This window comes from Calypte anna, chromosome 15, assembly GCF_003957555.1.
Source record: "Calypte anna isolate BGI_N300 chromosome 15, bCalAnn1_v1.p, whole genome shotgun sequence".
Taxonomy (NCBI): Eukaryota; Metazoa; Chordata; class Aves; order Apodiformes; family Trochilidae; genus Calypte; species Calypte anna.
In genome coordinates, this window is record NC_044261.1 from 8,199,431 (window position 1) to 8,271,519 (window position 72,089).

The 72,089-nt window shown below is 38.4% G+C and overlaps 1 protein-coding gene across 3 annotated transcripts; it reads right to left on the reverse strand.

Moving 5' to 3' along the window:
* Positions 1–1,299: 1,299 nt before the first annotated feature.
* SFSWAP (splicing factor SWAP) lies at positions 1,300–41,737 on the reverse strand. Of its 3 annotated transcripts, XM_008502760.2 has the most exons (19): positions 41,351–41,737; positions 38,679–38,848; positions 37,999–38,136; positions 35,005–35,090; positions 30,959–31,184; positions 30,403–30,518; positions 29,536–29,671; positions 27,645–27,882; positions 27,234–27,365; positions 26,805–26,898; positions 24,358–24,535; positions 21,651–21,884; positions 19,935–20,125; positions 12,644–12,909; positions 7,405–7,560; positions 5,944–6,069; positions 3,789–3,959; positions 3,104–3,176; positions 1,300–1,723 (listed from the first exon to the last, which is right to left on the reverse strand). In XM_008502760.2, the coding sequence occupies exons 1-19, from the start codon at positions 41,608–41,610 to the stop codon at positions 1,658–1,660; spliced, it is 3,057 nt and encodes a 1,018-aa protein (XP_008500982.1). In that variant the 5' UTR covers positions 41,611–41,737; the 3' UTR covers positions 1,300–1,657. The 3 variants fall into 3 exon arrangements, with proteins under 3 accessions (XP_008500982.1, XP_008500983.1, XP_030316309.1); XM_008502761.2 differs by lacking the exon at positions 7,405–7,560; XM_030460449.1 differs by lacking the exon at positions 41,351–41,737 and having other exon boundaries at positions 38,726–38,768.
* Positions 41,738–72,089: the final 30,352 nt, after the last annotated feature.

Below are 72,089 nucleotides of genomic sequence, written 5' to 3' on the forward strand. Positions count from 1 at the left end.
GCCTGCCTACAAAATTTACTTTATGTCCTTTTTATCACTGTCTCTACTAAGTAAATACTGTTTCATCAACACATAAAGAGAAAATGTTCTCTCCACACTGGTTGAAAGTGATTCTTGTTCCAATCAAAACATTATATATAACTTTGAAATAATTAGGGAAATGGTGGATAACGTGATGCTACATTAATATTTAAGATGGCTCTGTTTCATCTCAATTTATGTGCAAACTGGCATTTCTCTGTATGAGACACAGCACTTTATATGTAAACTCTACTAATTATTACTGGCCAAAAACTGAAAAGAAACCCAGCTGATCAATGTTTCCAGTGGTTTAAGTATTGTTCTCCCAGTTCAAGTGAGCAACAGCAAGTGCCACACCAACTACCATTTTAATCATCATGTTACTTAAATCTTGACCTGTACCAACATGTTTCTCCTCCTCATGCTTTGAACAAAAAGATTTTGCTTTGGAGTTATTAATCTGTGTAGTTCTACGCAGTTAAGTTACCAACTAGTCTATGATTAAGCACAGACTTTACCACATTAATTTCTCTAATCCATTTGGAACCTTCTCCTCTGACTAAAATTAGAGAAAATTAGATAATGAGTCACGATAGCCACAATCTACCTGATTATAGGTCAGAGTTTTTCAGGGGTCATTAAAAGCCTTGATTCCACTCTTTATGAAATCAGATAACTGCCAACTAGGGCACTGCTGAATACACTATACTTATTTTAAGGATTTTTCAATTAAAAATTTAAATAGTCTCAGTGTACCAAAAAAAATAAAAGTGCATAATAGACAAATGTGCAATGACACTGAGGCCACAAACTTTCTAAAAGGTGTTAGCTGGTTAATGGTCAGTAAAACATAAGTTAATAGGACTCTTTCTCAACTGCATGTAAGCTGGTAAACCTGAGGAATGATGGCAAAGTCTGCCTGTTGGATGATCACAAAAATATATTTTGCTTTTTGTAGCTAACTAGAAAGAACAGGGCACATTAAGACAAAGGGGCTACTGACAATTAATTATTGACTTCAAAAGGTCACCTACTGTAATGGAGGCTTAGACATATTTCCAGATAATGGAAAGAAAAACATGTCCCTTGCCCAAAAACTGGCCACTAACATCCTACTAACAAGCATTTTTTTTTTAATCATTCTGCATGTAAAAGTACAGCTCAGCTTAAGGTGGTCAGACAGGCCAGACAGTTTTTTTTTTGAAAAGTAGAAAGCAGTAAAGAAAATGAATTTGTAACAAGTCACCCCCAGACAAGTAAGGACTCCACAAGAACTCCAGCTAATGAAAGATGTTTCCTTCTTTATTATTGTTTCATACTTCTTTCACAGAAACATGGTATTTACAAATATACACATATAGACTGCTGATCATAAAATGTTACTGAAGAATTAGTCAAAAAATCAATTTACAAAACCCAAAATCTTTCCAAAGATAATTCTGGCTGAAAAAGTTTAATGAAATTTCCAGGAGAGACTTCTGTACAGAAAGAAAGGTTTTAGCTCCTTGACTTCAGGTAATATTAGACGAGTTGTGAACCAAGTGAGCTAAGCTCAGCTGTACATTTGAGATGAGGCAGTTTTTTTTTTAATATTGTTCTTTTTCACACGATTTCTTGAGGGCCAGTTCCACAGGTCTCAGGAGGCACTAGTTTGTATGTTTTTGGAAGCTGCAAGCATTGCTCTCACTTTGGCCATAAGATCCTGCAGAAAATAAGAGGAAAATGATCAGACATGTCCAGGTTTTGAACAGAGCTGAAATACATGATTGTAAAAAACCTGCTTGAAAAGGTTGGCTTGTGCTCCAGTTCTATAGCATGCACAGACTTGTGATCATCAGACACTGACAGTTGTTAGGATAAATGTGAAATAATTTGGAGAAAAGGCCTGTAACAGCAAACAATGTCTGTTTTTACTACAGTGTTATAAACTGCAGTGCATAAATATGTAGAGCAATTTTTAAATGACAAAAAACAGAAATTGAGTTAGCTGAAACAGAAAGAAACTATGATGGGATCTTCAAAAAATTGCAATGAAAGAACAACTACTAACCACTGAAAGTTAAAAAAACAACAACAAACCAAACCAAACACAAGAAGAAAGAAAAAACAAAGTTAGCTGCTAGGAGGAGAGTACTAATAATTACTCTGTAACAGAAAGCTTTTTTTTTCCTTTACTTTGTAAACCTGAACCAAAAATTCACACAGCAGTGGTATTTTCACATCTCAGAGTGACTGAAAGATTAAGACTTTTGTGAAACCAAATAGCAAATCTCAGTCTTGTTTGAGTGTTCCAGGGGGAACAGCATTATAAAAGGAAATGAAATATCATGTAAATAGCATTGAGTAATTGTGTTGCAAAAAAGGATGACAAAACGAAAAGTATCAGTAATAAATTAAAATTACTTAAAACATTTATGCAACAAATGCAATATAAATGAATCCTTAGTTCTTTTAGGGCCTTTTTCATCTGAATCTCTCAAAACACTTCATAGGAAGTCAGCATTATAATTCCACTTTAGAGAAGGAAGGATCTGAATGAGAAATGACATTCAATTGGCCAGGGTCAGTCAGCACACTGGCAGCAAAATAACCTTACTAATAATTAGTTAAATTACATTTCTCTGAGCCATTAAAGATAAACTAATCAATGTTGGGAAATATCTTGCAAATTCACAAAAGTTTCATTCCTCTTATTTACTTTTTGAAAGTAGTAACTAAAAATTGTATTTAAATCATTCCTCATCTTGCAACTGTGCTAAAATCAAACAGATTAATGTAAAACTATCAAATACTATGCCACAAGCAATATTTAACTCAAGAAATACATTAACCAATCACCTTTGTGTGAGTGGCATAAGGTTTTAAAGTTTTCATATTCTGCATCTTATGAATTTAGCTTTAGTCTTGAAAGGCTTGAGTAAACTTGAAAGGATAGTAGCTAGAGAAGCAACAAAAATGCTTTTCTATTAAGCAAACAGATTAAAAATGACAACAAACTTGACTCTACAACATAGCAAGAGAAGAAAACAATATGATGAACGCACCAAATTACACCACATACTCTAAATTTGTTTACTCATACCTGAGTGATTTTACTCTGCACTGAAGACACAATTGCTGAAGAGATTTGGCCATCTTTTTCCTGAGAAACTCCCCTAAAAAAAATAAAAGGAGAATTTATAGTAAAGGTTTTATAAATGCATTCTACTCACCATCACAATTTTAGGTTTTATTGTTCAAGTCTCATACTCAATTGCTGACTGTTATTATTGTTGCTATTAATATGTTGAGTATTAGTCAACATCTCTCTCAGTCAACAAGAAGCCATAATAAGTCATAATTAGAGGAGTGCCTTGTACAAATGATACAGAGAAATATGAACAACAGCCCTGGAATTTTTAACTGGACTCTTCCACATAGTGTAAAAACAGTTTAATGATGAATCTTGCACAGACATTGCAGTTCAATCTCTATTCAAATTCAAATTTAAAGCCTTTATCCATTTTTTGAGTTACCAATTTCTAGTTTAGAATTAGGCTGCAGAATTTTCTGCACCAGTTCTACTTTAAGAGTTTGTGGAGGAGGCAACAAAGATCCCAGGTCTTCATCAGACTGCTGCACATAGTGCTGTCCCTCCCAGTGTCTCCTGGTTTCAATCTGCACACATTACACACACACAGAAATCCCCATCACACAGGTTAGGTTAAGAGACACCCTGGCAGTCAACAGCCACCAGGATACTGATAAAGAGTAGAAGAGCAAATAACCTGGAGCGTTCCTGGCTGGATTCCCTGCTCTCCACAGGAGAGACACTAGTTGAATGTATGGAATTTTTGTGTGTGGATGGTCTGCCTGGTGACATGGATGGTGAAGGAGACCTGGCTTTGGACTTGGTACGTGATCTAGACCTCCTCTTCTTCTTCTTTTCATGGGGACTTCTGTGAGAAGAAAATATTTTATTAAAGGATATCTCAAGCAGTATTACACTAGCTCAGGTGAAGATATTTTCCACTGTTCTTAAAGCTTATGCAACCCTCTTCCATAGGATACTTCACACGCATTCAGCAAGCATTAGAGTCCTGCCCCAATAAGGCACTTTTATGGTGTGCAAAATAACTTTTTCTTTTCTTTTTATCACATTATATTATGCAACTACCAGCACCTGAGGTTCTCACTTGGAATGCTGCTTCATGGGTACACAGGAATTACTGGCTAGTAGCTGGCAGTTTAAAAGATGAAAACAAAAAGTCTCTCATTGGAGACTTGCAGCATAACTTTGCTAGAGGGAAGTTCCTTCCCAAAGGACAACAGACTTAGAATATAATGAGAAATTTAAAACTTTATATCCCTTAAAATTTTTCATAAAGGAACATAAAGGTCATAAAGGAACAAATCATAGAATCATAGCTGTGCAAATGATCTGTAAGGCAGGATAGTTGGTTTGCTTTTTAAAAAGAAATTACCCCCTTCTCAACATGTAATGAAACAAATCAGTCTCAAACTTGTAAACAAGCTGTGTATGCCACCCAAACAAACCTAGTCCTAGCAACACGTTTTAAATACAAACTGCTTATGACTTGGAAATAAGTTACACAAATTTTTGTCCCTTTGAGCACAGGAACAAAGGATTTATGTGTACTTGAAGGGGACAACAGGGAGCCTCCTCATATGCAGAATTAAGTTCAAAGAGAATTCATTTAGTAATATACTAGAGATGGACCTATAAAGATTTTTATATATGGTTATGAATTTATGTTTGTATTATTTGCATACCAGTACTGACATTACTGTAATTAGAATTACTAGAATAATGCCTTAATTAGAGTTAGGCAATATCTCATCTCTCTCTCTACCATGCACTGCTAGAAGTCTATTCAGAAAAATATTAAAGCTTCCAGAACATGTTAAGCACTGTAAAACTTCAAGTCATTTTTTAAGTATCACATTATTGATTTCTTTATTTTGTTTTTCTTAGGCATCTGCTAAGCAGCTTTAACATTAAATTCCCTATAAACACAGATGCTCAGAATTTATCATTCAAATACCTGATTTTCATAAAGAAGTCAATATTCAAGACTTAAAGCTGCCAAACCTCCTTGCATTTTTCTTGTGTAATCAGTACCAAAAGAAAAACCCCACACTCTACTAGCCTCTAACATTCTCATATATATGCAAAAACCATCAGCTACAAAGTTGGTTGTTATTCCTTGAGTAGCTAATCATGTACTGTAACTGCTCAGTTTCTTAAAACATCATAATGTAATCAAGCTATGAACACATTTCATACTTAACTTCTAAAAATTTCAGCAAACATTCGGTATACAAGAAGAATATTTTACAGTAAGGTTTTCTGGAGGTTTTTTTCCTCTCATCTCAGATGATGATGAACAAACATCATAAAAGCTGAGTGAATGTGTCTTATAAATTTTACATTTTTAGAAAACTGTTTAGAACTGTGCAAAAGCTTAGATAATAGTAATTGCACTGGCTGATGTACAAACACAGTCTTCCCTTTTCACACATTTGAGGGTTTAACTGCAACAGGAGGGTGAAGCTCTACCCCCCCTCAAGCAGAGCATGAGAAAATGACCCACCAAGAAGGAAATAAGAAATTCCAAACAAAATCTGAACTCTTACAGCTTGGAGACAGTAGTGGAGATAGCAGTGTTCACTGATTTGTTTGTACATAATGTTCAAACATATGCAAGAATGAAGGAAGAAGTGCTTCTAATATTATCATTTTCTCCACACAAGTATTTATTTATTAAAATAAAGCTCCAGAACATAAAAAACAGAAGTTCTACCTTGGGAGTATACAACACATCAGAAAACGTTTAAAATCTCACATTATTTGAACAGAGCAGAACAGAACAGAACAGAACAGAACAGAACAGAACTTTCTCCAGGACCAGGCAGACTTACTTGGAACGTGGGCGTTTCCTGCTATTTCCAGGACTGTTACTTATCCTATAAGCTGTAGGAACACTTCTCTCATCTCTCCTCCTTTCTGGTGTGTGAGTCCTTCTCCTGGGTGACCTCGATCGTGACCTGAGCAGGAAAAAACATCCAAAAGTTTGCTTTTTGTAACTTATTTCATCATTTTTATTTCAGCGGAACTGTGTTGTCACCAAATGCCAACCTAACACCCTTCAAATGCCTGTTTATATCAGCATGGGGTATTTAGTCTCCAAGACTTGTCAGCTGCCTAAATACTTCTTACCCAAGACATTTAGGGTGTAGTTATCCATTGCTTTTCATTCCCAATAGTGGGGAAAAAAAGACAATTATTTTTTGGTATTGTGTTCTAATGCAAGCTTCTGCATTAGTAGACAGGAAAGTTATTTGAGCCCAGTCACCTTTTGTGGAAGAGTTCACCAATGCTGGATGCAGAAGCCCAATTTGGCTCAAAACGTGGGACTGTCAGGCCTGACCTTGTCTTCTCAAATTAGTGGTATGTTTTTAGAACTGTTGCATCACAGAGATAAATACAAGTTTTTGTTTTCAGCACATCTCCAACACTGACAAGTCCAGGAAATTTTGTCCCTGATACTGCAGAATAAATCTAGAACAGCCAATATTTTCACCTGTGCAAGTGACCAACAACCCATGATCAGCATTGTTTGGCACTAACACTTTGACTTGAGATATTTTTCTCCTAGAAAAGTGAGAAAGAGATAGATATCAAGAGGGAAAAAGGAAATCATGCCCAGTTAAGATCGGAGATAAACATAAGAGCTCCATTTTTTAAGTCTGTGATTTGGAATTAAGAGCATGTGCTAGTAAAACCTGAGCATTTCTTAATAACCAAAAAAATGGAATAAGAAAAGTCCTGAGATATGGAAGGGAGGAAGGAAGATGGAGAAAGGGACAATTCAGGGCTCCAGCTTGGAAAAAAGAAAGAAAAAAACCCAAACCCAAAATCACCCCAAATTACTGACAGTAACAGTTAGTTCTGTTCTCACTAGAGTATATAGTTCTAATAAATTTACTTCTATTTACTCGTCATTTTAAAGCCTTTCTATAGGTATGCCATTCCACGTATAGCAAACGTTCATATTCTTGAAAATACCTAATTTGCAGTGACTAAAAGACAAGCCATTTATGAAATCATTGAACTCCTGCAAACTCTCACCATATACATAATATATATACACACACACTCCTGAGCCATTTCTCTTACAATCTACAACAAAAGAGATCAACTGAAAAGGAAAAAAAGGCAATCACATGGTGCAGTTAAGTGCTGCAAATTAACTGCTTTGTCACTTAGAAAATCTGATCTTTACCAGGCTATTGAAAAGGATTGAAAAAAAAGCAAAAAAAGAAAAAAAAAAAAAAGCAACAAAACAGAACAGATTCAAAAGTGTGGGGTCAGTCAGACACCTTGACATTTTACCAGGATTTCCCTCAAAAGAGCTCCAGCAGTCAAATCTTTTCGTTGTCGGAGTTGCCTGATAATTTTCCCGCTCTGTTGCTGCTGCCACTGATGAGCTGCTCAGACTCGGCTCCATGCTCAGTGTCCCTGTGGATGCTGTGAGTCTGTGATATGGAGGCACACACTTCACATTCAGAATAAAATGTGCTAGTTTTGGTTTTAACTAGAATCCTGAAAAGGCTCAGTCCCTCAACCCAAAGCTGAACCTTAGTGAAACATGTCTATGTGGACCAGCCTAAAAAAAGTCCAATCAGAAAGAAAAAGGCATTAGCTTCATTTTTATGAACTCTCATTTGTGGTTCTACAACATTCTTCCAAACACCAAATGTTAAAAACTTTGGCCATTGGCTTCAAACAATTAAAAATAGCTTAACAGTTTTACTGCAATACATTGATTATCAGTTTCATTAGACTTATTTCAGAAGGTGCTCTATCCCTTTAAAGTCAACATCACTTCTGCTTAGTAGGATCTCAAAGGTTCAAAGGGTTACAAAGCTTGGCATGTCTCTTTACAAAAGAAGAATTAAAACTATGTGGACACTACCTCAGCAATAAGAAAATCTGTTTGGAAGGAGACAAAAAACCCAAACAACCCTCAACCAATCTTTTTTAAAGAACAACTACTTTAAAGTCTCTTGAATTCCTAATATTGAGGCCAAAAGTCTCACACAAACATACACACAGTTGTACCCTACCCAAACTTACTGAAAAGCAAACTGCTAATGAAGTATGCCACCACTAATTGTTATTTAGAACTCATTGACTGGATAAATTAGGTGGCCTATTTCTACACTATTACTAGACAATATAAAGGAAAAAAGTATCAAAGAGGAGTAGACTCTCCATTCCTAGCTGAAAATGAACGCCTAAAATTTCACTTCAGCACATCACTAAATCACCCAGTGCACAGTGAGTGCCTCCCTTCCCTTCCTCTCACACACACACAAACCACACTCACACAAATACATCACATACTACAGAGTATTATTGATAGAAAAGAGAGACACAGATAAAGATGGTCACTGTTTACAGTTCCTGCCAACCCTCTCTCAAACTTGACTGCTCAGCTAGAACAGCCACTGGGAGATGCAGTGACCCAACAACCTGCACCCCTTTCCAAATCACCACTTCCAGGTACATTTCCCATCCAACTTTTCAGTGATGCTCTGAAGTCCATTAGAAAGAAAAGACACTGATGAAGCATTTACTACAGACGACCAAATGGTACCAAAGCCTTTGTTTTCCAAGACAGATTTATCAAATGTGCCCCATCTTGCACATTAACTACTTCTTTGTAATAACTCATTGTACCTTAGTGACTGACACCTCCAAAGCAATCCACAGTACAACACAAAGCTTTTGGACTTGTGTTTTAACTTTAATCTGTCATATTGGTCTAGAATTAAAACTGTGTAATACCAGGAGCTTTATGAGACTAATTTTGTTCCAGAAAATAAATGTATTTATACAAAGAACTGTTGTTAGCCACAATTAAGCAAATATATATACATGGGTTCCTTACGTATAGCTACATTTTTTTTAAACTTGTTTCTGTTAGAGAGGTTTGGTTTTGCTACCAAGAAAAATGAATACCCAAAGCATGCTTTGAATCAACTTCATGTTATTTGAAGAGATTTTTTCAACTTTAATACTGCATAAGTTGCACTAGAAAATATAGAAACCTCACAACATTAAAAAAAATTTGTATCTTAACCACCAAAGGCTACTTTTAAATGAAGCAGAGTCTCTAGACCTCTAATAATCAAAAGACAAACAAGTGCTATAAAATTATATACTGCATCTTATATTGCAAAGTTAATCTGCAGGATTTCTAAGGACAATGCTCACTTCAGAAAAGAAAATTAAGATATTCAAACAAAAAAGGAGGAGCTTGGAAAGTATATGGAACATAGCTTGAATGAAGAACAAAGAAGTTACTGCAAATTGTTGTGTTTATCTTCACTTCCCACACATCATTCCCTATTAACTTGACACAGTAAGTTCTATGGTAAAGGTGGGATATGCTTTTTCAAAAAGGAAGATTAATAAGCACCAACAGGAACTATTCAGAGTGGTTTCAAACAGGAGCTCAACTAATGTCCACATGCAAACCTCACAAAATCTCAGGTTTTAAGACTGTTCTGCAAATACAGGGAATGTGCTGAGTGGTCATCATTACAGTTTAGAGATTAAAATCCATTATCACCTGAATGCAGCACAGTCTAGTGAAAAATTATGAAATAAGCATAGCTCCTCTTTTAGCTGTCACAGTTAATTTAAATGTAATAGTTTCAATAACTCCAAATTCAAAATATTTGCTTGCACTGTGCAGATATTTCAAACCTAATAAGTTCCTCTCTAAGAAAGTTATGAAAGTTTGTAATTAAGAAAAGTATCTTTGCTGTTATTCTAAATTACTTGATAGACAGGAACTGGAGCAGTAATTACTAGAGGAAGGTAAAACTCCAGCTCTCCCAGCCCACTACTGAGGGTCAACAATCACTTTGTATTAAGATTTGTAGGTTAGAATATACACTCTGACTAGAATAAAATAAGGCAACAAGATCCCAAAAATAAAACTTTACACTGAGATACTCAAATAAAGCACATTCAAAACAGGGATGTTCCAGTGAAATTTAGCACTTAATTAAGCACTTAATTACCCTTAGCATGTTAATTTTAGGAATACAGTAAGTATGGTAAGGCTTGACCAACACCTTGAATAAAGCAAACCTTTGATCATTACAATTTGTTGTGTAACGTGGGACCAAATGGAGCCTAATTGGACAGGCAAAGCTAGCAAAGACTTTAAAAAAAAGACCATTCATTATTCTCTGAACTATAATTCTTGATACAGAAATTTCCCACAGTGGTGTATTCACAAGATGTATTAACTACCTTTACCACTGAGGCAGTTAAGAAAAGCATTCTAGTCTCTCTGGTATGAATTTAAATCCCTAAACCCAAGGACTGAAGAAAAATGTTCTATTCCTTCTTTATTTTGGCGTACATGAAGATTCATTTTATTTTCCTCCAGTCTTTCCAAACAGTTATTCCAACTCAGTATCTTTTTCTTTTCTTTTTTAATTCTGAATCATTTTTATTATTCCCTCTAAACTCCTAATAAAGTCCTTTCTCATTTAGCTCCAACTTCTATCAAGTTTTACAATGTGCAAAACCTTTTAAGTGCAAGACATGAAGCAGTTGTTCTGAAACAATTTTAAAATTCAGGCTAGCCAGCATCAAGCCTCCTGGACATCTCAGGCTGCAGAATTCAACAGCTCATCTAGGAAATATTCAACCAGATTTAATCAGGTGTTGTGTTGATTCATGATGTTAAGGCTTTTATATGTCTGTTACTTGATTTGTGCCAGAAAACACTCTCAAGATGGCACACTAAGATTAGCTGCAGTAGAATAACTATTCTGGGTGATTTCTCTGTAATTTCTCCACCAGTTGAATTATGGACACCAAAAAACACACCAAACAAACCAAAATAATGAGACTATCCACTACATATGTGGTGAACACATCTCTTATCACCCTGAAGCCACTGAAGATGTATCTCAGTATACATCAAACCAAACCTGCACGCTCCCACTAATCTGTTTACTGCCTCACACAAACCCATGCAACATACAGGATTATCTTTATCCTATTGTGTAGCATTATCAAGTACTGGCAAGGATCCTCTCAGATGATTCTTTGTCCTTTTCAAGGTATCACAGATGATTATTTATTTTTTTTTAATCATTAGTACGATGCTGCTTCTTGGTTTTACCATATATGAGAAAAATCATGGATAAACATATGCAACATAGGTGGGATGAAAAGACACAAGGGGTTCAAGTGACCATTTGGCTTGACAGGCAGTTGAAAAGATGAAAAAGATCCCTTTCCCCAAGGAAGACTTGCATTCACTTCTTGAACAAGGGAAGCTTCATTCAGCATCATTCCCTTTACATACTGGTAAGCACAGCAAAGGAAGGACACACAGGATTTTGGAATGTGCCTTGCAATACAGAGCATCATGACCACCTACTGAAGGCAGTCAGCAGCAAGTCACACTGACTCTTTCAGTTCCTTTACTTCCTGGCACTTCTGAAATGCTGAGATGTCTTCAGCAGAGTATTGCTGAAGACATTATATTTCACTTCAAAAATCTAGTATAAAATAAAAAACTGTTAACACTTACTCATATTAGTGTAGTTAGCCACTTTGTTAAACAAACAAAAAAGTGCACAAGCAAAATATGAGAAGTTTTGTCACACTGCCAGGAAGGGCTAGAAGCTGTTTTTCAGGAAGAAGCATGTCATAAGCACAACCACAAAGATAAAGGAATGGACAATTTTGCATGCATCACATACAGATATAGTTACTACTATGGTAGTATTTATATACACAATTTGTTGGAACTGCAAGTTACTTGAACACTGTTTTGTAGCATGATCCAGAGAATGCAAGCTCAGTAATAACTCCTTCCAGCTGACTTACTGACTGCTAAGTGGCAGGGCATTCAGAGAAGTCAAATCTTACAGACAGTAAACTTTAGAGCCTAGACCCAGTGTTTTAGATCCAAGACAATATAAACAGTCTTATAGCTAGATAATTAATATAGTGCATTCAAGTTCATTAATAATTAAGTACAGAGTTAACTGCACTGGGTTACATACTTTTATGGTCTCCCTTCCTCATGAACTCTGTTTTCATCCTGTTTGGATTCCTGTCATATCTGTCCTTCCATTCATCCCTCTTATTTTATTCACTTGCTACTCAACTGCTTTCTTCCTTTCTGAGCTTTGCTGTTCCACCACCTGATTCTCTACCTCTATTTCTCATCTTAATTTGGTCTGGCTACTTTAATCCAGCACCAGCCACAGACATTTTATGAAGTTTTCCTCTTGCTTCAATCACATTTCAATGTATTATCTTTAGATATTCCAAAGACTAGAATTAAAAGGACTTATGGGTACAAATTTTCCACTATGTAATTAGAAATGAACGATTCATTATTTCATTAAAACTATTTTCAAAGACCCTGCACATCTGATGGTATTTATTTACTGTCTTCAAGGTGACCACACTCCAATGGCTACGAAGGCACTTATATAATGGAAGAAGTGCAAAAAATGTTTGAAGTGTTAGACCACACAGACTCTAAAGAATAAATTTGCTTTCCAAACCCACCTTGAATGTCTGACAGTTCTATAGGCAGTGGGAAGTGAGTGCTTTGCTTTTGAATGTGATCTAGATCTGGACTTGGATGATGAATGATACTTGAAAGGTGATCGAGATCTTGACCGAGATCTTTTCTTGTGTTTTTTTCTTTTCTTTTCTTTTTCTTCATCCCTAGGAGGATCTCTGCTTTTGCTTGAAGGCCTTTCTGCTTGTGTAACTTCCAAGGTGGGTAACGTTCTGACTGCAGTCACAGGACATGGTATACTATTGACACTCTGAAATCAAAGGCAAATGAAAATGAAAAACAGCATTCAGTTTCCAAGCCAATTTTTAATTTGAGAGAGAACTGTAAGTGTGGAAAACACATTACCATCTGAAGTCCTTTACACTAAATAGGGCTACACCTGCTCCTGTGCATGCTACATGCACCCACATGCTGGCAAAGAAACTTAAGATTACCCTGCCCAGCAATCTTGACAATATACAACACACTTTTTTTGGCAAAAACGCTGGATAATGAGTAAAAAAGCAAGGAATATAAAATGTAACAATCACTTTATACTTTTTGACTCACAAAAGCATACAAAATGCATCTTAAGAAAGTAGTTGTTAAAGCACTAGCAATATAAACTCCCATGAATGCTTTAAAACCTCACAGTGCTACATCTGTATTAACCAAAGTGTGCATAAGTAAGGCTGACATCTTCAAAAACATGCATCTAGTAGTATTTAATGGAGGCCAAAATAGCTCCCCAAAGACACATACCCAAGTTAGGATATGCATGTAAGACTGTAAGCTTAACTAGGACATAGTTCTAAAGTTTTCATCTTTAGTTTTTAGAAGAAACATTCTAAAATATGGGTACCATCAGACACCTTTTTATCTACTTATCCCTTTTATTTAAAAAAGGATAATACAATCAGGAACTACTGACATTCAAAGTTAAGTTTTAGTGTCACTTTCATCCCTGAACTGTGCTGATTAGATCACAACCTCAAGAAAAACAGCAAAGTGAAACAGTGCTGATACAAGTTATTTCTGTACTTTGCCAAAGAAATGTTTTGCATGTGAAGGGTTGGGAATATCACAAAAATTATTAATCTTAAAGATAGAACAGGTCCATCCAAAAGGTTCCTGCTCAGTGAGTAATTCTGACTGCAGTCAGTTAATCAAAACATACATACTCCAAGAAATTTTCAAATTATCAGTTTGTACCTGGGAGAATTCTGCTCAGAACCTTGTTTAGGACAATTCCTGTCAGACACAATAGATATGTTCCTCACTTCAAAGCCTGTCATTCCCCCAGCTGCCATTCCAAGGCAGCTGGAGAAATCAGATTCCCTCTGTCATAATTTCTGCTCCAACTGATCTGACACTTCCACCATTTGATACAAGGATGCTCACCATGATTGGAATAAAAAGCAGCACATAAAGATCAGAAATAACCAACTAGAAAAAGTTGATCCTTTTCTTTCTTTTACCCTTCTCCCACTATGAATCTGTCAAGACAATAACTGACCACAAACTGAGTAATTTTAAGTCTAACTTTGCTTCAAGTTACAGAGGCACGAGAATTTTCTGAGCTTTAATTATCACAGTAATTAAAAAACAAACAAACAAACAAACAAAAAAAAAAAAACCAAAACAAAAAACCCCAAAGTAGTTTGCTTCAAGGATTTTAACATTTTACAGCACCATCATTTGAATGACTGGTTTACCAGGGCCCATTTCCAATATCAGTAACTTCCCAATCCATACATAATTGCAGACACCTCAACTCCAAACTTGTTTACTAAGAGATCATGGCAGCCAACTTTTGTTCCGTGACAATGTTATTCATCTCTTTATACAGTTTCTTAGTCTGCTTTGAACACTACTGCATATGTAACAGAACAGTTTGCCTTGAAGTAGACACCTTTAATAGCTGGAAATGAAATAGCTGTAGGCAAAGTAGAGAAGAAAACAAGGGAGGGAATGGTAAAAAAAAATCCCAAATCAACCAGTTTTTAGCACCCAAGTTCATTTGGCTGCCAAAAGCACAAGGAATTATAGCACTGCCAAAAAGGAAGATAATAAATGAATGACTCATTTACTTTTTTGCTTTTAGCTCACAGCAATCTGGAAGAAGAACATCAAATGCTAAGCACCCCTACATATCCACCTTAAGCATCAGACGCTGAAACCTTCTGAAAGGCTCCTTCTGACTTCCAGGATGCTTCCAGGAGGGACAACACTGTCCAGGTATCTCTGGGAAAAGCAAAGCTGCAGACTGGCTGGCTGTAAATTCAGACACCACTGCTTCAAGCTACTGATGAATCATGTTTGGAAAGCCAGACAGAAGTAACTTTTGTGACACTCAGGTGAATATGTATGTTCTGGGGTACAGGACAACAGCTAAAACACAGATAGAAGTCCCCCATCCATCCAAACCTGCACAATGCTCCACTGTAACCAGGAGCTCAGGTGCTGTCAGGTCACAGTGACATGATCAAGTGTGAACCAAAGTGCCCATTCCCTCAATGGTGAAGTGGTTGCCTTCAAGAAAAAAAATCCCCAGCAAAATGTTCTGATTCACCATCAGAACACAGCACAGAGCTCAGGGAAAGAACCTAAAGACAGCAAGTTGTGAGACCAAAAGAAAAATGTCTAGTTGTATAAATAATACTGAATTAAAATACTTGGAAAAAACCAAGAAATTGACAAACATATAGGAAAATTAAGGTAATGGGAACTAAACCCAGAGGCATGAATGCAGAAAACAATAAAATATTGATGCAAGCACAGATACTGGGATATGATGAAGGATTTCCAAAAGGCAGGAACACTGCTTCCTGACTGGGCTCTGCAAATCTGCAGGCCAGTAGAACAGTTTTGGAAAGCATGGCAACAAACTGGTTACACCTGATGAATTTTATTATGCATCTCAAGAGATGAGAGATTTAAAATTTTTTCAGAGCTCTTCCAGTAAGTTACACTGTATTCAGATAGCATACAGCAAATCTCACTTCTTTGTCCATGTTGAGTAGCAGCACATCTTTTTGGCCCTTATTAAATGTATCAGACAGTGTCAGAAAATTCCACTGGCAGAGCTATTCTTCAGCATTTCATTTGCATGACTGAAGCACAAATCTGATTAAAATGACTCTTCCTACGGTAAACACTTGGTATAAAAAATGCTTCAGAGATACCTTTTTGGAAAACAAATACAATTCAACAAATCTTGTTCAGGAGGAATGGTTAGAGCTCTGTATCAGGAATAATTTACAGCTAAATGAGAATCAAAATGAGGACTTCAGTTCATACCAAGACATTTGCATATTTGCAGGATTCTTAAACCCAGAACACACATGAGTTACTCTAGGGTGATTTTACTTTATCCAATATACAAAGCCAACCTTAGAAGTGAACCAAAAGGTGCTACTGCAACAGAAAAAAAACCAAAAGAATTGTTTCTGCTACAAACAAAATCAACCAGGAAAGAACATTATCAATAATGTTACTAACACTTTTGCAACAGGCTAATATTCTGTTCTGAAGGGCTGAATTTTGGAGTAATTTGAATCCTACCTTAGAGCAAAATTGAACAGAGTGTAGAATGTCAGAACTGTGAAGAGTTAAATCAACAATTCTTTTACTTCATTAAAATCTGAAAGCACTCCAGATTCTTTTCTGCCCCTGTAACTTCTCTGACTGAGAACTGATAAGCAGCAGCCTGCCAGCAATGGAAATGTATGATTGCTCTGTGTATTAAAGCAAGCAGGTACTGCTTTTAGAAGGGTTTCTTAGTCCTAGCCCCAAAACTATTAAACAGATGTGATAAAAACATTTCCTACAGAGCAAGTTCCAAGAAAACAGATTAAATATTTAAGACTCAAACACTCAACAGTTTCATCAGACTTCAGCTGCCTCATTGAAACACAGCTATTAACTGGACACTGATCATGACAGGTGCTTCAAAAACAGACAGAATTTTGCTTTCTTAATTTTAAAGGGCCAACTGTAAAGAAATCAGTGGCTGTCAATCTGTTTGCTGTATATTGAGTACAATGAAGACTAGAAATCAAGGCACAGAACATGCTTAGCTCCCTTACCCATCTTAATTAAGGTGTCAGATCTTGACATTTATGTTTTCTCACCCCTATTAAATATTTACTAAAGTACTTCCAGGGTGAGGAATTACAGCTGTCATGTAGTTTTTGATGGTAGGTTCCTGCAACAAAAAAAGTTCCAACTGCCAGCAAGCTATCCACCCTCTAGATGCCACATTAGTATGGCCTCCTTTCATGCTAAACAGAAGATACACATTCTGAATAAATAAATGGCCCCAAAGTACTTCAAAGCATTTTTTCATTGAACACTTACTGGATGGTTTTCATTAGACAATTACATTTTGCTCACAAACATTAATAAAGCATACAAACATAAAATTATGTTATACATTAACTGGTCCAGAGGGGTATGCAGCAGTATCTACAATTCATTGCTAAAAAGTAGGATCAGGAAAAGCTTCAGCAGGAACTGTGAAAGACTTATACTGTCTACTGCTGTTGATAACCCTGTTATGCTTGGCAAAACTTGAATAGCATCTTATTTTTAAACATAGCACACTTCTATTTCACTCATAAACAGGCTACTTTCCACTGGAAAAAAAAATACTATTCTATGCAGGACAAAAGTAAGGACACGGCATCTAAAGAAAGGAATGATAAAGCAGGGCTTCAAAGCAGGGAAGATGAAAGATCCTAAAACAAGATAAATTCTGCTTTGTGCTATAGAATCTTTATATACAGAGGTACAATGGCAGATGACAAACTCAAACTCATTTTTCAGCCTTTTGTTCCTCTTGCTTGATTTCACTTTAAGGAAAACCAGGAAACCATACAAAAGAAATAACTCAGAAGCAGAAAAAGTAGAACTGATTATTTTTAAGATTCAGCTGAAGCAAAAAAAAAAAACAAAACAATTTTAAATGCACTATATTCCATGGTGTTAACTGTCCTTTACATGCAGTTAGTAGAATCAATTTTGTTCAAAGGTATAACATATACTCAGTGCCAGCAGTTCTTTCAAGAAATACTTGGTATCAGAAAAACCTGACAGAGGTCAAAACAGCTTTGCTCCTTTAATGCATTTCTGCACAGTGTGCTAAGCACGCTTCCAGCACAGATGTACACTGTGTACACACTTAAATAGCATTAGTAGTTTTTATAGTTACTACACAAGGGCAATCTCATAGAAATTATACATCTTCCACGGACATTCTCAACTCCCTTTCATGCTTTATTGTACATCTCAGTCATGACTCCACTTTTTGAGACATATTTTAAGCTAAAAAAATCACCCCACTACATCAATTTTATGATCACTGCATATCCATCTTTGTTTCCTAGACTCCTTGCTGGATGTTTCTTCCTCCAAAATGTGAGATCAAATTCATTACATAAGACTTTTGGTGGACAAATATTTATTTTTTTCCCATCTGTTTTCAGAAATTTCTCCAAATTAGTTTCATTGGCCAAGCTACAAAGCTAATTTCATATGCAATTTTTCTTATTACATCCACTCCAGTTACTTCTTGTTACTTTTGCAATCAATGTTTTTAAATGTATTTTCTGTTTCTGAAACATAACTGAAAAAGCCTCAAAAACTCCTGTGCTACATATTTCATTTACAAACCAAGTTAGACATTATGATGCAGCTTACTGAATTCTCAGTGCTACACAACAACAGAGGTTATCAAATCCACAATATGATTTCACTTATTCCAATAAAATGTCTTCAATCAAATGGGGTGTTACAAACTGGAAAACCAAGCAAGTAGACCAAAAGGCAGATCACACACTCGAACAAATACAGATAACAGCTTTGTCAAATATGGCAAATGGAAAGACAACAGCTTGAGTAACATGCACATTTCAAAAGAAACTTTTATATGAAAAAATCTATGCATGGATCTTATATAAACACACACAAGTGTGTCAATTAGCAAATTATACAAAGCAGGAATATTACTTCCAAAGACATTATGGAATTCTTTCTATGGGAATGTAAAACCATGTCAATAATTTTTTAACCAGTTTGTCACAACTGATATCTGAAACTTTCAATCAGTGTCCACAGATGAAATTTTGCTTGATTAGTGCAATCAAGAGCCATTTGCTGCTTTTCTGGAAGTAATACAATCCCCAACCCAGAAAACTGAGGCTCTGCTTCCCAAAAATATTTGTATTTGCTACGTGCAAAGGTCTGACTGCAGCATATACAGACAAACACAGGAATTTCCATCTGGCTTCTGATGGATCCTGCAACAATTCCCCAATCTGCATAAATTTCTCACCCTATTTAGGTTAAGTTTCAGGAAACTACATCCTCTATGCCAAATTCTATTCCTACTTCTTCCCCACAGCTGCTGCAGTGAAGACATAAGTCTAAGGTGACCTTGTTGAAAATGGATTTTGACAGTTTTTCTTCCATCAAGAGGTTGTTTAGACTTGGAGGTGTTGGTATAGGTGCTGAAAACACAGAATCACCCATCTTTTAGCAAGTGTGCACTGGATCACACTGGATTAGGATGTGCTTATGATAAAATGCTGCTTAGGCTGAATAAAAATGAGTGACACTCCTGGAGGTAAAATTATCACTTCATAAGCTAGGACAAGCTTGTACTGGCAGAGACTGGCTCAGTGAAAAAGCTAAACAAGGTGAAAAGAGTAAAGAAAGAGCATAAACCAAGTAGGAGAAGAGCCTATTGTCCTCCATGGGTGAAGTTAAGCAACTAGGAACTTATATGGAAAATATACAATGTAAATGGGAAAGTGACTCTGTACTAGAGAATAGAGCTCTGCTGCCAAAAACTGGCAGATGAAGAGAAAAGCTTCAGGACAGTGCTATGATGCATAAAGCAATCAATACTTGAAGTATTTTCCTATATAATAAATTCAAATCCCTCATTAGTTTTTTTAAATTGTAGTTATTTTATTGAAATCAGAAAAGGCTTATGTGAAAAATATTACTACCTAGTTATTTTATACAGCATTAATAGAGTTTTTTAGTTTTGGTTTTATATTTGGCTTTATATTTGGTTTTCTATTTCTGAAATTTCATTTTTGGCCAAAGATTCCTTTTTAACCTTGTTCCAGAGGCTCTATCCAAAAAAATATTTTTGTTGTACTTATAAACAGACTAGCAAGTAATAGTTCTGTTCACTGCAGGGGATACTGCCAACTAACTGCTTAGCAGTTCATTCTGCATGGTCAGTTTTCTGCTAGCTTTATTGTAATAAGTTAATTTCCTGCTTACCTCATTATTGAAGGAATTCTCTTCCACTTTCTCAGTTTCTGCCTCTGCCAAAGGGTTTTTCAGGGTCTGCAGGAACAGTGCAGCTTTCCTTTTGCGCTCTGCTTGTAGCTGCTTTTCCTTGGATTCTTTGGAGGCCTGTGCAAGCTTCTCTCTTGCTGCAGCTGCTAATCTGTCCTCTAGCTTCTGCTTTGCTAAGGAAGAAATTAAGCACAAAGTGAGCCACACTGGGGAAACTTAAGTTTCCTCAAAACAAATGCACACACTCCAAGACAAAAAAACCATGCAGCCCCTCCAAACATTCTCAGATCTTTCTAATACATCCATCCACAGATGTAATAAGGACATATCAGCTTGAAATTCTATGGAATTCCAAGCATGCTAAATCAGAGATATGTAATTTGCTTGATGAAAAGCAGAGCAGCAGGGGTAACAAGTTTTGAAGCTTAAAGAAAATGATGTAAAAAAATCAGTGCTGAAAATTCAGGATACTTGTAGCTTTCTATTTACAAAAGCTATCTAAAAAGAACTGTAAATACAGAAGCTTTTTCTTGCACTTGTTAAAGCAATACAAACTCTCCCATTTTTCCCTTTCCACAGATCTGATCCTTACTGTGTCTTTTCCAGATCTAATTACATACATCTTAAAATGTGTACACAAAAGGCTGCTACAGAAATTTTGAGAAACTGTTTCCCAGCCAAAAATTACTTTTATGTGACTACAGGAATAGAATGAGAATAAGCTGATTTATTTAGCTATGCAAAATGGATATTTTGTCTAGTCTAATATTTTTCATATAGCACTTCCCCTTTTGTCTTTTGTGCATGCACAACATGACTGGTTTTCTTGTTCCACTGCAGTTTTTCCAACAAACAACTTCTTCCAAATATGTTTTACACTTGATTTTTACTATCATACAAAATATTTCACATTTTCTTTAGATAGGCATCACAGCAGCATACTTTGTGCTACTGAAGTTTACACAGGAACTACTGCTTAGGAGCAAAAAACCCCTAATATTTTGAAAATGAAAAATTAAACTCCTCCAGCATACTCATATTTGTGAGAGAAATATTAAGGTTTCAGCTGGTCAACACTAATAGCATCTCCACTTTATTAAACACTCTGATGTGAAACAGCCTTGGGGAGGAATATGGGAAATTTGATCCTTTTAGGAGATTGTTTTATACAAATTCACACAGCATCCCCTTCTGCCCTCACATGCATAACCACAGTAACAGGAAAAAACCACAAAGACTTAATGGCATTGCATTATAAGAGTAACAAAACATCAACAAGGTAATTTTAGTCTATAGGGCAGTGCTCCATAACTGAAAAATAGCTTGAAGCACTTAGTTGTTCTCTGAAGAAAATGAGAAACAGACGTGCCTTTTTCTAGGCTAATGCAATCTGGAAACCAGAAGTTTAGTGCTTTACTTGGATGTTGTAATGGAATAGCAAAGTAAAATTCAGAAACACCATGAATTAGGGCAAGGTACTCAACATCAATGTGTTACAAGTTTGGTTTTCGCTGAGTGAAGATTTCATACTCAACAATAAACAGGAATGTGTGGGAAAAGAAAAAAAACTCTAATTCCTTTTAACATGACATAGTGAAGATTCAAATGCCCCAAACACCATACTTATTCACGTGAGGGTTTTGTAATTTGCCTGAAGGACTCAAGCTTTCATTTTGTTTTCAGTGTAACACGGGATACCTTGTTTAGCTTCCAACTCTTCTTGTGTAAGTTGAGGTTTTTTCTCTTCAGGAGCAGTACAAGGAGTGGTAGAAGCTGGAGTATGGTTTGAAGCACTATTAGAATTCTCTTGGCCTTCCTTGCCCTCTTCTTCCTCCTCATCACTGTCATCATCTAATTTAACACGGTTTTTCTCCAAAGGAAGAAGGTCATTTTCTTTGGCCTTGATTGCAAAGCTTATTGGAGCAAATGATGCTGTGAATGAGTGGGAGAGATTTTACACATCATTAGATGACAGTAGAAATCACTTTGAATTTCTTGGCTTTAACCATTACTCATACAGGCTACACCACAAAAAAAAAAAAGCTATACCAAAAAAACCTCACAGCTTGGATCATCCTTACATTATGGACATTATTTTGGGGAAAAGGAGAACAAAATCATTCTTATTTTTTGTTTGATTTTTTGTTTGTTTCTTTCTTTTTGTCACATTTAAGTAGCAGAGTAGCATCAGGGAAAAACAAAGGTGCTGAGCCATTTCAGGAATTTCCTGAGATGAGATATGTAATTTCATATTCTATCCCATACAAATTGTGGTTTCAGTACTTTTTTTCCCAAATGAAGAAACCAGGATTCAGATGAAATTGCTCTGTGCTCAGGCTCCTATCTGACACACTACAATGGTCCCTAATGCCTCCTTCACACTAAATCAAAGGTTTGCACAACAGCATTTGGCAGGCTCACAGAATAGTATTTAAAGGTTTATTTCCATCTATATGAAAATTAATTACTTCAGGGAGTTAGCAACATTTCATTACAGGATATATAAACAGTAGCTAAGTACTTTTCCCCTAATGTCTTTGCTGGTCTTACTGTAGCAAGGCTGGTGAAGCCCCTACTACTCCAGTGCAAAAGGACAGAACAGCACACACCTGCCAGTACACTCAAAGAAAAAGGAATGCCTGTAAAAACATGGAATACCACAATTAAAGGGAAATTGTGGATCATTTCAAGCTAGGCTGTATTAATGGATCTTCAAAAAAAAAATTAAGCATAGCTAGCATACAATATAACAGCTAATATATAATTATAATGGTCTGAACACATCCTTTTTCCTCACAGAATTTCATTGGAACTTTTTTTGAGAACCATTTCCTGAAAAAAATACAGAATTAAAATGTCAAAACATTTATCAGAAATGCAACACCTAACAATGAAAATTGGGATTTCTCTCACATCTCAAGCAAAGCAGCTCACCACCATATGTGGTCTGATGTAATATTTATCTTTCTCAGATGTATTTTGCATAGATATCATATAAGATATTCAGGAAATTTAAATACAATAATTAAATTACACACCAAGGTTTATAAAATATAAGTTTTGCTTCTCAAAATTCTGGTGTAAAGAAGTAAGCTCAGAAATAAAGAACTTGGATCTTCCAAGAGACAAGGTGGCATAATAGAGATTTTCCAACTTTTTCATATAACCAACCAAACTCTAAAATGGGATTTTACTCCCTCCAAGGCAGAAGAAAAATCTAGTGTGGATGTTATATCTTCTTGCAGCAAAGTACTGTATTAAGGTTATGAGGAAGTGGGATTTGTATCATATTAGAGGAAATGAAAGTAAGTTTAAAGGCACAGGATTGTAATGAAATGACTCACTGGTTACATTCATCATCAAATTTGGGCAGATTTTTATTATTAAAGCACAGGTCCAGTCTGGCATTTATTAATAACACCAGAAACAGTATCATCTTCTATTGTACACTATATTCTCTTAAAGGGCATTGTTGAAGACAGGGAAGATTGCTTGCTCCTTTCCTGGGGAAGCTACTGAACCTGCCCAGACAAGAAACTGCAGAGTACAGTGAGACAACTACAGCTAAAAGCTCGGAGCTTCCAGCCCTTTGAGGGAATGAAAACTGCAGTGAGAAGCAGGAGAGAAGAATTCCAAGGGACCACAAGAAGCAGATAAACTTATTAACATACAAGAATATCACTGAAGTGCCAGAAAGGCAGTACCTATCCATGGGAACACAGGTTAAGAGTGTTTTCCCTGTTGAATTTTTTTTTCCATGTCTAGTTAAAAGATTTCAGTTTCTAGTTTTTACTGAACAGAAGATGTTCTAAGATGTCTTTTTCCAACAGACCAGGAAATCAGTTCCCAGGTATCACCTCTCCAACTCAGGACACTAACAGTGTGTTGACTGACTTTGTCTGGCTTTCAAGAGATCCTCCTATTTTGCCCCTCTGCTGCTATGACTCCAAGTGGAAAAACATTCCACTCAGACACAAAAGTCTTTTCATCCAACATTAACACCCAACACAGGAAGACTGAGTACCCAAGCAATAAGCCTGGTGTGCTTCCTCCATATGTATGGTTTTAAATAATGCTACTGCTTTTATTCAGAAGGAATAGCTTCTTTCTCACCCAGAGCTTGTAACTGACAAGTTTAAAATAACAAAAATAAGATTCTACTGGGCTCCCTGATGAAAGTCTTCAACTTTGCAAAAAACCTGAAATAAATGGTTCTGTCAGACCATACATACCTGACAGCCTGAAAAGAAATATGAAAACTATCAAATTACTTATTTCAGTCTTTTTTTTGATGTTTCCAGTGAAAATTCTCTTTCCTAATTTCCCCTCTGCCTCTCCCACTGAATATTTTTTTTCTTAGGTTTAGGATAAGAAATACTTTTATGCCCCACAACTACTAACATACCTTTCACCAATTTACCATCGCTGACAGCTTTAGAAGCAGGGACTTCCTTTTTAGTTCCTGGGACTCCCTTAGCACTTGGCTCAGATGCATCTTCAGGTGCATGTTCATCTGCAAACTGAGTCTCACTTGGTGCATCACCAGCAGTATCTGCTGGAACATCCTCAGATGTAGGAACTCCCTTTTCAAAAGAAACGTGCAAGCTTAGTAACTGGTTAGTTGATGAAACAATTCATGCAGTGTCTGTGGAGCTGCAACTCTGCTAGCCAAAATTCAGCTAATTTTGTAACAATAGGCACTCATGACCAAAGTCTGCTTCTTATAAATAATGCACTGACTTGTGTAAACTCACAGCCTGCAAGAACTACAAACCTACAGCAAGAATGTTCTTATCTGACAGCAAAGAAAATGTTCATCAGCTGCTACACTTTTGTTAAAAAGATCTTCTTAAAATTAGACCCTAAAAGACATTTTTTTCCCAAGTATATTCTCTTAGGTCTTGATCTCCAAGATCCAGGACATAATCCTATAAAGTTAATCCACAGCAAAAAAAATTAAACCTTATAACATGTTTTCCTACCATACAATTGTGTAATATCTTCTTTATGAAATCAAGTTTTAGGGGGATCAGATTAGGTTAATGGGTTTGGTTTGTTCCAGAATTTTGCTGAAGAATACTGGGCCCATTAATGTTTTCTTTGTGATGTGTTGAGATTTTCAAGAAGTAAAGAATCACTGTCTCTACTGTTACATGACTGAATCACTCAGGATGACCTCGTAAACTCACAGTACAAAAATTTTGAGATGGATATTGTAGAACATTAAAAATATCTGTCTGGTGAGGCAGGCAAGGACACCAAGTAATTTAGCATTTAAATGAGTGTTTCAGTAAATAATTTAGTTGCTTTCCACTTGCTGCTGTTAAGTATATTAATGCTGAAATACCAGGTATTGAACAGATCCTTTCATTACTCCATGCAGCCATTCCCTGACCAACTGAACTCATTTCTGAAAATCCTCAAAGGGAAAAAACACAAGGAAATCAAGGACTTCATCCTATATTTACTGCAGTCAGTAGAACTGTTTCTTATTAACTTTAATGGCCAAAAGGAGAATGACCAATTGCATGAGTAGCTTATATGTACTTTCCTAATGCATAAAGATAATATTGAAATCATTATTCTAAAAAATTAAAGAGAATGGCATTATCTACAAAACCAGGAAGCAGGAAAATATGCACTGCTACACAGGACCTCAAGGGACTTAAATCAGTCTCTGCTTGCTTCTTAGCTATACTCATCTGACCACTTAAAATCAATCCTTTATTATTATGCTTCAGGTAGTGTACTATTTCCCCCCAAAATAAATGTTAACAATTCCTTATAAATTATATAAATACTATGAGTCCAACCCACTAGTTTGCTAATAGATCCTAGAAAAACAGCATTGTGGTGCAGGACAATTTTGCCTGTAATTTATTAACTGAATAGGATTGTATTTACCACATCTTACCTTTCACAAGAGTGTTTTCAGAACATTTCACTATTAAAACAAAATATTAGACACAACTGTTTCAAACAGCAAGTGATACTGAATTTCTTCATTTTCCACAAAGCAATTTTGAGGAGTTTACCCACAGGCCTACCTTCTTCAGTTTAAGGCTCCCCAATCTAAGCCTTGAGATGACAAATGACATAGGGCCTAAAAAAAAAATAGCTCTTTCCCATGAAAAGTTAACATCAGATAATGTATTTCTGATATTATTTGCAATTTTCTTTTTCAGTAAGAGAACAATCTAATGAGATTACCTAACATGAGAACAGCTAAAAACAAGGATACCAAGTCTGGGTATCATCTTCAGATAGCAAGGACTAGGAGAAGCAAAGTCAGGAGGAAACTGATGAAAGATTCTGAAGCTCCAGTATTGTTTCAATCACTCATGACAGGAGTTTTCCTTAACAAAACCTCTCTTAGAAAAAAAGCATGTCAGAAAAATAGTCTAGCTACTGTGCTGCTGTTCTAAGGAACCAGGAGGCATCAGAGAAGGCATGGCTGTTAAAAAGCTATACCTAACCTTTCTGACTACAGAATGCTAATCCAAATCCTTCAAGGGTCTAAATCTCCATACACTCCCTTGTGTACAAAGCCAAAAGACTTTCAGGATGCCATTTTATATTACAACCACACTGAGTGGCTGCCTATACTAAAAAGAAAGAAATTAAGTATCAAGCCATCTCACATATCTTTATTTAAATGCTACAAAAAAATAAAAAGCAATAAAAAAGAGCAATCACATCCTTTGCTGAACAATACCTCCATAATACATACCACATTTTTAAAACATCTCATGATAAGACAACAGATAAGCAAGTCCATTTCTCACTTACAATGCATTTTACTTATCTATACACACACAATATATATATATATATACATACACCCAAACATACCTGACTGTTGTCACTGTTCTCTTTTTGAAGGAAGAACTGTTTTTTAAATTCATAATAAGCATTATACTGGTGCCATGGTTGTAGGAACTCAAATCTGTTACAAGAAAACTGAAGATGTGAAATTGCACATGAACAGGGTAAATAACAGTCCTCTGCCAGTCCTCTAGCAAATAGAATGCTATTTATGTTTAGAAGCACTGTTACTTATGCCAAAGCTTCCTGAGGACACGTTCAGAGCATGGTTTCTACAGCCTGATTACCTCTTTTGAGGATTTGAGAAATTATGCTTTGGCATTACCTGTAAGTGAGTCCCTGAATTGCAATTTTAAAGAAAGAACTACAGTTTTGAGACCCACATGTCCTGGTAACAGCCTTAAAAATTAAAATCTCAACTTTTAAAATAGAAGTTAAAATCATGTTTTCTCCTACCTGAGATCATTCTTGGCACGAACACTGGTTTCAAATTTTATCCCATTCCTAGCAACATACTCAGCCAGCTTATCAATAACAGGTTGGATGTCTGGGGGTGGAGGTATAATGGCAACCACTGGGGCAATTGTGCTGAAAGTATCAAAAGCACATCATTTTTAGAAATAGAATATAAATATCTTCCAGACTTTAAAACAAACAAACAAAGAAACAAACAAAACCCCCCCAAAATACATGAGGTTTGCTCTCTGGGATTAGGTACAATAGGCATTAGGTACAATATCCAAGACCATAGTAGAGGTAATAAAAGTAATATAAACTCAGAGGAATCACTAATAACAGAACCCTCACTTCATGCTGAGGGACAGGATAGAGACACCTATAACCAACAAGCAAATCCGCATCTGGTACCTTGTAGATGTTGTGGTAGAAGTCAACCCACTGCTGCTCTCAGTTGTGTCTGGGGGAGGTGGAGGTGTAGTACCAGGGGGTGGAGGAACTGTTGCTACACCTGTAGTGCTGGATACAGTCACCCCTGCAGGCAATGCGTTGTAGTAGGTGGCAACATCTATTCCTGGAGGTGGAGGCGCAAGGCAATAGGTTCCATCAGGGAGCATATAGTAACTGTAATACATGGCTGCCACAGTTGCTATAAAAAGAAACATTTAAGGAAAAACGTTATAGTTAGAATAAAAACACCCAGTAACAAAGAAACAACACCACATGGGTAAGCACATTGAGAATCCAGATTCACACACTGATAAATGGCATCTTGTGTTAACACAAAACAAAACAAAGAAACAGAGGAAAAAAAAAGAATGCTGATATTAGCACACTTCTGATGAGTAAGAAATATGTAGATTAAGGGACAGAATCAGACATTAAAGGTCAGGGGGAAGACAAATAGGTATGAATAAAGAAGTGAACTCAAGAAGGCCTACTAAAAAATCATAAAATCACAGATTTGTTCTGGCTGGAAAAGACCTTTAAGATCATCAAGTCCAACCATTAATGACCTAATAGGAAGTTGTACTTCCTAATTCATCTCTGGCAATTAAACTCAGTTAAAACTATGTATACATTAGGAAAGAAATGTGAATTTATTAAAAAGTAACATCAAAAAAAAACCCCATTAGTATCACTACATTTAAGTACTTATTAAACCACGATGTATAGATACACACCTACTTATTGCTATCTCAAGAAGTAGACAGGTTTTGCAATTTATCAAGAATACAATGACCAACCAATCTGAGCAAACTTTCCACACTAGAAACTTCTCTGATTCTAGATAATAATTTATAAATATTTATAGCCATAAGTACAAAGAATTATGGCTTCCTTGTTTTCTGTAAGAACAATATTTTAGAATGCTTTTATTAGCTTAACACTTTTAAATGACAGTTACTTCTTGTAATTCTAAAGATTTTTCTGCAGAAAGAAGTATAAACAGAAAGTATTCAGGTAAATTACTTCAAAGGATTTACAGTAAGAGTTTACATTCCTGGAGGCAAAGTTTAATCAACGTATTAAATTATAATGAATTCTCCTCTTAAAAGTTTCATAGCTATTCTTGTGTGTCAGTATTTACTTTGTTCAAAGAATAAGTTATCCATCAGGAGAGGAGAATAGCAGTCTGTTTAAAAGAAAGGGAGAGGAATTGCAAACTGAACTTCTACTGATATTAAATTTTAATCTTCCAGTTTGCATCATAAACATTCAAGCTTGACAAAAAAGTAACCAGAAAACTGATGATCATTATTTATCTGTATATTACAGCCACATATTCTGATTTTAGTATTTGTTGAAATAACCACTAATTTTCAATTTCTCCACAGAAATATTATTTGAGTTTTATTAAGGTTCCTTAAGGCACAGTTTAAAATAAAAATTAGTTCCATGCATATTCCTCTCCACCTATAATCCTTTATGTGGTTCTCACCCTATAGTGAATCAAAATCAACTCTGGTTATGGCCATGCCTATTTGAAACAACTTTACTGGAAAAAAAAAAAAGAGCCCCAACAACACAACCTTGAAATAACACTATTCATTACCTACAAATTTACAGTATCATGAAACCCTAGTGTAGTGAAGGCTGCAATATAATTCCTGTATCTCAGTAGTGTCAATTCAACAGATAAATCAGAGGAATAATGAACCTTCAAAGATTCAGCAGGTCGAACAGGAATAAATATCAGTTATGACTGATAAAATAAGAAGCTAACGTATTTTCTACCCACCAGCATCCACATACAATTCATCAAGACACACCACCAGCTGCCTAATCACAATGCACTTACAATCAGAAGAATATTCTGCTTGTGATGTCTGTACAGCTGCCCCATCTGTTGACTGTGGTGCAGACGAGCTATTATCTGACTGCGCTTTGCGCACCAGTGCTGCCAGAGGATGATCTGGGTCTACCACCTTCAAAGGCTGAAAACAGAACAGAAAGAAGATTAAAACCTGAAGCACGTACTTAAAATAAGATAGCATCAGCCTAATCTGGAAAGAAAACTTATTGAAATTAGTAGGATCAATAATGTTGTCCAAACTCTGAAGGTACTGTGTTTGTAGCTCTCGGATCAGAATTAACTTTCTGAAAATTAGGGGGAAACAAACAAACAAAATTAATGTGAACAGAAATCCATGACATAAAAAAATGAAGGTATTGCTCTAACTTGTTTACTGACAAGGCTGGGATATGACACAGAACCCAACTAATCTAAATATCTCACAGCACCACTGCCATTCCTCTGAATTTTGAGAAAATTCTGAAATGCTATTCACTGAAACTGGTACTTCACATCAACTTTCTATCTCCTAAAATCTGAAAGAAAAACATTCTCTCTCAGCTTATACACAGAAGGCATTAAATATCTTAATCTTTTCAGCTCCAATACAGGTTCTGAGATAAATCCTTGAGTGATGCTCTCAATACCAGAGGGTAAAAATAGAAATATAATTCCTTACAAATGGAAAAATAACAACTTTTGTGCTGGAGAAAAGGTAATTTCATCAAAATCAGACTTCAGTTACTAAGATATAACCTAGAAAAAAAAAAACTTGGTTAACAAAAGATCTCAAGACCTGCATATTAGATTTTTTTTATGCCCATGAATCAGATGTTTTACGAGGTATGCAGTAATTTTAATAGGATCAAGTACCTTCATGAGCTCTTCAAGCCTACTGCATTTTTTAGATGCAAAGAGACTTGGATGCAGATAATTTCCATCATCATCGTCATCATCATCATCTTCTTCCTCAGATTTGACTTTCAAGTCTAAATAGAAACAATGAATTTTATTTGGCTTTGCTATGGATTTGTATTGGGAGAAAGATATTACAAGACAAGTCTTTGTTCTTTAAGTCTGCTTATTCACAAAAATATAAATACAAGAAGATACTGTTAGTCAATCTGAAACCTAAGTGCACAGATCAGCTTTCCACTGGACTAGAGCTATACAAGTGTTTCTAAAAGCCTGAAGATTGTAGCAGCTTTTGAATCTGAAAGCTTCACAAAATAATATTTTCTCTTACAAATTTCCCCCAATTTAAGCAAAATTTTGAGTCATCACATTCATCTCAGGAGCAGGATAACTCCACTGCCATTGCAAAACACCAAATAGATGTGGCTATTTTACTAAAAAAAAAACCAAACAACCAGTGGCTATTTCAGTGCTACACATCCTTCAGACATCCATTTGCCAGGGAACAACTCACGTTTTTTCTCGTCCGCTTTACTTTCGGAAGGAGCAGCGTATCGTCCCTCCTTCATTGCCTTCTGAATGAATTTGTAGTAGGGGTTGAGGTAGTGATCAAACCTCAAGAAGTCAAACTGGGAGTTGCGTGCTTGCTTGGCTTTTAGCATGATCTCAAACTGTGCTCCCTGCTTGCAGACAAAGTTTGCAGTTCGCTCAATGATCGCGTGCATTTTTGCAGTCGGTGGCTGTGGGAGTAAAGTAATACATTTGATATTTTCATAAGCAGCTTGTGAAGTACAATAAAGCTCCAGAGGGAACTAGAAAGAGCAGCAGTTCCCTGTCCCTCTCCTCAGGTTTCTCTAGCAAGTCAGTTCCATAATCACTTTCAAGCAGTGAAAGCACATCAGCTCAAAAACCACCAACAGTCCCAGTTTTCCCTGGTTGCTCATTCATTCTTTTTTTGCAAGATCCTCTCCTATACAAACAAATATTTTTGCCATTGCACACCAAACTGAAGAGGGGCACAAACCCTGGTTGAGTTTGATATAGCAAAAAGATTTTTCTTAAGCCAGATACATTCCATAGCCAGGGAGACTCTCGTGGTGGCACAAGACAGAAGACAGAGCTGTTTCTTGACCCCGCAATGCCAACTTAAAGTAGCCCTACTTTACACCTCAAGGTGCTCTGAAGACCCAACATGCATGACCTTCCCCCAAAAGCTGTTCTCTATTTTTAATGAATGTGGAAATACTGGTCCCAAGTAGAAAAGCTGGTTACTTTTAATTTGTTTGGAAGGAAGACATAGTTTCTTAATAACAAAATTAAAATTGCTATTCCAGTGTGCTGTCACATTCCCATAAAGCCACTGAACACTTTAGCAACAAAGCAAAAAGGAAATAATTAAGTTGAGCAGCATCCATGCACTTCCATTCCCAAAATCCAGTGTAAGGAGAACTACAATATCAAACTCAAGCATTGAAAAGAACAAGAATGTAGTGAAATAATGAATGAACTTCACCATTCACTCTCTTTATTTTCATACCCAGATAGCTCTGTTTTGTCTTGAGCTTAGTAAACCGTGGAAACACATACTCTGTGCCTATAAAGACTGAAGTGTCACATTAATGATTCGTTTTAGCTTTGCATTTTGATTATTCAAATGAAAATATGCTGCAAACCTCAGGTAATCTTTTTCAGAAGTCTGGAAGCACATGAAACATTGGTGCTCTTTTCAGGGAAAAAAGTCTGAATGTGGTCACACAGCACATTCTTAGAAATTATTTTCAGCTGACTGGATCCTTTAGTAGAACAACATGTTCAGTATGGAAAATAATTAGTTTTTTCAAGTTTTACTTGCCCCTCTCAAACATTACCAAAGGCAAATTTAATTAGAGGCCAGGAAGCTCTCAACAAACTGGTAACATTTTGTGCACAGCCAGTTTCACTATTTAATCATACATCAAGTCTCTCTATTTCTGCAGTTCTTGTACAGAAATACAAAATACACTCAGGGCCAAGAGATTCAGAAAGAAAACTGAAAATCAGCAAGGCAGCAGAAATTACTGTCTGGTCTTGAATTTGAAACTGGTACCACTGTAATCTCTGGAAAACAGGCACTACAAATATTAATCTGCTTTTAATTGAATTCTAGATTACTCATCTAGATTATTAACACCACTGATCAACAAAACACAATCTGAAAAATACTAAATAACACACAGAGACATGGGTATCATCAACATATTTTAGTTTGCTATTACATTCAATAAAAACACTAAACTTCTGAACTGAGAACCGTTAAAGCTCCTGAATTTAAGAGTACTTGCCAGAGCAAAAACCATTCTAAAAAATACTCTATGTCATCACTACATCTAGTCATATGTACCCTGCTCCAGCCATTAAAGACTGTAATTAAAAGTTTTTCATGAGTCAGTCCCTCTTACTGCAAGCTAAGTAACCACCCTCCAATCAGCACAGGCAATAATTTAAAATCTTATGCTGCTCCAGACCTCCTGCATCCTCCACACAACTCTTCTACATCCCAGTGTGAGATGACTGCTGCAGCTCAAGTTGCTGTAGGCTCTGCATTCAGTAGCTCCCTACAGCCCTTGAGTGTCTCCTGCTGCCTGCCTACTCCTCATTTGACATTTACACCTTGGATTGCTCTGCATTAAAGGAACTATTTTATATCTGTTTTATTGAACTGTACCTTGCAGGTCATGAACACAGTCTCCAAGTTAGCAAGATGACTCTTAAATTGTATCTTACTCCCAAGCACTACAGTTTTCTCTCACAAATGACTCAAAATTTATGTGCTCTTCCCCTGCTGTGACCATCAACAAGATTCAGGGGCCTTGGATATTAGTGAGCAGAAAACTCAGGAGAGACCTAAAACACCACTGTCATTTCCACAAATCAGTCTGTGTCTGTGCACCTTTCCCAGTCACTTGTAGACTGATATTAGGGCAATGGAATTAAATATAAATTTGATGGATTTCCTTGTATTTGTTTGGGTTTTTTTGGGGTTTTTTTTGTGAGAAATATTTTATAAACATGCCTGTAAAACCCCCACCTGTAATTTTCCAGGTTTCTATCCTTCACAGGAATTAAATTTAAAAATACACATATTCAATAGTAAGACCAAATGACTTGATAAGAACAGCAACAACAACTTCTCAAGACTTAAACCATTTATCAATTCACAATCAAAGGCCAAGTAAATATTGTTTTCAGAGCTGCTGTCTAGACATTATGGGTTGTTTTTCTGAAAATCAAAAGAAAATATGCCAACATTTGCTTTCTATTTATTTGAATATACTAGAATTCAATAGCTGACTGAGAAATCACTTCAGTAAGCCCCACACTGCATTCTGAAACTTCCATGTAAAATATTTCTCAAGTTTCAGAACAAAATGCAAGCAATGCAGCTATCTAGAACAGCAAATATTCTTTCACCAGCAGTTACTTTCTGTAAGCAGCATCCATATGCTAATAAGCAGCTTCTCACTAAGAACTCAATGTCCTTATTTTGAGATTGAAGTATAACTCATAATTCAAAGGCAATAATATATTAAAACCTTTCCTGAACTCAGAAGCAAGTTTGCAAGCACTTCACTAATGAAATGTATTATAATATTGTAAAGAAAAGCACAAGTAAAATTAGAAGCAAAGTTGCACATTAGATTTGTTAAATAGCTCTTATAAAAAAAAAAAGAAAACAACAACAAAACAGGATAAAAATTTTCAGTTAAAAACTAATGAAGTAGAAAAACACCTTGAACACAAATATCTGTGTTCACTATTAGTAAGAGAGTACTTTGAGTCATTCCTGTCCTAGGCTATTAAGTTGAAAAGGCAGTCCAAATATACATTAACATTTTCATGGCCATGGTATAAGAGAAATAGTATTATCTCACTACCAATATCTTAAATGAAACTCAATTTCTCATAGTTTAAAATTTACTCCATCAGGTGAAGGTTCAGCTCCCTTCAGGAAAAACACACAAGCTGCAATGTAGTTTACAGTGTACTACATAGCAAATTTTGTGGAAAAAAAGAATTTCTATATGTTAATACTTTTAAGTTAATTCAGAATTTCCTAGAAATCAGCTCCTGCATTTGTCCTTGAGTGGGCTAGTCTTAAACACTGCCTTTATATTTGATCACTTCCTAGCCTACACCAGTTGAAACTCAATTAAAAAGAATCCAGGAAAAAAACTTCATCAGAAGTAATTTTCTGCTTTAAAGGTCCTTTACATTTGGAATTTCTACCTTTACATCCAGTAAGCACCCACTGCAAGAGCAACTGACTTTTTCCTGCTTTATCTAAAATATCACAAGTGATGCTAAGTGCACTTATGATAAGTGCTGCAATAATTTCAGTGTGAAGAAAATTCAAGAGAGTTGACAGAATTCAAGAAAGAACATTTAAAATCAAGCTATTATATTCGAATGATTTAAAATGTACCACACCAAAATTAAGGGAAAAAAAATTAAATCTGCAAACCACTACAAACTCCTTGCAAATGGACAGAAATGTAGGTTGCATTAAATGTACACACATACCAGCTCCACATCAGAAGGTACGTTCAGTCCTGGAGGGGCAACAAAAGGTTCTTCATTTTCCTCTACATTTTCTGTCTGAGCTGTCTCTACAAGAAATGACAGAATAAAATGCTATAGGACAGAATATGTCAAAGTACTAAAATGTTAACAAAAAATTTAAATTCTTAAATCCAAGTGTATCTAAAAGCATGTGCAAAGAATTTCTCAATGAAATTCTAACCATCATTTGCACTGAGGACTTTTAAATATGGTTCCTCTCCCAGGTGTTATGCATAGTTTATTTAAGATTACATAAATTATGCCTTACTGGAGAAATTAAAAAGAATAAAGCCCTAACACTTCGGCCCTGACTACAGGGCTGAAAACAAGCAAGTGCCATAAGAAAAATACTCATTTTCATGAATATTACTTTTTGTTTTCACCATAAAACTCATGCAAAATTAAGGGGAACCAGTTTCAATGCACTAGGTGAGTCATTTGCTACCAGTGATTAAAATACTATAGGTATCCAGTATCTGATAAAACCCATACATTTGGTCTATCTGAATTCAGTTCCCTGCTAATCAACCACTTCCACCTGTGCAAACAAACCTAAGCACCTTCATCAGTTTCCCAACCCTAATGAAATATATACAGGATAAAATCCACTTTCATCACCTACAGAGGGAAAACAGCAGTTGCCTTAATAATCAAGTAAAAAAAAAAAATGTTGCAAATAATCTGTGAGTTCAGCCTCCAGTTTGTATAGTTCCTTTTATATCAAGTCTAACACATCCAAAACTTGAACCAAATTATCCTGTGAACTACTCATCTAGAAGTTATTCTCTTACAAAAGCAAATCTGTATTAGATTCTGTTATTTGGTATACCAGACATGTTGCTCTGAAGATATTTTGCTTTACAAATTTTTTAAGTAATTGAAGGGGGAAGTTTACTTTTTAAAGTTACTTTTACTACTGTTCTATTAGCTTTAAGAGAAAATGGATTCTATTTTTACCCTAAAAAAATTAGACAGCACAAATTGCATGAAAATCTAACTATGGAAACTATGGACACGGCAGAGCAGCCTAATCATGCATGAGATGTCATAGCAACTACTGCACACAAGCTTTTATCCATGCAAGAAACTGGAGTCCATGTTTTTGTTACTGTCTGGTAGTTTTGTTTTGTTTATTTTATGTTTCTTTAAATAAATTCAAACAGTTTAAACTCCACAAAGGCACACAGAAATTATAGCATCAAGGAAAGGAGGAAAAAGCAGCAGACAAAGCAGAATAGGACTGGTTCTGGCAGCAGCTCCAGGCAACACTAAGTGTTCACAAAACTACAGCCTGCAATTCACATTACTGTTATCTTCATCTTCAAATATTGGATTTCACTCTACTATGATTTATAAAGAATGAATGTTGAGTTTATAGTCCTGTATTATTAGAAATTGTAACCATATAGCAATCTATTAAATGTATGTAGAGTACAGCAAAAGGTAATACCAATATTTCTATCTCACGACTACCACAAGTCCTTTTTCCCCAAGAACTACCAAGTATTAGGAGAAAATACACCTTTTGTTATCCAACACTACTACAAGTTTTCTAGACCACAGCTCAGTAAAAAAGCTCACAACTGAAATAATGTTCCAGTGATCCTCTAAGGATCTCTACTTCTCAGCAGCAGCTAAGAGAATTCTCACAATTACACTGCAAGATTTTGTAATAGCTCAGGGTGAAACTTCCATGCTGCATCAAATAATAATTAACTTAACATTAACTTGTCAGAACACTGATTAGTTGAGTATTTCTTTGCCAAAAACTAAGTCATTGTATTTCAGCATTATTCCTAAAAATTACTTAATAAAGCTGAACTACATTATTTTAGACAGCTCATCGTTCTAGGAAGGAGAACAATGCAGAGTAACCCAGACAAAGCTTGAACTCTCAACAGCTCTTACCAAATGAAACTGCAATTTTTACTTACTCATAAACCTGATAAAAGGTAGATTGTGTAACATTATGGCACATGTTTATTCAGTTTTGCAAAGGGCTGTAAGGTTCAGCAGATTGCCTTTGTAGTGACCACTGAAGAGGGGGCATTCAATTTTTAATCTCTATGCAGCAAAGAAAGATGGGGGAGCCAACCTACAAGTATGTTCTCTATCATCCCCAATTTTTAAGTTGGCTTCTCCCTATACATGAAAAACACCCCTATGACAAGAAACACTCAAAAACTGTATGCAAAGAGAACTAGAAATGATTTGATTATGGAATCTACCAGACAAATGGGAATAAAACAAAGAAATTAAACCCCAGAAAAGACAATGCAATTCAGCATCAGTGCTGAAGAATACAGAAGAAATCCCTGGTACAATGCAAGCTGCATGAACACTGACATCACCTCTCACACAGCAGCAAAATCAACAAATGTGTTAGCACCTAAAATAATCCTGCCCTGTAGAACACACTCTGGTAAAGCAAAATCACATCTCATACCATGATAACACAGCAATATCCAGTTAGACAACCCAGTTGTCATTAAACAATATTAACTTTACTAAGGCACAGTTCAGTAACACCTGAAAACTTCCTTAAGCCTTCAAGTTAAAATTGCAATGTTATCATAATTATAGATGGGAACATGAGAACTTGAATTCTGCATTTTTTAAGATCACAGAGAGCAACACACTCTGTTGAAAACAGGCTCATCCATAATTACTAAGATGACAAGATCTAAACTTCAAAAATATATATTCTTGCTAATTACAATTCCGTGTTTGTAGTACTTCAGTATTGCCTGCACTATAGCAGAAAAATACAGTTCATCAAGAGCAAACTTGGCAAATATTCAGCAACAGGTCCCTAAAAACTTCACTAAAATGCTCTGAGATTTTTTTACTTGCATTTTAATGAAACATACATTTGCAACCTACAGCTGCAAGCGAGAGACAGAAGAGGTACTATGTTCTTCCCCTCAATTAACCCTTGCTATTTTTATCCCTTACCTCTTTGTTTTGCAGGCTGATGCTCCTCCTCCTCAGTGGGTTCTGAAGGGTCATAATAATCACTGCCATAACGGAATCCCACTGCATTATAGGTACCATCCTCTGCCAGAGCTTCACTCAGTCTTTTATATTCCTCCTCTTGAAGAAAAATGCAATTACCAACCATTAGAACATATTTAAAAGCTAATTTGTTAAAAAAAAAAAAGAAAAAAGGAAATAATATTTCTTACTTTAGCTTTTAAATGAGAAGTTTTCACCTAATCATTTTAACTGTCATTAAAAAATTGAACAGAAAAGCACAGAATGCACATATGCTGGCCATTTATTTCCTCCTGAAGAGATAAAGGCTGTGGGTTAAGACATTCTACTATAATTATGCATACCAGAGCACAGAATTTCATTTACACAACACTAAAAAAGCAGAATGTGTTTATTCTGGGTTTTTTTTTTTTGGGTCTCAAATCCCAGCCTGCCCTCAGAATCTGGGCAATTTCTGTGTGGCTCTATATTTAAACTATCCTGAGGTCCTCTCACATACGCAAAGACTCCCGTTTTTCGAATCCACTGGGTACTGTCAAGATAACATCAGAAAAAGAGAGTATAAAATTAGGAGTAAATTTAACTTAAATAACTATTTATTTAAACATAAGCTAAACTCAGGAAGTTTCCTTGAGCAATACCTTGCCTCGCCTCCTCCTCAAGCAAGTCCGTATGCAAGGCTAAATACCTCTCTTCATCACAGAGGGCTTCTATTCTAGCTTCCTCTTCAGACAACTGATAATCTCTGTTCCATGTGGAATATTCAGCATCATATTCAGAAAGGTCATGCAGGTGACCACGCCCATCGTACCTGCAGGACGAAACAGTTGGTCAATGCAAAAAACTTAGGGCTTGGGTTTAGGTGACTACTTAAATACTTACCCATTAAAAATGAAAACAAAACAAAAAAAATACTTATAGGTTAAAGCATACTTCCTTTTAGAAGTTTACGTTTACTTTTGCTAATCATTTGTTCACCGAGTATGGAAAAATTTGTTTAATAGTCTAAATTCCTCTCCGAGAAACTAAATAAATTATTACAATTAAAGGCAAAGGTATCCTTTTAATAGTTTTAAGTGGGATCCATTTCCTTAACAGCTCTTACCGTACGTGCTTCAACCAATCAATGTCACTTGCAAACTATGTTTTTTTTCTGGAAAGTCAAATAGCTTACATTCACACAAACCCGAATACATAAATACCTATCCGTAAGAACCAAACGGTCGAAATTTCCTCGCTTCTTTCTGCTAGTCCCGAGCTCTCAGCAGAGATCTTCACCATAGAAACTTGCGTCCATTGGAGGTAAAATCATGGCTAGGCTCGGCCCCTAGCCATTTGGCTGAGGAAATAAGTTCTGGGTTATGTGATAGAGAGACACACATACATAGGAACAGTAACATATACATGCAATTTTAAGGAGGTTTCACCGTAAAAAAAAAACCCAAAAAAAAAAAAACAACCACCATGGCAGAGATCACTGAGGTACAGAGTTCCTCTCCACTAAGCAAAACAGTTTTATTTGCAGGAAAAGCACTGCACTGGGGTAAGGTTCATTCAGCAAGAGAAACTGATTGAAAAGTAAAGTGATAGTGAACTCGACTCCGTGGAGGTGTCTTCCCACACACAACTCTTGACTTGTGCCAACTCGCTAGACCAAAAACAAAGAAAGGAAATATCCTTAATAGCAAAAAGTTAATGAAACACGTCAGGTCTGGTTAATCAAGCTCTGTCCACAGGCAAACTTCAACCCATGTCTTCTTATATAGCAACGTGCTTTTCCCAACGTGGTGAAAATGAAGACTTTCTGCTGCTGGAGATAAAACAATCTAAGCTTCCAAAGGAGTTTGTAAGATTAGTAATTGCAAGCTACCTGAACATCCAGATGTATGTTATTTGAATTTTTTTGGTGTTATAGGCACATACTTAGTGTTTGTTCCCAACAATTTCTGTAACAAATGTGAACTGGGTTATTGTTCCACGGGACCACAGAACCAGCCTCTTCCCACTAGTGACATCTGTCACTGAAGTGAGCTGGATTAGAAGTGTGCATCCTAACACTTCTGTCCTCGTTTAATTCAGAAATTAAACACAGCTAGAAAGAGTTAGGGTTGTTCTGTCATGTACGTTTATTCCAATTTAACCAAGTTTAATCATAAAATGCATTAACAGCACAAAACCCCAAACAGTGCAAGGGTATCACTTTTTTCTCCAGTCATATGGAAAAAAAATGAAAAGTCTTTCCCTTACTGCTTGTTTTTGGAAGGCAAATGCAGCTGCTACATCAACCCAAGAAAAAACACCTATAGCATCAAAACAATGATGAAATTGAGGGAACAACTACCTCGAGTATGTCACATGATCCTTTTCAACCAAAAATCCTCCCATCTTTCCCACTAAGGCTTTTAGGATCAGCCACAACTCTTCAATTACACTTTCAGTGCACCACTCAAATATACCAGACTTGGCCTCCCACTTGCCCTCTCCAGGAAAACATTCAGAAAAGTCATTCTGAATAAGTTTATTTCTCAATCACACACTGCACTGCTGAAGCAACTTTGGAGACCAGCAGCAAAACCAAAGCAGATTCCATTCCTCTCTCAGGCCATGAGCCTGCATCTACTGCAAAACAACCAAATGCCACCTCTAACATAAAGTCTGAAAAGCAAGAACACAAAACCAAAGCCATTCTGCCTGATGCACTCCATCATGGCAAAAAGAAAATGTAATTAGGCCAAGATTTATTTTTGGGGTATCTCAACAACCAGCCTGTAGCTGGATTATGCAGGAGAAACAAGAAAGCCCCATTTCCCCTAACGTGGATCCTTTCCCACTCCCCACAATGCATCCTTCTCACTTAAGAAAATGCATAAAGTGCCTAAGAAACGTGCCCAGGAAACCAGGCTCCCTTTGTTACCAAGTGAGAAAACGTGACATTCGTGGTTTGCACTGAAAAGGAACAGATTATACCCACTCTCCCTGTAAATCCTACCCTAAGAAATGAAGCAGAAATGACTCCACGCACACTGTCAAAAGGAGGGGAACCTCCCAGCGCTGCCAGAGCGGGAAACCTCGAGTTCCCACTGCCGGAGGGATGGCCCAGCAGCCTTACAAAAGCAGCAATCAAAACACTCTCTACCAGGAGGAGCCAGTGAATCTATCTCTGCCAGGAAGATCCCCACACGTCTGCCAGAGCGAGCCCTTTGCTCATTCCCCGCGCTCAGTCGCCCACAGCATAAAGGGAGGGAAGGGGGGAACAGAAAGAGGCTATAACAGGAGATCTCGGAGCAGAGTCTGGGGGTTGTGTTACACCGACCTATCGATCATGATCTTGGGGTCTCCCATCCAAGGAATAAGGTGTCGCCCCTGCTCCTGGTACTGAGCCTTCTCATCATCTCGAAACAGCTTGCAGGCATAGCCGAACACCAGCAGCTCCACACGGCTATTCCCACCTCCACCTCCTCCTCCACCTCCTCCGGGGGGCCCGGGGACCGCTCCCCCGCCTGACAACAACATTAGGGGCGGCTGGCCTGCTTCTTCTGCACTCCGTCGAGAGCCTCCGACCCCTCCGTACATCACCAGGGGAGGCAGCAAGGAGGAGGAAACTCGCAGGAACAACGACTGTCCGAGAAGCGAGTCGCCCAAAAGGTCGGGCCCGCACTAAACTCCCCAGCTCCAGAACACCTCAGTCGCCATCACCCGAAACAAAATGGCGACGCTTCCGCTTCCGCTGAGAGAGCAGAACCTAAGCTGGCTTCGTCCAGGGGGCAGATTCGCCATCGGTGTTTTGCAGCCCGAGTGTGAAATCGAAGGAAAAGAAGGTGGAAGGCGGAGGACTCCGCGCTACCGTCGGGACAGCGCGTCCTTAGGGCGACTACGGCTGATTTCCTGGCGCGGAGCGGGACGCGGCGTTTGGGACGAAAGTGCGGAACAAAAGGAAAGAGGGGGAGCGGCTCCTCTGAGGCGCTGGGAGCGATCGGAGCGCGGCTGCGGGGTCCCCTCAGCATCCCCAGCCTGGGGTTGGACCCTTTTGTGAAACATCGCGGCTGATATGGCTACAGAAAGTTTCAAAACAGAAGGGGGGATGTGGCGGGGGCTCTGGGCAGGGCAGGGAGCCGGGTGTCTGTCCCCTCAGGGAGCTGAGGAGGGGAGGTAAAGGGAGACGAAGGAAATGGAGAGGCTGAGGGGCTCGGCAGGAATCACTTGGGGGGCTGGGTGACCCTCCAGAGGGGCAGAGATGGGTGTTATAAATGACCGAGACTCAATATTCGGTTAATGGTTTAATTTAATTAATAAATTGAATTTGCAGTAAGCAAAGCAGCGCTGGGTGCACGGGGAGTCTCCGCTCCACTCACACTTCTAAAACTCTAGAATTACCTTATATTGATTACAATTCTATGAATATTAAAAAGGGGTGGGTTTACATAAATATATTCATAGGGATTACATCATGTTATTACAATATTCATGATAGGTGGAGTCTGGGTGGAGTCCTCTCAGGGAGATATCGGGGGGGGGGGTCATTAGGGAGTCTTTGGATGAAGTAAGAAGTCTTCCTCAGACTTGAACCCTTTGCCTTTCTTGTTTTCGCCGACTTCATTATCTTGTTACAGAGCAAAATTAGACCCTAGCCATAATTCTTCCCTTATCTGCTGATTGTGGCATTTTTATGTTGTCTCTGTGCAGATGTTCACATCCTTTGGTGCCTCCTTAGCCTGGGCAGTGCCTTGTTTTAAGAACAAGACCCACGCTTCAATTATTGCCGAGACAGAAGTTCATCTCATTAAGGCCTTGTGTTACTTACACTGTTTTTGTGGAAAATTATAGGTCTCAATTGCTTTGTCTAGCCCCATATTCACTTTCTTCTTAGTTTAATTCTGAATTTACTGGTTAGGAATACAAATTCATTAACATCATACATCACATGGGGGAAGGCGCGGCAGAAAGCGGGGATTTGCCTCACGCTGCTCAGGGAAAAGTGGGCCTGGGAGGCAAAGCTGTGCTGCTGAAAATGGACTGAAAATAGACTAATTTTATTGATAAAATTAAGTCATCCAGGCCAAAAATTTTCCGTATTCTTTGCTTCAGGATTATAGTTTGTCACTCTTCAACAATTATGAAGAAATATACTGCTTTTTGCGTGTGTTACAATAAAATGTTGCTCCGCAGCTCGTCTTGTTTTGCAGCTCCCAGCTCATCCGCTGCTTGTGGGAGGAGAGGTTCTGGATGGTTCTGAGTGGAGATGTTTTTGGGGAGGAGAGGTTCTGGATGCCCATGGGTACAGGCAGAGCTGCTGGGTTTTTCCTGTGTGAACAACTTCCTGGCGTCAGTGTACACAAAAGAATGAAATCTGTAAAACCCTGTGAGAAAAAGCAATGCACAAGCACTGGAAAAGAGATGGATACCTTGTGTCAGCATTTGGAAATACCTGTTGCCATGTAAACATGCTGAAAAAGGAATCTAGAGACTTCCTTGGGGGCCTCTTTATTCATCTGGAGTCATTAAATTGAGAACACTGTGGTGTTTTCATAGTATCTCAAAATGAACTGCAAAATTTGAGTAAACTAGTGCTGCTCTTAAGTACTCGTGATGCACAGACAGTTCCACCTGCAATTCCTAGTAAAGATGGTTAAAAATCTAAAGTTAACATCTGCATCCTTTGCAATATGTGGACGTTATCCATAATTACCTGGTACTTCAAAGCTATCAGTGAACAAATCCACTAAAAGTAAATGCTCACTGCTCTAAAAAATAGTGGCTTGAGTTGTTTTAATGAGAGAAGTTCTAAGTGCAGCACTCACCTCTGAGAAGCAAAATTCAGTCCTGAACACTAAGGGCACTTGAACATTGTGCAGCAGATTTATCCCAGCTGGGCAGCATTTGCAGTAAAGAAAACAATAAAAAAATAGAAACAGTTTATGGGGAGTAAGCAGTTGATCACTGATACATGGCAAGGATTTTGTGGTTTCTGAAAATCTACTGGTAATGCAACTGATTCAGAAAAAAAAGGGCACAAAAATGGCTCTGTGCTGTTGAAGTGGCAGTATAGAAAACTTCGGGTGATTTTATTGGGGATCAGCATTTGAGACAAGGACACGAACTGTGCATGAGTCAGGTGAAGGATAAAAAGTGAAATCTTTGTTACAAAGAATGCTGTTAGAGAAAGATGGAGGGAGTATTTTAATGATCTCTCTAATGGTGAAATGGATAAACGCAAAGGAACAGCAATTTTGCAGCCAGCTGAGCCATTTGTAGAGGAGACCAGAACACTCAGGAGCCATAAAGCACCAGGTGTTGATAATGTTCCCACTGAATTATTAACAACAGGAGGGGATAACATTTTAAAACCTAATCTGTGTTAGTTTGGTGGTTTGAAAATAGTGTAAAGAGAGAGAAAAGAGGGAACCACGTGTCTGTTTTTGAGAGGGGGGTGAAATACCAGGTTTTTTTTTATTCTTCCTAGTGGAAGTGTGCTTGTTGTCACTTAGCATTGTTTTGTGTTTTACTTTTAGCTGAAGTGTAGAATAGCACATTATTTCTTTCAGTTCTGAAGTACATTTGAAAGAAGCTGTATTGTGTTGGTTTTAAAGAAAAACACAATCTATGTCATGTTGCAGTGATATAAAGGAATTTTCAACCCACCAGAAGAACACATCAAATGTTGTTCCAAGCACTTGGGAGATACCGAATCTGAAGCTCTGGAGTTAGAGATCCTGCAGAAGACAAAGCACAGGATAGGTAAGCAGTTCCTTGCAGAAACACTTTCTATTTTTCATTAATTAGCAAGCTATAATTTGGGAGTAGGATTTGGTATAACTTCAAAGACCAGATTTGTAGCCTTCTACATTGGTTATAAAGGGAAAAAAAATGTACATGAGAGAGCTACCATAAAGGGTTTTGTTGATCAACATGAGCACAAAGTTTTTTATAGTAAAACCAGAACTCTTCTATGGCACTGTATTAATATTTGTAGACAGCATGGGTGTGTTTAAAACATGTGTTTGAAGTTGATTGTGCAACAAAAGCAACAAAGCAGCCAACCCTGTGTTAGTCTCTCCAGTTGTGTTTAGTCCTCCCATGAAGTGGAATCCTCTGTGTGAAAGAAGAGAAGGTCACAGCTGAGCAGGTTTACTGCACAGAGAAAATAAACTTATTTTTCCTAGGGGTGGTACCATTTGTTTCATGGTGCAATGGGATTCCTAACTAAACCTTGATGATCATTGATTTGCTGCCTGTAGAGAATCCCACTTGATACACAAAGATATACATTTATATTTGGGAATATATAGCTATTAAAAGGTCATAGTCTGCCCTGGTGTAACCATGTATCAGAACCACTGTTATTTATTTAGAATAGGAGCATGTTTAAAAAACTCATGGCAGATTCATTAGTTTTAATGGTGTGTGAGGCCATATTTTTTTCTAATAACAACAAAGAAATACAGATTTCTAATGTCATTTAGACAATAAAATGAATGTAGAAGCTGGGGAAAGAGGGCTTACTGGAAAACTTCATAGCTCTGATGCTGGTTTTTGGAGTGTTTTTCTGCAAACAAAATAAATATTGTTCTTCAGTAGCCACTATGTTGAGACTTCTTTCTCAAATGATTCTAAAGCACTGCTGGCCCTCTGTGTGCTTTAAATAAATCAATACTGCACTGCTGTGTGGAAATAATTATTAAAAGATTAGGGCTGGGTAGACTACTGCTCATTTCTAGAGGAAAGAGGTGGAGCAGCAGCAGTTTATATTGTTTACTGGTTTCTTTAATGTTCTGTGCTCTCTGTTCTACAGAGTATTTTTTGAAGAGTTTCATTTTATTTGCATTTAATTTTTAAATGTTTTGCCAAAGATTAGTAGTTAAATAAAATATATTGAAAAATTTTGGAGGTAGGAGATACTAGAAGAGCTCATAAGCCTCCCATGATAGTGACTGTTCTGGGTAGTGATCTTGCTTTGATTTTAATACTGGTAGTTTAATATCACTAAATTTAGTTAATTGGTTCCTTTAATCTATAAGAAGAGATGGAGGATGTGTCAAAAGATAAAATTAACTACTGAAAATTATTTTCTCCCCTTCACTGGCAAAGTCCTTGTTAGCAGATTGGAGTATGCTTTACTATTCTTTAGTTTTGATTTTCTAGTTGTTGTTTGCCTCCAAATTACTTTCTAATTTCTGTGTATTTTCACAAATAGCAATTTCTTAAGTCTATTAATCCATCTGTGCAGAAAGTCATCTGCTTGTTTTATTGCCATTCATGTCACTGGGGGTTTTGTTGATCCATAATGGCAAGCAGAATGTTCAGTCAATATTGAGGGATGTGAGCTGTGAATACAATTAGGATTTGCTTTGGTTTGATGGAAAATTGGAAATTTGATGAGGTTCATCTGTAATATTGATTGTTGTCAGATAGAAATCCCTACATCTTTGTATGTGGGTGAAGAGGAGAGAAGTGTTCTTCTGAAAGTTCTCCATTCAGAGTTGCTGATGGAGTCTGCCTGGACTGCAGAAACAGCCACAACACAGACACTTTGCCTAACAGGTCTAGAGGCAGAAATGTTGATATCAAGCCCTTGATAGTGGGCTTGAAATAATGAATTTAATTGCTCCTAATATGAATTTAGGAGTAAATGTTTGTCTGTGTGAGATCCTTAATAAGTGACTACTGTAACTGATATTTTGTAAATGCTTTTTTATTAGATCTTACTGCAGCAAAAACTCTGTCTAAAACATTTGAAAAATGCTTTTTTGAAAAATAAGCTTTTCTTATATCTTATTAGATATCTTATTATATTATTATTTTGAGCACTTTTAATTATTCTTATTATTTTTTTATATGTCAGGATATAAATCTTAAAATTATAATGTTGGGGTAGGCTAGCTTACAAATCAAAGCAGACATAAATGGGTGCATTGCTCATGTAGCTGAGGAATAGCTTGTCTGAAGTGTAAAAGCAGTCCCAGCTGGACACACTAGCCCAGTGCCAGATGGCACAGGGTGACAATAGACCTCATGCTCCTGCTTATGGCTCTCTGCATCTTGAAGCTGACCCCTGTGCAGAGACCTCCAGCAGCCCTGTCTTTTGTGAGGCTGCATGATTCTCAGAGATGCCAAATCAGAAGGCTGAAGTGCTGGGCTGAGTAATCAAATCCAGCTAGTTCTTCCCTCTAAGGCTTCAGGTTTTCTTGGTTGAAAAACAACTTTGTTTTCCAGAGTTCACTGTTTGGCTTCCAAATGCCTCAGCAGTGTCAAGTGTCTCACACTCAACAGCTGATGCTTTAGGAGTGTGCTGCACACTCTGCCTTCTAATCCATCAGTGCAGAGCCATATTTAATTTGCCACTGTCTTCACAGCTTTTTTCTCCAGTGCAAATAGGCACCAACCCTTGCAAAGCTCTTGTCTTTCCCATTCATGTGTTGGCTGGGATCATGTGAAGAACATGGGAAATCAGTGGAGCTGTTGTCCCCTCATTGTGGATCTGCTGGGTATAAATTGTTTGTGTTTCTATAATGGCAATATCTTCAATGCAATTTTTTTTTTAAAAAAAAAGCTTGCTGACACTCTTCATTGAAGTGTGCCTAATATTTAAATCTGACACACATCTGAGTAGAATATGCTTATTACATGATGAAACAGGCATCTTATATTAGAATTTATTCTAAAATTCTTTTGCTTTTTCAGAGTTGTGTGTGTCATGCTGTCTCCAGCTATTGATGTTGATATCCACAGCTTCTTTTTGTTTTGGTGCTTCTTTTCATAACTCATAATTCTATGTGAAAGGCTCAGAACATTACTGCTCTGAGGAGAAAAACCTGAGCTATCAAATCTGGAAGCAAAGTGCTCCAAGATCTCTTGATGCTTCATAAAGATGCCTCTCTGTGTAATGGAATGGTTTTCTTAGCTTGAAAGTCTGAACTATGCAAGACATTTCAGTTAATGCAATTTGCCTCTACAGGGGAAGCCAAAACAAAAGAAATGCTTTGTGCTTCTGAGCAAGTTAATAAAATCTCCTGTGATTAGTAAAAGTACAGGAAAGTATGTTTGCCACAATGAGCATGATCAGCATGGTAATCTAAAATCTCAGCATACAAGCACTCAAGCTTTGTGATATTTTTCCTAGTTTTGTAGGCTCTATAATATAGGAAAACAAATATAGACAAAGCTCTCTGCCTGGTATCTGCCTCTACACAGCCCAAATGATCTGTTTAGAACTAAAGCAGCTTGGGCATGTCTGGGTCCTTCTGCTGATCCAGTTGCAGGATGAGACAGTAATGTTTTTTTCTTGGCTTGCTACTGTTTGCAACCATGAATCTTTATTCATTCACATTTTGTATGTAAGTATACCTGAGCTGAAGACATTCTCAGAATAACTTGATTATACTGGCATTGTGTTTCTTAAATAATCTGCTGGGTCAAATAAAAAACTTTACAAGCAATATGTGTTTTAAAGATTGCTTTGTGTTAACTTCTTCAGTAAGCCCAAGAGTTTCTATGGGCAGAAAGAGGTGGTGATTAACATTGTATTGCTTCTGATCTGCACAATCTTGGTTGTATTTTATCATGTTAAATAGGTGTCAGACCACAGGAGAGCACACTGAAATGTGTTAACATGGAAAGGTAATAAATGCTGCTCAGCAGTCAGTCATTCCTAAATTTCCTCCCAGTAGAGGTAATTTCACATTCAGTACCTTGGTGGCTTAAGGGACTTAAGGGTTTGAAATATTGGCTCAGAGAGCTGGTTCATGTTTCAAAGGAAAATAAAACAATAACATCATACAGGTGTTGGTATATCTTGGGAAATAGAATGAATGTCTTAGAGATCTAATTTATGGCATAAACAGCAATATTTTGGTGATGGGAGCTCAAGTTAGGATGAACAAAAATAGCAGGCAAACTAAAATGAGAATGTTAATTTTGCACATAAAATATTACATTGTGAAACTGCTTTATATCTTTGTCCTAATAATAAAAGCAAGGGAAAATAGAATCAACCACACAGAATGATCCCTAAAATCTGGAGTAGTGAAGCACCCCCTGAAGCTGAAGGTTGGTATTCCTTAGCAAATTCATTTTCCAGAGCACTTTACAGCCAAGTTGATGTCTCCAAGCTGCACTTAATGCAGTTTTCATAAATTCAGTTTCTGGAAGGGGAATTCAGACAAAAATCAGAAAGACACACAGTACCCAGCCCAAGGATTTGGCTTGAGTAACCTGGTCTGACTTCACAGCAACCTTGCTTAGAACACGAAGTTGGACTGATGGCCTCCTGAGGTTTTTCTTTTTTTAAACTGAGTGGTACTGTGAACCATACATCTCTTCCACTGCCACACACACAGTGTAGGAATACATGATCCATATAATTCTGAGAGGGACTGTTTCTCCCTTACTCATGCAGGCAGTGATGAATGTTCATTCTTACGTTTTCCTCTGTGGCCACTTGTTCTCCAGCATTTTGCCTTGGATTGTTTTGCTCTTTTTTATCAAGGATTAAATTAATTAGCACGTGGCAAGCACTGCTGAAGGATCCTAATTTTTTTCCCATCCCTTCAGTTTTTTACTCTTTCCATTTTACATTTCCTGGAACTCATACTTGCCAGCAGATGAGATGACCATTTTCAAAGGACTGATTTTATTTCGTTGAGCAAGATGGACAATCCAGCTGCAAGAATAATATTTATAGTCTTCTGCCAATAGGTAGATCAATGAAAAGCTTTTAATTTAAAATAACACAAATGGGTGTGTACCTGCATGTTTGTGAGGATGTGGCTGCCTTGCTAGCAACAGGAGGATAAAGAGCACTTACTTTTTTGAATTTATGGTCTTGTCTCATAAGCTGAGAGCAGATTTAAGGAGCCATGACAAGGAGTGCTAGAGGAAAGCTGTTAGGGGTGATGCTGTATTAATAATTGCCAGTGTTTGACTTGTGAAAATTGATCATTGAATTTCTGTTTGAGTGTGGAGATTGGGGAACAGATTGAGTTGGAGCTTAATGAACATCAGATGTTGATCTTTGAAACACAGGTTAGAAGCAGACAACCAGGCACAGCCAGAACTCCTTGATGCAAACTTTGAGCAAGATGCACAGATTAAACTGGAAACAGCAAATATTCTCTTGTAAAACACAGAGTCTGACAAAAAAACTTTGAAAGCCTTTGTGGGAGGATTTTGACAGCGATGTAGATGTCTCAAATGTAAGTTTATATTAATTTGTGTAAAGAGGACATCAAGATTAGAGAAATCCTAGAACCCCTCCAAAGGTAAAATCTGCACTTTGAGCTCAGACACCTGTGAAATCACATGGGAAAAAGGCCTTAATGCTGTCAGAACTGGTGTTTTCATAGCAAAGCTGACAGAACCCAATTTTACTGTGCTCCAAAAAGCTGCATGATTCAACAGAGACAGAATGGGATCACCTGCAGCAGGGCACAGACACTCCTTGATGTTTTTGGTTGTTTACTGTCTGGATGACTCCTGACAACCTGCTGTCTTTATAAGCTTTGTTTCTGGAACATGCTACATTAATTAATTATTGTTCTAATTGTATCTGCAAAATGTCAGTGTGGTTTTAGAACGTGTTCTAGGAATGCAGGGCTTTGTTTGCAGTGTGAGTCTTCAGAGCTACAAAAAAATCTATAAGTGACTTGCTTGTTCCCACCTAATTACTGCTGGTTTGCTTATTAAAAAAACCTCATGTTTTCAGCTGTGTCAGGAATACTCAGATGAAGCACTTCAGTGTTGTCTTCCTTGTTTTCTGTGGGCACTGTTACTGCAGTAAGAAGCTTTGGAAGTTTTGGAAATGCAGGAAGCAAATACCACTGTGTTCTCAAACAGAAAGCTGTCTGCAGAAATACTTCATCTAAGAAAACACTGCAGAGTTTTGCCATTAAGCAGGTTCTGACCACACAAACCTTTCCCAAATGCCTACTCTGAACAGGATTATTTAGAGCTGACTTTCTCCTGGGATGCTTCTGTCATGGCAGGCTACTGAAAACCATCTTCCCTTTTTCCCCCACTGCAACTTACTCAGTGTTCACTTCCTTGTTTTTATTGGTAATTTTATTACTGTTTTTCAGTTTATGCTCACCAGAAAATATAGGGTTTTTTTATCCCAAAGGAAGATTTTTCTATTATGATTCTTAAAATTCAGGCAGCCAGAAATGAAATACCAGAAAGGACTCTGTTCTGTGCCTTTCTTGTGTGAGATAACCACTTTTTGTTTTGTTTTGTTTTCCCAACTCTAGTAATTTTATTATTTCTTTGAGACTTGGTCATCTCAAAAGACAGAGTCTTTTCATCCTCTATCAAACAGCAGTTCCACATTGCATCTGATGTTAGTCTTTCTGAAACTCTTAAAATTCACCTCTCTTTTGCTGCTCTTTGTGTTGCTCTACTATAAATCCAGTCCAACCCACTTACTCCCATAAGAGGATACCTTACTCAGATGTAATCAAGTCCACTCAAAAAAACCATAACATAACCAACTGTGTTTTCAAGCAAATTAACACTTGCATAGCAAATACTTTCATGACTATACTTGAATGTGTGCATTATGTAGAGTCAATTTTTTGCTTAAAAAATCTTATAACACCAGGTAAAAGTTCCCACCTTCTGATTTTGGATGAAGAAAACTAAATTTCACCTAAGTTTCTCTTTAATGTGTTATTTCAGAGCTGTTCTGTAATTAAAGGCTTGTTCATAGCTGGGCAATATAAAAGCCTAAACTTAAAAGACAGAACCTCTGCCTTGGCAAGGTGATGTAAAAAGCTCCTAATGTTGAGAAATACTCCCCTATAAATGCAATATATGGGTATTGTTCTTTCTGCTCTTTCTAAAAGCCTCCTTTGTAGTGTCAGGTGGCTAAGGCAGCACTGGCCATTGCACATGGAAATGATTCAATAAAATCCAACAGTTCAGAGTGGATTTACCTGCCCCACCACTGGGAATTGCTGCTTAGGACTTGAGACCTGACCTCACTTGTGCCTGTGTTCAGCACCTCCCAGATTCCTGAGAGGGTTCCTGTTTGGTGGGCAGCTTCTTCCCCTTTTTCTACCTGGGAATTTGAAGGACAAAGTAACTCTTCAAAATGCATTCAGTGTGCTCCTAACTCTCCCTGGATGTTGGTCAATGAAAAAGGGTGGACTAATCTGTAGTTATTTGGAGACCACTCAGTCTTTGTCTTTGGGCAGCCCTAAGCATACAAAAAGGATTGAAGGTTTCCCTGAAATTTCTGGCACTGTCTGCCAGAGCAGCAAAGCAGCACCCTCCCTGTCATGATCTGTAAAGATAACTATCAGCTCTAGGCAGGATCTTATCAATCAGACACTCCCCAGTTAGTGCCCTTTCATCTGCAATCACAGGGTTAGAGTTGAAAGGCTGCAGTGGATGCTTCTAACTACCAGTTGAAAACTTGTTATTTGGGGAGATTAAAGCAAAAAAAAAAAAAAAAAAAAAAAGAAAAGTTTGGGACAAGAGGGTGGTTTGGAAATGTGCATAGCCAAGATTGCAAATGTAACTGGAAATGGGCTGAGCTTTTAAATTTTTAGTGTATGTAATTACTAAAGATGTTGAGCAAAGTTTCAATTACAATAAAATAGTATCTTCATGGGAAAAGATGTGTTGGGTCTTAAGTAGTGTTTTTGTAAGGATCAGCAGATGGAAACTGAAGCCAGACATATGCCAATTAAAGAAGATTAGGCATACATCACAACTGCTGCAATAAATCCATAGTTCTCTGCCCTGAAATGCCTTTGAACTAAGTGTTAGTATCTTTTTGGAAGATTAATTTTAACAAAATATGCATTAAGCTTTAGTCAAATGTAAATAATTGCAGTAGGTCTGAGAGTGTTATTTTTCCATAAAGCCATTTGATGAGACTTTCTGGGTAGCTGGCTCAGGATGGAGCATGACTGCCTCCAGAGGGGGCTGGGAAATGAGTTAAGGAGTTGTGGTGTTAGAGGCATGATTCTGGATGAAGAGCAGGTTTCATATCAAATTTGAGTAAAATGTGAGTGGAAAATGATAATGGACCCCAGGACAGGGTTGTATATATGGCAATAGCTAATCAGGGAACATCTTGGGTAGGCTGAGCAATGTACATGTTGGGCACCATGCAGAAATTGTGTTAATACAGCTACCAGGCTAATAACCTACTGTGAAAACATCTTGAACATGGTAAGAAATGGGAACATTGGAGCTTCACTGTAAGTTTATGCAGTCTGCAACACAGAATGTGTCCCCATCAGCTGTTACTGATGAAGAGGGATCAGACTGTTCCAGAGGCTCCTTTTCCCTTTACTGGGGCTGTAACTGAATGCCAGGCATTCAGAAGCATAAAGAATTTTTATGGATTTATGTGAGAACCAGAGAATTTGTTCAGCTGTTAATTTCCCCTTTATGTGTTTATGTGTTCAGGTAGATTCAGAGTATTTGTAAGACTCACCTCAATAACAGGGCACAACCTCTGCTACCTCTTCAACAGCCTTTGATTTGACTTTCCTGTCCATAAATCCAAATGTGTCAAATATATCACTAAGCCCTTCACTGACAATTTATGGATCTTCATTCTCAAAGCTGTGCTCAGGAAACCTACAGCATAAATGCAATAAAGGGTTTAAGGGTGTCCACTGGGGCAATTCAAATGCTTCATAGCTCCCATATAGCAGATAAGGTGCTGTGCCAACACCTACTGTTTTGTTTTGATAAAAATGTATTCTTGTGCTCTGAGCTACTTGTTACTGTCTTCAGTGCTGATAGCACAGGGAAGGAATGGTACATTTACTATAAATCTGCTCATGGTACTGGCTTTCTGTTGAGAGAAGAATTGTTTATTAAAGCAGCATTTGGCAGCCCTTACTGGCAACTTTTCTCATCTATTTAAGTGATAGATGGTAGCAGCCTTACTGCATGGCCAGATGCCTCTTTGGTTGTGTGCTCTTTTGTTTGTCATATAGGACTAATGTAAGGCTTGAGCCACTTACAGATGTGTTGTATTCTGCTATAAAAACCAACTTCACCGGTAGCTGAAGCGTGTAATCTCCTTTAGGATTTGTTTCATTGATACTGCACAACGTGTGGGGATTAAGCCCTTATAAAAAATGTACTGATGCTTTATACAGAGAAATTTGTGCACTGAAAATACAGAAAGGCCAAGATATTATCTTAGAGAAAGATAATACTACTTAATATTAAAATGCATCAACTGAAAACAGTTATTTTTCTGCAGAAACAGCTCAAGGCCTAACAAGAGAAAGGAGAATTTTGTTGTCTTCCTTGCTCAGAAGATGGCATTTGGCATTGCATGAAGAGTGGAACAAAACTGAGGGACAGCTTCAGGTCTTCAGTCCTAGTCCAGTATTTTGAGCACAGGTTCCATTTTTTTTCACTACTTAAAGCTAGCTGACACTTGATGGAGTTCACATAAAGGTTTTGCCTTAAGGATTTTAAAGAATCTTTTACTACACTTTACTGTATGAAGTATTCCAGTGTATTAAAGTGTATTACAGTGAGTTGGGATGAGAAGCATGTGAAACATGATTCTCTTTTGTATTGAGCAGGAAAAGAAACTGAGCTACACGGTTGCCACCAAGCTTAAGAATCTGTCAAATAACTAATTTTCTGAAGAAAGCCCATGGGAAGTATTAATGTAACTGTGAGCTGAAGCTGAGCAATAAAACTTGGATCCTAGTCAAAGCTGTTATACCCAGAAGCATTTTGCAATCCTTTTGGCTTGATCCTTCAGTGCATTAAAAGTCTGGTCAGAAGCTGGACTGGAAGGCTGAACCTGGGTGTCTTCTCTCATCTTGAGCCCACAGTGATGTCTTGGGATTTTTTGTGTGCTCATTAAACTCCTTGCTGGGAACACAGGAGTCAAGGGCTCTCTGGGTCATCTGTTGAGAGGCAGATTATTTATACCAAGTAAGTGATGGTTAGTTGTGAACAACTGATTGCTGTATTTGCTTGCTCAGAGAGTAAGTCAGGGATAGGTCTAATGGGATAGTTTTTTGCCTTAAAGGCTTTCTGTTCCTTAGGCAGTAGATAGAGCTGTTCTGAGGAATAGCAGCTCTGCAAGTTTTCAGGTCAGAAGAGCCTGATGCTCTATGACTTCCAGCCTAATGGCACTCAAGCCCAGGACATAAAGCCTATTTTTAGGCATGTCAGCAGTAACTAATAAATGCAGGACAGATGTATCCAATTATCTCCTATTTATTGTATTGCCACAGTGTCCTTAGCTAAAACAATAAAACAACACCAGCTCCTGACAGCAGCAAGTGGTGGTATTGTAAGAATAAAAGCTCAAAATATGCAGTGAAAAAGCCCAGAATTTTGCTCAAATGAGAAAAAAAAGGAGGGTGCTCATTTTTCTTTCACAAAGCAGATGCTGTGATTGGTAATTAGGGAAAGAGATCAATTATTTTCAGTTCATTTCTGCACTTTGTTTGTAATGCACCAGTGGAGGGATGGATATACCAAAGCCTGTGAGAGATTTTTGCACTTGATCTTCAAAGGGCAAAGCTTCTAATAACAGGCATGAACCTTGGAAATCTATTGAGAACCTACTTATTTTCCCTTTAAATTATCTAGTTGGGGTTGCACTCAGAAAAAACACCCCAAAAAGCCAGTCTAAGCACCTTACTCTCCTTCTTCATCCTGCAACATATATTTGTGAGCATCAGACTTGCTTGACATTATTGTGTTTAGTTAAAATGAGGCACACATTGAACACAGTGATTTGTAGGACTGAGTTTACAAAGCTTTTCAGAGGGACAAGGATAATCCATAATCTCCAGCCCTGACACTGGCACAAATACTCACTTCCATTAATCTGTACTGTTGGGGAACTGTATAGATGCTTGCATATTGCAGCTAAAGTGGTGGTATAATCTGTGACTAAATCACAGGACTGGGAGGTCAGAAATCTGATGACTTCAGGTGCTTGTGCCATTACTACTATTTGTAACCATGTCTTGCTTTACATTCACCACTTTGTGCAGCACAGTTTCAGGAGATATTTATGTGGCTGGATAAGTCTGGCTTTATAGGCTCTCTTGAGGAAGACCTCTGGCTTTGCAGGGTCTCAGCAGAGGCTTTTTTGCAGTGTGCTCAATTGTATTTTTATGTATCCATCATCTGAAATATTTTCTAAACACTTTGGGAGTTTTGGCACATCACATCCTTTTCTCCCTTCCCTCTTCTTTCAGTTCAGTTCTAGAATCTAAACCATCCTGACTTCATATGCAGTTTTTGAGGCTTCTCCTTGTAATAATTTGGGATTATATTCTACTTTGCCAAATAGAATAGGCCATTGATTCTGTGTAATTGTACTGCTTTAATTGCCAGTAGGTGTTTGAAGGGGCAGAGAACAAAGAAAACTGTCCCAGAGACCTTACATGCCAAAAGGAGCCTTGTCAGGGGAAGGCTGGAACAGAGGGGACAAAACAAGGGAGTGCTGATAACAATTTTGACATTGATCGTCTATTCAAACTGCTTAGAGAGCTCACAGTATAATTGTTTTGGGTTCAATACAGCACAGTAGGAGCACTATTGTCCTGTTACACAGCTATTGTTATCGGGTGCACGTGTACAGAAATAGTGGGTGTCTGATAGAAGATTTTTTGCTGTTGTTGTCACTGGGGTGTGTTGCTTCCCTCTCTCCCATCCCCTGATTGCTGTGGGTGTAATTGCTAACTAGAGTCTGTAAGGAGACAGGAGGCTGGAGAACCTGCCTGTTGTCTGACTTTGGTATTGCTTTGATAACTGGGGAGAGAATTAGAAGGGATGGTTATTTTTTGTAGAAAAGGTGAAAAGTCATTAACAGATCTGTGGATGTAAATGGTCTTTAAAAAAAGAGTATCTGTTGCATCCCTTCACATCTAGGTGAGGACTGCTGGCTGTCAGAGTTTGCAGTGGTTTTCTGCTTGTTGTGTTGGAGGGCTGTGATTGATTTAGTTTTGCTTTTAGATAAATTAAAGGCTTGAAGCAAAGCAGTTATTGATGTAATTGTTTATATCCTGGTGAATCAATGGCATAGGTAACTGACTTCTGAACTGTGCATTTATCCAGCTGTCTGTGTTGGAGGCAATTTTGACATCCTTCTGTCATGTACAGCAGCACTTTTCTAGGAAGTGAAGAGAGGTGAAATTAGCATGAGCAGAAATTCAGAAAGGGCCATTGTAGAAACCAACACCTTTCCATCTTTGGGTCCCTACAAGCAAACCCTTTGAAGCCTACATTTTACATCTCTTATCACCACTTCTCAGGAAACATTGGATGGAAAATGAAACGTTACCCATCAAGCCAACAGTATTAGAAAACAGGGGAAGCAGATGCTTATTTAGTATTATTAGCAGATGAAGAATAAAAAGCACAATAATGTAAGGATAGAGTCTCCTTAACAATGCAAAGCCCTGCTTTCAGGAGACACTTGTATAAAGAAATTGTCACAGTGGCACTACTGAATTTTCAGAGGACTGAGTCCAGTCCCATTTACAGATGTAATGTGTGCTGGTGGAAATCCCTGCACATGAATTGCTCTCCTGCTTAGGCCAACATCTATTAGGCCTCCTTAATGTTTGTTGGGGACACATGATAACCACTTGTTTGATCAATATTCCGTGCCTGTAAGAGGATGAGCTGAAGGCAATCAGCCAGCAAATAATCACCATTGCAATGCTTGAGCTGTGTGTAGCAGTTAACTGAGAAAGTTTGAGTCTGTATCAGCCACACACAACTCCTTGGAAATGAGAGAGTGAGATTCTCTGCTGGCTGGTGGGAGTCCTTTGGGAGGAAACAGCTATTAATGGAATTTTTATTGCTCACAAGGTATGGATTTTTTGTTTGGCATGATGCCTTATTTGTGCTTTTTTTACAGTCTCCCAGTCAGGCAAATTAAGATCATGTTGAACTCTCAGTCACAAGCATTAAAGAACAGGAGAACTAGTAGAAATGGGCATAATTGTTATATGCAGGGAATCAGGAAAAGATTTCATCATTTGAATTATCAGTCAAGATAAAGAGTTTTATGTTATCTTAAAGAAAAACCTTTGCAATAGGGATAATGTGTTTCTTTGCAAGCATTATACAGTCATATAACAGTGACATTTCTTACATTTGAACTGCCTGAAAATATACTGATATAGCAATGTGTCTTATCTATGGAACACACACTAAATGAAAGAAGATTGATTAATCTGGGAACTCATGCAGATTAACACCTTAAACCATGATACCTGGATGACAATATTTATATGGTGCAGGGCTACTGTGACCCTCCTTCACAACTGTAGCCCCTGATTATTTTCTTAAATACAATCCTACAACAGCAGCAGAAGTCCCTGATGATCCATCTCAGTATTTTGGAGTAGTTTGAAGCTATCTGAGGTATATATAGTAAGAACCAAATCCTGATTGCATGAAAGTTGATGGCAAAATTCCCATTGGCTTAAGTGGGACCTGAATTCTGATTCCAAATAGGAAATGAGTTGTCCTGAGTGTGTGTACTATAAATATGCAAAGCACTTCTGGATAACTCAAATGGCATAGAATTGCCAATAAAATATTTCTTTAATATCTCACAAAAATTGCTTGAGTAATATGCTTTCTAAATAACATCAGTTAATGACCTCTCAGAAGTGCTTGGATTTGTTTTTTTTTTTTCTACTGCATATTAAGTTAAGCAAACTTGATATGTTGGCAATCCAATCACAATGCCTTCCAAATAAATGGCTCAAAACCACAAAGTATATTTAATCTCATTAAGGGTGGACACATGGAGTAAAAATTACCATCTCATGTAATGAAGTTTTCAGTGATGTCATGTGGAGGGTGAGTATGGTGAATCAATGCAAGTTGTTCTGCTTGTCAGTGTTCAGGAAACCAATATGTTAAAACCTGGCAGCAAAATCTAAAAATACAGACAGAAAATAATTCATTTTTAAAGCTATTAATACCCCTGTCTTATAGTAACTCAATTTAGGTAGATTTGTACCAAGCCTGTTATTAGTTGGAGAGGGAAGAACTATTGATCAGGCACATAAGAGTGTCACAGAGTAACACAAATATGACCAAAATGGAAATTTTATTAAGACACTTAAACTTCTGCCTCAGTAAGACCTTTAATTTTTTCTAGACACAGTTCATGCTGGGTTAACCACTTCTTGATGCAGTGGTTGTAGCTGAATTAATGTGAACACAGAGACAAATTTTAGTTGTAACAGTATTTATTAATGTCCTAGAGGAGAGACTGCATTTCATTGGGAATGTTGGGACTGTTTAGGTGTTGTGCTGGGACTGTACACTGACACCTAAACATAAACAGGGGTAGGACAGACACAAAAAAAGCACTGTCCTGGTCCCAGCTCCATGCACCAGCTTGCACTGATGTGTGTGCTGTCTGCAGCTGCTGGGATGTTTCCCTGGGATATCTGGACAGCACAATGGTGTTTGAGCAGGTTGATGACCATTGCTTCTCTGGGACAGTTCAGGAATGCTTCCACCCATAACAGTCCTTTCTTACCTCCTAGCCTAGTGCTTGCATGTCTGAAGAACCTCTGGTCTGGTACAGAGATGCTGAAGGACCCAGCTCAGAGCAGCAGTACAACAACTGCTACTTCTGGGCGTATTCCTGGTGCTTCTGGCCCTCTTTTAGCATCTACTCACACTGCTGTGAAGCTGCCAGATCCCAGGTTGGTATTTTTTGCATGCTGCTCTTCTGGGTGGCACAGCCAGATTTCTGTGAGCTACCACAGTGATCATTACAGACCCAGACTTGTGTGGGTCTCAGAGGAACAGAGCTTTTTGGTAAATCTCCAAGTGGCAAATGAATTTTAAGTTTGGCAGAACAATTCACACTTATCCTCATTATTAGAAGCAGTTGGAGTGATACAGGCAGCAAGGTGTTAGCCTTCTTTTTGACACTGGCTCTTATCAAGTTCTCTTGGGAACTAACAACTATAGGGAGGCAGAATTTATTAAAGCCAATGTCAGCTATAAATCATTTCCCAAAGGGGTAAGGTATATATGAATTATTTACCTGCTGTACCTCTTCTAATTCTTTTGAATCAGTGAAATGCAGGAGCTCCGAGGAATTGGATACATTTTCAATAGGCATCAACAAGGAAGGGGGAAGGGGTTGAAACAAGGTCCTCCGGAAAGGAGCCCAAGGGTGGACAGCGCAAGTTAAGGGACAAATCAGCAGCCCAGCTGAAATGCATGTACACCAATGCACGCAGCATGGGCAACAAACAGGAAGAGCTGGAAGCCACCGTGCAGCAGGAAAGATATGATGTAGTCGCTATCACGGAAACGTGGTGGGATGACTCCCATGACTGGAGTGCTGCAATGGGTGGCTACAGGCTCTTCAGAAAGGACAGACAGGGTAGAAGAGGTGGAGGGGTAGCCCTGTATGTTAGAGAGTCTCTTGACTCCACAGAAATTGAAGTAGGTGATAATAAGGTGGAGTGCCTGTGGGTAAGAATCAGGGGGAAGGCCAACAAGACTGATACTGTGGTGGGAGTCTGTTACAGACCACCCAACCAGGAGGATGAGGGTGATGAACTCTTCTACAAGCAGCTGGCACATGTTTCAAAATCGTCGTCCCTTATTCTCGTGGGTGACTTTAACCTGCCGGACATCTGCTGGGAATTCCACACAGCAGAGAGGAGGCAGTCTAGGAGATTCCTAGAGTGTATTGAGGATAATTTCCTGATGCAGCTGGTAAATGAGCCTACCAGGGATGGAGCCCCACTTGATCTACTCTTTACAAACAGAGAGGGGCTGGTGAGGGATGTGGTGGTCGGAGGGCGTCTGGGACTTAGTGATCACGAAATAATAGAGTTCTCAATAATCAGGGACACAAGGAGGGTTGTCAATAAAACCTCTACATTAGACTTCCGGAGGGCAGATTTTGGCCTTTTCAGAAGACTAGTCCGGAGCATATCCTGGGAAACAGCCCTTGAAAACAAAGGGGTCAAGGAGGGATGGACATTCTTCAAAGAGCAAGTTTTGAAAGCTCAGGAGCAGGCTATCCCGGTGTGCCGAAAGGCGAGCCGGCGGGGAAGACGACCACTCTGGCTCAACAGAGAGACTTTGAAGGAAATTAGGATTAAGAAGAGGGCCTACCGGTTATGGAAAAAAGGGTTATCTACTCAAGAGGAATTCAGGAATACAGTTAAGTTATGTAGGAAAAAAATTAGAGACACAAAGGCACAACTTGAACTAAATCTCGCCACCTCTGTGAAGGATAACAAGAAGTCCTTCTACAGATACATCAGTAGCAAAAGGAGGGGCAAGGAAAACATTCATTCTTTAATGGACATGGACGGGAATGTAATTGTCAAAGATGAAGAAAAGGCTGAGGTATTTAACACTTTCTTTGCCTCAGTTTTTAACAGTAAAACGGGCTATCCTGATGACAGCTGGCTTCTGGAGCCTATAGGAGACAAGAATCTAAACACTCTCCCTGCAATCCAGAAGGAAACTGTCAGTGATCTACTGGGCTGCTTGGATCCCCACAAGTCTATGGGACCAGATGAACTCCATCCAAAGGTGATGAGAGAGTTGGCAGAAGAGCTCGCCAAGCCTCTCTCTATCATCTACCAGAAGTCCTGGCTCACTGGGGACATCCCAGATGACTGGAAGTTGGCGAATGTCACGCCAATCCACAAGAAGGGCCGGAAGGAAGACCCGGGAAACTACAGGCCCGTCAGCCTGACCTCAGTGCCTGGCAGGGTTATGGAGCAGATCATCCTGGGGGCAATCACACAGCACCTGCAGGATGGACAGGGGATCAGACCCAGCCAGCATGGGTTTAGGAAGGGCAGGTCCTGTCTGACCAACCTGATCTCCTTTTATGATCAGGTGACCCGCCTGGTGGATGAGGGGAAGGCTGTGGATGTGGTCTATCTGGACTTCAACAAGGCCTTCGACACCGTCTCCCACAGCATCCTCCTGAGAAAGCTGGCTGCCCACAGCTTGGACAAGCGTACTCTGCACTGGGTTAGGAACTGGCTGGAGGGCCGGGCCCAGAGAGTGGTGCTGAACGGGGCTGCTTCCAGTTGGCGGCCGGTCACCAGCGGTGTCCCCCAGGGATCAGTGCTGGGCCCAGTCCTGTTCAATATCTTCATTGATGACTTGGATGAGGGGATTGAGTCCATCATCAGCAAGTTTGCCAATGACACCAAGCTGGGGAGAAGTGTTGATCAGCTGGAAGGCAGGAGGGCTCTGCAGAGGGACCTGGACAGACTGGAGAGATGGGCTGACTCCAATGGGATGAGCTTCAACAAGGCCAAGTGCCGGGTCCTCCACTTTGGCCACAACAACCCTATGCAGTGCTACAAGCTGGGGACAGAGTGGTTGGAGAGCAGCCAGGCAGAAAGGGACCTGGGAGTCTGGATTGACAGGAAGCTGAACATGAGCCAGCAGTGTGCCCAGGTGGCCAAGAAGGCCAATGGCATCCTGGCATGTATCAGAAACAGCGTCACCAGCAGGTCCAAGGAGGTGATTCTGCCCCTATACTCAGCCCTGGTAAGGCCACACCTTGAGTACTGTGTTCAGTTTTGGGCCCCTCAGTTCAAGAAGGATATTGAGGTCCTTGAACAGGTCCAAAGGAGGGCAACCAAGCTGGTGAAGGGACTCGAACACAGATCCTATGAGGAGAGGCTGAGGGAGCTGGGGCTGTTCAGCCTGAGGAAGAGGAGGCTCAGGGGAGACCTCATTGCTCTCTACAACTACCTGAAAGGAGGATGGAGCCAGGCAGGGGTTGGTCTCTTTTCCCAGGCAACTCTCAATAAGACAAGAGGGCATGGTCTTAAATTGTGCCAGGGGAAGTTCAGATTGGATATTAGAAAGAATTTTTTCACGGAAAGGGTGATCAGACATTGGAACGGGCTGCCTGGGGAGGTGGTGGACTCTTCGTCCCTGGAGACATTTAAAAAGCGACTCGATATGGCACTCAGTGCCATGGTCTAGTGACTGTGGCAGTAGCTGATCAAGGGTTGGACTCGATGATCTCTGAGGTCCCTTCCAACCCAGCCTATTCTATGATTCTATGATTCTATGATTCTATGATTCTAAGTTTAGAGAGAAATTACTTCTCCTGATAGGAGTAATCACTCCAAATGAGAAACCATAGTTTCAACATTGGCACCTTAAATCATACAGTGTGGAACAGAGGTTGGAAATCCACTGGTTTCTGGATATGAGCAAAGGGGTGTGAAGGTTCCTGACAAAGCTTGTATTAAATTAGGGCCAAGGCTTTTTCTGTGAGAAAGTGTGAGATCCGTGATCTGGGTGAGATCAAGATGTATACAGCCCTTCAGCCTCTACCAGTTACATTTTTTTGTTTGGTTGGTTTTTTTGTTCATTTGGTTGGGTTTTTTTTTTTCACTTGAGGCATATAACTAATTCTCCCTCCAGAACTCCTTTGAGGAGGAGATAAGTTTAATTTTGTTATCAATTTTGTAATACAGGACATTATCTGAGCATATGTTTACTTAAAAGAACATCCCGGGCAGCATTTTACAATCCAGTTGAGCTTTTCCTCCATTCCAGGTTTCCAAACACCAAGTGCAGTGTTCTCCCCACTGCACTATATTTTGTATGGCATGGGATGTGAACAGACATTTAATTTACTTCGCAGAGTTGTTAACTCTTAATTCTGCAACCAGCTTAGTGAGTGAAATGTGCTTGCTGAACTTCTGTATTTGCTTTGTTCAGTCTTGTGTCGATACATCTGTGTAATGAAAACTCAGTACAATTTTAATTATTTTTCAAAATCCCAGACAACAAATGAACCCTTTCATCAGCAGATCACTATCTTCCTGCAGCCAGGTCATGCCAGAGTGTCACTGGCCCAGAATCTGAACAGCATCTCCCCAGAAGTCATTCTTCAAACATGAATCCCAGAATGAACCAGTACATTATATAAGATCTGTGAATTATTCATTAGCTCTCATTTAACATTCATCCTGCCACTGAGGCTAACACCAGCCATATATTTGCTGGTAAAAATACCAATTTGCATTACAGTGGATAATAATGAAAATGGTTATTTTATACTTAACTGACAATGTTGTTACCATAATAACTTTATGTACGGATAGAGATTTTTATCCCTTCACACTTTGAAGTCCTCTGAGACCCAGTAGTTATTCGTGTAAGGTTGTTTTATAATGTATATGTGCATGTGTGGTTTTGTGTGTATCTACATACTCCTTTGCAGCAGAAACTCTGACTTTGCACTGAGCAAATAAAATTACATTCAAGAAGTGAGCATTACATTATACTTCTGGCTACATGCTAAGCAATCCATTATGTGTGCTTCTCTTTTTTAATCTGTTCATTTTTCAGCCTGCCTTTTCCTTATGCTGTGCACACTCTCTGTTCAGTACCTTCTTTTTCTTTCAGTTGCAAATGTCCAAATTATGTTCTTTGACTTTTTCCCTTTGTTTTTGCATAGCAGTTGAATACATTGACTCCAGAGGAAAATAACCTACAGTGGCCAGCTCTGCCTGGAATACTGAATGTACAGATCAATATAATTGCTGGCATTAATTATTGAAGCAATTTTTCCCAGTGCAGCATTGCAGCTTTCATTCAGTTCCATATTATTTAGTCCCAAACAGCACCAACGTGGGTTATGTAACCGAGAGAACAAGTTCTTTTTACTTCCCAAGTAATTAGTGACTTCTTCCCACAGTGCAAAGGGTCAAATCCTCATCTCCTGGCCCATTAGGCTGACTACAGAAGGAACAAAAGACTTTTCAGTTGCATTGCATCACTTTGAATATTGGTCCATTAAATTGAACAGAGCTTTTCCAGGTTTGGCCAGTTTCACCATCCTGTAATACCAAAGGGCAATAGAATTAAATTTCTGCAGATTGCCCATCTGCCTATGACCACTTTCTCAGCACCTCTAGAAAACTTCTAAAGGTTCTTGAAACTGAGGTCTGAAATAGGGCAAAAGAGCAAGCCTTCACTAGACCCAGGAGGCAGTGAGAAAAAGTGTAATATTGACCTTAAGAGGCAATATATTTAAAAGCCAGATGGAGTTTATAAGAGATTCCTAAACACATAGGTTCTGACCTAAAAAAAAAAATTGTTGTCAAATATGGTTGACCAAGGTCTCCATTTTGTTGTGCTGCTGAATAACAATGACAAGGGAGATTACTGCAGCTCTTCTTGATGCTTTTCCCTTGTGTTTAAAGAAAAATTATCCTTCTTTTTGTAGCATTCACTGAGATTTTATTTTCTTTGGCTTTGTGTGGCAAGCTTTGTATGCAGGGTGTGCTGCTTAAGAAGAAACCAACAGCACTCCAGTGTGAAACCTGTGTGAGCTATTGTCTGCCTGCTCACTGCCCTGCTGGGCTCTGGACGTGCAAGCCAAAACAGCTTGCAGACATTGTTTTTCCTGGCACTGTTAATATTCTGAGCAGAATCTGGTTTGTTCTCGTTAGCCTTCAGCAATCAGAGATGCAAACTTCACTCTTCATGCCCTGTCAGAAGCAGATGTTTCTCCTTGTGCACAATGGAGGGATGTTCCTGTGGAGAAAAAATTATTTCTAAAGAGAGCCATTTATCACAAAGGCAGGAAGAATTTACTGGTCCGTGCTCCTTATCTTCATCTACTTTGTATGTCTGAAGTAGTAAAAAGTAATTTTTAATCACCGTGGGCAGGTGAAAAGAGATTTTTGTCCCCTTTGTTGCCTTGCTCTGTAAAGTAGAGCTGAGTGTGCCCATTGTTCACATGTTCAGCTTTGCTTACATGGACAGATCATTTCTGCCATGAGATACTTTTGCAAGTCTGGACATGGTACCAGAGAGGAGTTTGCTGGCTGTCTTTAGCAGGTGTATCAAATCTTGCTTGTCCAGGCCCTCCTGGCTTTGCTGTGGGGCAAATCAGCTCCTCCTTGGGGCTTCCAGAGTCTGCCCATCCTAATGCAACCACTTGCTCTGTCCTTTATATATCTCTTCTATCTATTTTTCTGAGCTATGGAGCAGGCATGATCTAGTAGCAATGCTAAAGGAGAGGCTAAATGTGAGAGCCTAGAAAAGAAGCAGGCAGAGGAAACCCTCCAGGGACTTGCCAAAACCCAAAGGAATGACCCCTGTAATGATACCCATTTCAGGACCCAGCTTTGGGTCCCATGCAAGCAGTGTACTTGTAGTTTAAAGCTCTGGCACTGGTTATCCTCGGTTGCCATGCTAACTCTCCAAAGCCACCCTTAGGATTTCAGAAGAGGGCTAGAAAACAGTGAAAATCAGTCTGCCTCATGCATGTCTGGGACCTAAAATTTATCACTAATGAGCCTTGATGTATGGGAGAATAGGAGCAACCTTAAATGAAAATTCAACTTCTCTCTGCTCTTGTTCATTTTGAAGTACCTGCTGCTGCTTACATACTGTGCTATAGCTACTAAAGTGCTGTTTCAGAGCCATTGATTGGATTTCTGTGTTGTGCCTTCCAGTTGACTGCCATGTGGAACTGAACCCTAGTTAAATTTTTCATATTGCTTTGGAAACAGAACCAGTTCCTGCAGCGTGCACCACAAACAAGTCAGCTGTTAGAAAGCCCACCCTAAAGGAAGCAGTTTTAGTGGATTTCTGTGGACCTCACTTTTAGTATTTTCTTTTGTTTCTCTTCTAAATGGTATCAAAAGCAGGTACAGAGCAGAGAAGATTATGCTAATACTTGAAGTTATAATCTTCTGGGACCTCTAGTATTTCTTTCTTTGAAGACCTGAGGGATAACTGCCCAGCTGGACACTATCCTGTTCAAAGCACATTTCAGCTCCTGCTCTGGATGCCATTTATTCTGGGAAGGAAATGACAAAGTTTTTTGTTACTGGATTTATCTGGCAGAGAGCCCTCTCTTTATTTAGACCACACATGAATTCCCAGGCATAGTAGCATTTTGCAGAGCTCCACAGCAGGAAGCATCTGTCACCTGAGCACACTGTTGGAAAGAAGAAAACATTATTCTGAAGTCTCTCTGCTTTTTGTAAATCAATATTTTTCTGACTGCTTTCACTTGCCCAAGTTTTCCATCTCTGTGCTCATTCTTCCACTCCTGTAATCAAGAGGACAACTTTCATTGCCTTCACCAAATGGGAAGATCAGGCCCATGCAAATTCCATCATTACAGGGTACAGTTTGTACACACTAATTGGTGTAGAAAAACTGTTATACCAAGCAATGGGCTCAGTGCTTTCTGTCCCAGTCATATTGTGTTGGTAGAAAAAGAGACAGAAACTTAAAACAGACCAGGCTGTGTTCTAGGTAATTTGCAGCTCCAGGGTGGGGAATGCCAAATGGAATGCAAGGAGGGCAGGATTCTAGAAATAGTGATCAGCACATGTCTAGTTTTGTGGCTGGCATCTTATTGTCTGCTCTGTAAGCTCAACTTTCTGTATAGTTTCTAGAGAGCTGTGAAGCTGTGAGAGAATTTACTGCTGCACCATTACACTTTAGTTTTTGTGTGTGTCTTTCTTTAATTTTCTGTGCCAAAAACGTTTGCATCTAGGAATGCTTTATGGTAAAAGCAGCCAATTTGCCCTCTGCTTACAGTTATATTTTCTATAAAAAAGCATTTAGTGTGCCATAAACACCTCTATGCTGATGGCAATAGTACTTTTTCCATTGCTTGTTTTGTAAATGCCATGGAAGGTCTGGTACACATTCCCTAGCAGACTGCACAAGAAAAGCTCAGCATAATTGGCATTACAGTGCCAATGTCACCCCTTCATTCCCTGACAATCTTTTTACCTTCCTGCTGCTGAGTAGCAGAGGGCCTGTGACTGTTGGTCACTACAGGCAGGGTCTCAAACCAAGGAGTGGAAGGCACTGGGGGAGCTGCTGAAGGTTGTGAAGAGGGCAGGCATGAGATGGGGTGATGACCATCCTGAGAACAAGGCACACTGAAGAGCAAGAGATGGTGAGTGCCAGTTTTTGAGGTGGGAATAGCAGGAAATTTGGGAATAGCAGTACTAACAACTTTCTGGGTTTTTTTGAACACAATGATGTGCTCAACAGCTCCTTTCCCCAGACTGATTTATTTCTTCTCCACTGAGTGTGTTCAGCTGCCTTTCTGAAAGGTTTCTCTTTTGAGACACATCCATTTTATTCCTGGCTAAGTGATGCCAAATCCTTATGCTAGAGTCCTGTCAGGTGAGCACCAGAGCATCCTTCAGAAAGTGTGTTGGCATTTCTGGAAGTGCAAACTGTGCTGATTCCAAGTCCCTTTTCTGGCAGTGATAGAAGAGGGAAACATTTGGCTGGCAGCACAGCACAGCCCCGGGGTGAGTGATCATTACAGAGATGTGCTCATTACTGCATATCTTGGAGATGATTTTACTCTCTTCTTCTTCTCTGCTTTACATCACCAGATGAGAACCCAGCTTCTTGAAGGAGAATGTGGATATTAGCTCCATGCAGTTGTGCCCCTAGCAAGTAAAAAGCTGTCTGTGCTGAGCTGAGCTCTGGCATTGCCTGGCAGGACAGGGAAAGGGGAGAGGTGTAACCTCGTTTTTCTCAGTGGAAGCTGTAATTTGGGTCTCACTCCCTTTTAGCTGCCAGGTTTTATTAGGCGTAGAGGCATTCACTTAGAGACCTTTTCCTTCGCCAGTTTTGTTTTAAACCAGCCAACAGATTCAGAAATGAGGTGGAAGCTGTATTAACAGCACATGAATAGGCAGATAGCACAACTGGATATGTTTTATTTCCCATGGGAAACCAAACACACTTTTCCATCCGAAACTTGCAGTTTTGAAACATTTAATGGGAATTCATTTGAAACAAACTTCTGCAAATGGCAGAAACTTCAGTGTCATGTCTTAGTCTTTTTGCATAGTTAAGTGGTGTGTGAATAATACATATACTGAAAAAACTTCTATCTTAACTGGCTCACAGTTTGCTAAGTTTAGCATTACCTCTGTGCTGGCATTCCCTGTCCCTGAAATGGGAATAGTGCTACCTCTTACCTCCTGTTATCATTCTAGATTTAACTTCACAAAAATCCTCTAAGAAGTGCTACTGACAAACTGACAAGGAAACACAATTTTGTTACCAAACTATGATTTATCTGTGATACAGGGAGAAGAGGCAGATGATCAGCAATAAAACAGAAATTGCACATCAGTCAAACCAAATGCTGCTGCTTGTTCTGGGCACTGAGTGAGGCTGTGGAAAACAGGTCTGGGGTCACATAGCTGAGGACACTGAGATGATATATTCGTACTAGATGGCTTAACTAAGGTTGCATAAGTAACTCTGGTTCTGGCATTTCCCAGTGCCTGAATGCTGGATTTTTTTACTTTAATAACACTCTTGCAAGTGACTTTGTGTGTATGTGTGTATAAGAACTAAATTCTTCTTCCCCTAATGAAGTTCTTTTTTTTTGTGGAAGAAATACAGGAATAGTGGCCAATGCAGAAAGTCAGCTGACTGGAGTATGCCAGTTCAGGTGTTTGATCATCTAACCAATAAAATTATCTTTCTGGGCTGTCTCTAAGTCTGTATCTGGAATTTGACAGATGCTCTGAAAGTTACTGTACTCTCTTATTTCCTAGCAAAGGCTTAAAAAGAGAGACTAGAAAGGATATCAGGAAAATATGAAAAGGAGAATATGGCAAAGGCTGAAAAAGCTTATTCATAGGAACTTTCTAAAATTCATTACTGTCTACACAGCTGAAAATATGACTGCTGTTTTGCCCTTGAAACAACAGAAAGGTTAAGCTATTAGCTACAGCTTTTATTAATGGGGGAAGAGGGAACACAGACACCTTAAGAACCTTCTGTTCTCATTACTGAAGTAATATGCCCTTTGTTTTCCTAATCTTTGTTAGAGCAAAAGGTGCAGCTCCTTGATAAGGAGCAGTATCTAGTTAAAGACATACCATCACTTCTGCCTTTCAAGGGAATTGTTTCAAATGAAGAGACAGTGTCTATCAGCTCTGGGAAGAAAGGTCAGGCCATCAGCCACCTTGCTTGCCTTACACCAGCCAAAACAATCATGAACAGATTGCTGCTGCCTCACAAGTTCCTCAAACATTTTGCAGCTTCTGTTGCCAATTAGGAGCCCATATAACTCCCCCAAACTCCTGATTCCTCTTCATGTTGAGCTGGATGCCAGAACAGCTATTTTTTCCTCTCTGGTGGCTCTCTGTCCATACATCTGATGTGATTCCTTGTCACAGGCACAGAAGAAATACCTTAGGGGATGAAATTATCCAGCAGAATCCAGGGATGTGCTCAAGACCAGGGTTTCAATTTCACTGCCTTTCTACTTGGCAGTCAAGGTACTAGACATAGGTCACATCAGGTAAGAGAGCAGTTTGCACTGCCATGTGAAACTGGGAAGCCTGTGGGCACTTGGGTAACATGCCTGTTACTCCATTATTTTATTTTTTTTGTTTCCAACCCTACATGCATCATGGTACCTGCTTTGTGGGTTGGTCTGTGTGTTGTGCTGAACTGCTAGATACTCACCCTGAAGACTTCTTATCTGGGAGTCTGGATTTATAAATTGTCCTGTCTGAGGGAGACTATAACACAAAAGTAATGGTTACTTGCTTTAAAACCAAAGCATGCTTTCCAGAATGGTGTGTTTAAGTTCACTCTGAATTAAGAATGACAGAACAGCAAAGATGAAGATGACATTTCAAGGCAAGAAATAGAAAGTGACAGCCTCCAAAAATGGATTAAAGGGGTAGGTGACTGTCACAGCACTGAGGAGCAATGATAGGCAATCATATTCACTGATGAAAGTTGAGTAATGAGAAGCAGGCAACAGAGGAAGTGACAGAAGGCAACACCTGAGGTGAATAGCAAAGTGTTTCTAATTCTCCCTCTCTCTTTTTGCTTAGTAACAAGCAAATAGCCAGAAAAACTCCACCCCTTCCTAAACAGCAATAGCCATGAGGCTGCATTTCTAAAGAAGCCAAGCAGTGCATTAGAAGCTTTTGCACAATTTTGGAAGGTTGATTTGCACAGTGTTCCTCTGAACTGAAATGGGGTTTATCTCCATGTTATATTTGGGAGCTAACACCCAGCATGCCCCGTTGGTGTAATTGCTACATAGGACGTAGTACTTGGAATTAATTGTGTCTTCTGAAGAGTTTTCTTTGGGATACCAGCAACTAGAGGAATACCAATCAATGCATGGTATGACAGAGGCATTAATCAGACTTGTTGCTGCTTCTTTATTGTCTAAGGACTTGTCTATTTGAGATAAATCGTGCACAAAAGAGGAGACTGTTAGTGTCCCTCATGATACATGAAGTAGAAAAAATACTCCAACCAACTCCCAAAGTTTGAATCCTGTTTTGTAGTTAAGTAATTTCCCTATTCAAAGCTAGCAGAACTTAAACAGGACAGAATCTTGTGACTGTTCTGTTTGAATCCATTCCTCTTTTGCTCACACTTGTTTGCTCAAGTGCAGCACTCAGTGTTAACCATTGACTGCACAGGTGATGGCATTTAGGTGCTTAAGGCATTTATTGAAACTTTCATGGTTTTGTTTTTTTTTTAAATTTTTCTTAAAATACTTAAAGTATTACGTGCCTATTGCTGTTTGAAATTCAATGGATAATGGGCATCAGTTCACTTAGGCTTCTTCAGAAATCCTATTTCTTTTTTTTTTAACATTTATCAAATGCCTGTCTTTCAGCTAACAAATAAAGCTAGGCAACAGCTTGTGTCCTTCTTTGACACAAAGAACATGGCATCTTCCCATGTAAATCTGGGAAAACTGTGTAGGTGGAGCTGATGAGAAAGGCCAAAATATTGATATCTATATCAATATATCCATCCCCAAATTGTCCCACCTTTCCAGAGATGTTTGCAGAAGCAATGAAACGTTTCTGTGTGAATTAAATAGAAACAGCATGCTGAGGTGTTAATGTCCCTAATATAGTGGTGTGTATAGTGCTGGGCAAAATATTTGTGCACCTGGCTTTACACCTAGGTGTCAGAAATTAAAGTCATAGTCATAATTTGTCAAAAAGGAGGAGGATTTGGTGGCCACATCTAGGAAAAGCCAGACAACAGGGAAGAATCATGAAAAT

Excerpts from the sequence above, each read along its gene's own strand:
- SFSWAP (XM_008502760.2), bottom strand. The coding sequence starts at position 41,610 with ATGTACGGAGGGGTCGGAGGCTCTCGACGGAGTGCAGAAGAAGCAGGC. Across the intron at positions 27,366-27,644 it reads TCTACCACAACATCTACAAG|CACAATTGCCCCAGTGGTTG; the intron begins GTACCAGATGCG and ends TGATACTTTCAG. Across the intron at positions 1,724-3,103 it reads TGCAGAGTAAAATCACTCAG|GATCTTATGGCCAAAGTGAG; the intron begins GTATGAGTAAAC and ends TATTTTCTGCAG.